Source organism: Ylistrum balloti, unplaced genomic scaffold (assembly GCF_031769215.1).
Source record: "Ylistrum balloti isolate Yb309-2 unplaced genomic scaffold, AGI_CSIRO_Ybal_v1 Utg369904, whole genome shotgun sequence".
Lineage (NCBI taxonomy): Eukaryota > Metazoa > Mollusca > Bivalvia > Pectinida > Pectinidae > Ylistrum > Ylistrum balloti.
Genome location: NW_026782030.1, coordinates 59,733 through 120,680, shown reverse-complemented (window position 1 = coordinate 120,680; position 60,948 = coordinate 59,733). Strand labels below are relative to the sequence as shown.

At 34.1% G+C, this 60,948-nt stretch overlaps 6 protein-coding genes across 6 annotated transcripts in view; 2 read left to right on the top strand and 4 right to left on the bottom strand.

Moving 5' to 3' along the window:
• Nucleotides 1-250: 250 nt before the first annotated feature.
• On the top strand, nt 251-12,521 carry LOC132546674 (calcium/calmodulin-dependent protein kinase type IV-like). The gene is made up of 12 exons (XM_060210397.1): nt 251-348; nt 3,012-3,090; nt 4,420-4,482; nt 4,960-5,042; nt 5,655-5,727; nt 6,839-6,877; nt 7,230-7,281; nt 7,846-7,920; nt 8,994-9,069; nt 9,935-10,052; nt 10,904-11,062; nt 12,168-12,521. Exons 1-12 carry the CDS (start codon nt 251-253, stop codon nt 12,321-12,323), a joined length of 1,071 nt encoding a protein of 356 aa, XP_060066380.1. The 3' UTR covers nt 12,324-12,521.
• Nucleotides 12,522-15,386: 2,865 nt separating this feature from the next.
• On the bottom strand, nt 15,387-23,236 carry LOC132546672 (small ribosomal subunit protein uS11-like). The gene is made up of 9 exons (XM_060210395.1): nt 23,169-23,236; nt 21,645-21,758; nt 20,723-20,879; nt 19,407-19,531; nt 19,107-19,132; nt 18,015-18,089; nt 17,568-17,633; nt 16,855-16,972; nt 15,387-15,522 (listed from the first exon to the last, which is right to left on the bottom strand). Exons 2-8 carry the CDS (start codon nt 21,736-21,738, stop codon nt 16,865-16,867), a joined length of 651 nt encoding a protein of 216 aa, XP_060066378.1. The 5' UTR covers nt 21,739-21,758; nt 23,169-23,236; the 3' UTR covers nt 15,387-15,522; nt 16,855-16,864.
• A 104-nt stretch (nt 23,237-23,340) lies between these two features.
• On the top strand, nt 23,341-33,145 carry LOC132546671 (F-box/WD repeat-containing protein 5-like). Its single transcript, XM_060210394.1, has 8 exons — nt 23,341-23,375; nt 24,880-25,100; nt 25,721-25,893; nt 26,767-26,956; nt 28,315-28,460; nt 28,670-29,334; nt 29,655-29,855; nt 32,035-33,145. The coding sequence occupies exons 2-8, from the start codon at nt 24,923-24,925 to the stop codon at nt 32,234-32,236; spliced, it is 1,755 nt and encodes a 584-aa protein (XP_060066377.1). The 5' UTR covers nt 23,341-23,375; nt 24,880-24,922; the 3' UTR covers nt 32,237-33,145.
• Nucleotides 33,146-36,268: 3,123 nt separating this feature from the next.
• LOC132546669 (calcium/calmodulin-dependent protein kinase type IV-like) lies at nt 36,269-43,842 on the bottom strand. The gene is made up of 12 exons (XM_060210391.1): nt 43,745-43,842; nt 43,264-43,342; nt 41,771-41,833; nt 41,374-41,456; nt 41,046-41,118; nt 40,615-40,653; nt 40,130-40,181; nt 39,718-39,792; nt 39,498-39,579; nt 38,586-38,709; nt 37,867-38,025; nt 36,269-36,376 (listed from the first exon to the last, which is right to left on the bottom strand). The coding sequence occupies exons 1-12, from the start codon at nt 43,840-43,842 to the stop codon at nt 36,269-36,271; spliced, it is 1,035 nt and encodes a 344-aa protein (XP_060066374.1).
• Nucleotides 43,843-46,772: 2,930 nt separating this feature from the next.
• Nucleotides 46,773-50,131, bottom strand: LOC132546668 (uncharacterized). The gene is made up of 3 exons (XM_060210390.1): nt 49,939-50,131; nt 48,862-49,075; nt 46,773-46,968 (listed from the first exon to the last, which is right to left on the bottom strand). Exons 1-3 carry the CDS (start codon nt 50,129-50,131, stop codon nt 46,773-46,775), a joined length of 603 nt encoding a protein of 200 aa, XP_060066373.1.
• Nucleotides 50,132-58,895: 8,764 nt separating this feature from the next.
• Nucleotides 58,896-60,948, bottom strand: part of LOC132546675 (deleted in malignant brain tumors 1 protein-like) — a 16,267-nt gene continuing 14,214 nt past the window's right edge. The window contains exons 7-9 of the mRNA XM_060210398.1: nt 59,884-60,008; nt 59,343-59,621; nt 58,896-59,225 (exon numbers count right to left, since the gene is read on the bottom strand). Coding sequence (XP_060066381.1) covers nt 58,948-59,225; nt 59,343-59,621; nt 59,884-60,008 — 682 coding nt within the window. The 3' untranslated portion in view covers nt 58,896-58,947. The remainder of the gene's footprint in view (nt 59,226-59,342; nt 59,622-59,883; nt 60,009-60,948) is intronic.

The window sequence follows — 60,948 nt, the reverse complement described above, 5'->3', positions numbered from 1 at the left end:
TTATTTTATCTTTCGATATTCGTTTTAATTATTATGTTGTATATAATGTGGGTTCTATATACATTCAATAGTTCAATATTTCAACAAACATATAATGCTTTTATCAAGGCACATTTTACACATAATCATGATCGGTGCCAACATTTATCTGGAGAGCTCCTTTTTAATTAGGTCACGTGATAACAACAATCCATTGGTAGACACTGGCACTCTTTTCAGGTGGGCTGTCAAACATACGCCTGGCGTAACCATGCCGAGTAAAGGTCAGCAGCAGGACTACTGGATCAAGGAAAGCATAAGAGATAAGAAATTTGAGGACAATTATAAAATCGGGACGGAACTGGGCAGGTAATTTGGCTCGTGGTCAGGTGTCCGTGCTTGCCGTAGTAACGAGGTTATTTACATTGGTTTCACTTCCGATTGTCTATTTTTCATTGCATTATTAGCATCGTCGCTGAAACTGTTTCATGACATTGTGTCATGACATTTCCTTTAGGATTGTTTTGGTGCAAATGTGCATCAGATGACTATAGTGTGTGAATGTAGAATATTTTTTCCCGTGAATAATACTGTTTTGTGTGAATTATCCCCCCTGGTGAGATATTGATCAAGTAAAATTATGGACAAATCGGCATTTTTCTCTGATGTAGCAATGTATCATGCATTTTGTATCTCATAAATGTGTGTGCATGGTTTTAATGGACACTTTCTATAACTGGCACATGTCACTTTAAAATTTCAGTTCGTTTTGCATGTGTTTTTTCATGGCCAAAATATTACGTAAGCAGGGACGTGAAGTAATTCTGGATCATACAGAGATATTACGAAGTAATTATAATAATTTCAATAAAATAAGATAAAGCAAAAAACATAATTCACTTTACGAGTTAGACTGATATCAGTCCCATGGGCTTACGATAAATATTCATCTAGCTTTAATTATTTCCCCTGACAGGTCAATTTGCTCTCAGAATATAATATATGTAATGAGCATGGGTTATTCATTGCACAGAAAACCTAGAATGTTTCAATACCAGTAAATATATACATCAATCAACACACTCACACACACCAACATATATATATATATATATATATATCTAACACCACCATACACAGACAATATTTATAGCTAACACCTCCCCACACAGACAATATTTATAACTGACACCTCCCTACACAAGACAACAAATGAACTAACACCTCCCTACACAGACAATATTTATAACTGACACCTCCCTACACAGATAACAAATATAACTGACACCTCCCTACACAGACAATATTTATAACTGACACCTCCCTACAAAGACAGTATTTATAACTGACACCTCCCTACACAAGACAACAAATGAACTAACCCCTCCCTACACAGACAATATTTATAACTGACACCTCTCTACACAGACAATATTTATAACTGACACCTCCCTACACAAGACAACAAATGAACTAACACCTCCCTACACAGACAAAATTTATAACTAACACCTCCCTACACAGACAATATTTATAACTGACACCTCTCTACACAGATAACAAATATAACTGACATCTCCCCACACAGACAATATCTATAGCTAACACCTCCCCACACAGACAACAAATGTAACTAACACCTCCCTACACAGACAACAGATATGACTGACACCTCCCTACACAGATAACAAATATAACTGACATCTCCCCACACAGACAACAAATATAACTGACACCTCCCCACACCGACAATATTTATAACTGACACTTTCCCACAAAGACCACAATTTTAACTGACACCTCCCTACACAGACAATATTTATAACTGACATCTCCCTACACAGACAATATCTATAACTGACACCTCCCTACACAGACAACAAATATAAGTGACACCTCCCTACACAGACAACAAATATAACTAACACCTCCCTACACAGACAATATCTATAACTGACACCTCCCTACACAGACAACAAATATAAGTGACACCTCCCTACACAGAAAACAAATATAACCAACACCTCCCTACACAGACAATATCTATAACTGACACCTCCCTACACAGACAACAAATATAACCAACACCTCCCAAAACAGACAACAAATATAAGTGACACCTCCCAAAACAGACAACAATTTTAACTGACTTCTCCCTGCACAGACAATATCTATAACTGACACTTCTATACATAGACAATATCTATAGCTAACACCTCCCCACATAGACAACAGATATAACTGACATTTCCCCACACAGACAATATCTATATCTGACACCTCCTTACACAGACAACAATTTTAACTGACACCTCCCTACACAGACAATATCTATATCTGACACTTCCATACATAGACAATATCTATAGCTAACACCTCCCCACATAGACAACAGATATAACTGACATTTCCCCCCACAGACAATATCTATATCTGACACCTCCCCAGGCAGACAACAAATATAAGTGACACCTCCCTACACAGACAATATCTATAGCTAACGCCTCCACACACAGACAACAAATATAACTGACACCTCCTTACACAGACAATATCTATATCTGACACCTCCCTACACAGACAATATCTATATCTGACACTTCCATACATAGACAACCTCCAACATCGTACTTGCTTTTAAATATCATGTCATTACAATTTTGTCATTTTCAGTACATAACAATGATGTTGTCAAGTTTCTAAATCAATACTTTATTTTCATATATAAACTTTATGTATTTTCAACAGTTGTGTAATAGTCTTTAAGCTTATATTAATCACTCTTGCTGACCTGTGTGTGTGAGGAGTCTTCTATTGAAGGAAACCAAAATACCTAAGGAAAACACACGTGGTTGGCAGGTGACCCCATACATTTTCACGTCCGTTCTGAGAATGGAACCCTGGTCACCGAGGTGAAAGGCGAGTGTCTTACCACTTCACCACCTGACCACCCAAATCCCTATTGATTACATGTTATCCTCTCATTTCAAAATTTTCATTTCAATTTTTTTTGTTTTCTTCTCTTTTTTAAGAGGTGCCACGTCTGTGGTATATAAATGTGAACATATTGGGAGCAAAAAGGCCTGGGCTGTGAAGATCATCACCAAACAGGTATTCACTGAGAATTTGTTTACTTTTCACACTTTGCTGAACAGGTATTCAAAAAAACTGATTTATAATTAATTTTGCAGTTTGTTTTATAAGGAAAACAGTTTATAATGCTTCAAACAGGTTATTGCAATCAGCAAAGATCAAAAGGCATGCAATCAATATTTTGATAAGCGCACAGAATTGATATTTGTGTTGCCAAATGTAAGGTTAATTACACTGAAATCTCTTAAATCTATTTTCATCATTCTCACCTTTATCAACCTATAACAAAATTTTGGGAAATAATTTCTTCAACATTTTGCAACACTTTCATAAATCAAACAATACAGAACATAGAAAATGTGACAAAGTCTCGTGGTGACCTACTGCAATCACCTTCATCCAGCGTGAGTCATGTGGTGTGTGTCGTGCATCATTAAACAATTTAATATTTTCGACCTGGGGCCTGAGGTGCTGGGCTAAAAGGTGTCAAATTGACTTCAGTTTCAAAAATCTTCTTCTCAACTCCAAGATATGGTAGAATCAAATGCTCTTCATGGATGGAAGCATCTTATGGTGCTTTCCCACAATTGTGAATTTGATGGTCGCAGGGTCTCACGTTTCTCCTTGGGGAGGGGATAAATTTCACTATAGCTTATATAGGAACACTAGATTTTTGAGCTTAATTTGTTTAGTTTCCATTGGAACTATTTCAAGCTTGGTCAGAATTATGAGTGAAGGATGACAGCTTGATGGCATGCCCATTTTGTACTGACTGACCTCCAGGGGCTGATGAGTGGGGCTGACAGTGGTCAAATTTACTTACGGGTAAATTTAAAAAATCTTCTTCTCACCCAGATATGGTAGAATCAAATACTCTTCATGAAAGGAAGCATCTTAAGGTGCTTTAATTACCAAAATGAGTCTCACATTTCTTCCAGGGGAGGAATATTTTTGTTAGACTGTATTGTAATTTTCATAGAAAATTGCATTTTGGACCATAAGGTTGGTTATTTTCAACTGGAAATAACTCTATAAGAATTATCAGTATAGGATGACAGTTTTGATGCAATGCATGTATTGACACTGTCTATATTCAATGCAACAATTTCTGTCTCATGACACTTGATAACTATCCTTTAACCTTTAAATTCAATATTGCTTATCTCAGGTGACTGTTAAGGCCGCTGTGCCTCTTGTTTATACATACCTGGTATGTGGTTTCTGGGTGTCATTCCAGGAGTCGAAGCAGAAAGATGAGAGGGATGGTGAATAATGAGATGCATATCTTGTATCTTTCTAGAAATCTTTTGTAAATGTATTTCACGATTTTTGACGAATCTTTTACAGGTTGAGAGAAAAGTGATCATCACAGAAGCAGGAATCCTGTTCCGATTGCAACATTCAAATGTGGTGAGTATAAAATAATTCTTTAGGCTGGAGGACCACACATTACTTTTATGATTCATGAGTTGATGAATGTCTAGCTATTACTATACTTGACCGACATATAAGTAAAATGGAGCGTCAACATCAGGGTCCCTTGCTATTATTGAAATTTTACATGTTTTGTTTAGATTAAGGCTAGCTATTATCATAACTAGTCTCACTAGTCAGAACATGTACACCGACAATAAAACCACAGAATCCAGATGTTGATGTACCATCTTCTATATCAATTGTAGTTATCTACCTTGATCAGGCTCTTTTGAACACTGTTCGATATCCATGTTTGATTCCTGCACCACCCGATCTATGACTAAAGACAATCAGGACGTTGGTTCTCTCCTACTAAGTTAGGAGTTTTATTTTTACTATGCTTGGTTACTATACCTTAAACAATAAGTGATGATTGCATAACTCAGCTCTCTTCTTCTCTGCTTTTTAAAGATTGCTTTAAAAGAAATCTATGAGACACCTGAAAAGATTTACCTGGTGCTGGAACTTGTAACTGGGGGTGAACTTTTTGAACGGTAAGTGAACTAGCGAAGTGAGCAACTTTAATTAAATAAATAAAGTTCATTAGCATTAATTAACAGAATCCATTAATATTCATTGATAAAGTTCCTTATCATTAATTTATGAAATTCATTATCATGCATCAAGAAAGCTCATTATCATTAATTCTTAAAGTCAATCATCATTAATTTTTCAATATTTCATGTCAACTCCAAAAAAAAAGAATCTGTACAGAGAGTTATGTACAGTACAAGGAGATTGGCTTCATGGTGTTGGGAAGGATCTATTCATGACTAAGGAAAATTTATTAGCTTATCATTACATTTATATGTAGGGTAAGGCTTTATTTCAATTTAATCATATCAATGTTAAATGTGGTATTTTCTATTGCAAAACATATTGTACTTACATTTAATTGTTGATGAAGTTGAAGAGACACAGTAAATGTATCAGTTGTAGCTATTAAATGTTTATGATCTTGAGAATTGATGGAGATAAGTAATGTATGGTAACACTCAACACTTAAAATTTCTTAATTACTTCAGTACAATCTATAATTTGTACTACTTTTGTTTAATGTCTAAATCCATATTTGGAATTCCTAATCTGAACACTTCCCTTGACAGAATTGTTGCTCGAGGATCTTACTCCGAGAAAGATGCTGCCGAAGCTATGCATGACATCATCAAAGCTTTAAAGGTATAGCTCTAATAGATAGTTCCACTGAGTATTGGCCCTTGGGGGAGGGGGTGGGGAATGGTGGGGGGGGGGGGCAAATAGTGATTTAATTTATCTTCAGTGGCAGTGACATATAAAGCTGTATTTTAGCAGATGCATTTATTTGACAGAATTGATATCTGATTCATTGAAGTGTGAAACTATATATTTCTGTTCTGAGCTTATCATTCTGACATGCATCATCAAGCACAATTCAGCATTACACCAACTTCATTTAAGTAAACAAAGATAAACAAGATCCTAGAGCACTTTTTGATAGACTGAGTTTTCAGGACATGTTGCAGGATAAATAGAATGCATGGTCAGTGTCTCAAAATATATAAGGTGTATTTTGCTGTATTTTGGCTTAGGACAGAAAGCCAAAGGTAGCTTTCCAAAAACTTGTCACATTTGTCTGTCTTCACTCTCACCAAAGGCAGCTATATCTTAAGATGCTTTGCCATATTCTCTATATTTGTGTCCATTTGTCCCATTCAGAATCTATGTAATGTCTGGAGCATCCTTAGGCAGAATTTGTTGGTATTTACCCCGATAGTGTCATATACCAACAGGTTCCTGAAGGTCATATTTGACAACTTCAATCTGCAAACTCATTTAATGATGATTAATTCTAAAGTGAAAGGCAATGATGTAGAATGTAAATACATATAATATATGGGTCCTTTTATAATAATTGATGTTCTATATGAAGCAAACTGCAAGCATGCCATATCCTACTGTTTACAGTATCTGATCAGGACTTCCATTCTAATTATACTTTAATTTGTGGTAAAAACTAAAATATTGCAATACTGAAATTTTACCTAAATTAAGTTTCAGAGGATATGCAAATTAATTGAGAAACTTGTTATCCAATAGTTTCAGTAGTCATGCTTATGGAATTTAATTGTATGTAAATATCCTGTTTTCTAAGTAAAAGACATGTGATATGAAAATGATAAAAAAAATATCCTTTTTTTTTAATTCTTAATACAAAATTTTTTGTTAATTTGAAAAAAAAAAATTAGTATTTTCATGTTTAATTGATATTCATCATTTCTTATTGCTAATAATTGTTTATTTCTTTTTAAAGTACATACATGACAACGGCGTTGTTCACAGGGACATGAAGGTATGCAAACATGTGTTTCAGAAATGTTTCTGATATACAATGTATTGTTCTCTGAAGTACCTTTTTAATTAGTTGAGCTGTTAATTACTAAATATCTTATTTAATACCTGCATGTTCAATGTACACCAATTATCAATTATTAGCACCTTTGTTATACACAAAGTTGTTTTAAAAACATGTCATTTTTACTAAACATCAGCAACAATTTCTGATGATAGTGGATTATCTAAAGTGAAGAATTTATTTACCATGATGTCAAATTGGACTACATTTATGCAAACTATGAAATTTGTACAGTCTGCCAGATAATACAACATGTAATCCCAAAAATGTTTATTACTTTGTTTTCCAGCCAGAAAATTTGCTATATGAGAGCAGCAAAGATGACTCGCCACTTAAAATAGGTATATATCAATCTCTGTTATGTTTACTTACTTTTCATATAGTTTATTGATAAGTATGTACAATGTAGATAATTTCATTCAAAAGATAGCTGGCCCTGACATCACTGTGTCAGTTAAATCACCATAGCTATGCCAGTATATTAACCATACTTCAAATATTCAGATAAAAAAAATGGGGAGGGGGTGGGAGGATGTTGAAATAAAAAGTCAGTTTAAGATAACAAAGTTTAAGATGAAATAAAAATGGATGTAAGTAACCATATTCTTCTATCTGTATCCTTGGTTTATCTGTCTATTTGGTTCATTCATCCATTTTAAACGACTTGTTAGTGTCTGATTACCGAACTGCGAGAACTCTCACTATAATTATAGTTTGATGTTTGTATCGTATATGACAATGTGTTAATTTCCTGTAAGTTTATAAGAAATTAAGATATGCTGGTATTATAAGGATTTGTGAGCTTCAGTTTAAGAAGACAAATCTAATTTTGAATAAATAAAGTACCATTTTTCCCAAATACAGAATAAGTTATGTATTCAGTATACTGTGCCTTGTTTAAACAGCTGACTTTGGACTGTCCAAAATTGTGGACAATGATGTGTTGATGTCTACAGTGTGTGGCACCCCTGGTTATTGTGGTAAGTTAATTCTCATATGCTGATGTAAGCTGTGTATTATCTCTTATGTACGCCTCCCCATACTGATTCCAGACAGGTCAGTTACTAGATGTATGTTGAAAGAGAGCGTAACAGGAGCAGGTCAGTGTGGCGTTATGTACATAATGTTAAATGAAGTCTCTGTCTCTCAGGTGAGAGAGCATCCTTCTTTCAACAGGCTCAGTTACTAGAGCCTTTGATTATCATATTGGAATGTCTGAGACTCTGGTTCAATTCCCAGTGTCAAAGTATTTAGCAGGAATGTTTACTTTCTCCCATTCTTTTAAAAGGAACATCAATTACCTATATATTTATTATATCGAGAAAGAGGTCACCAAACTAATTTTGAGGCGATGTCTGTTGACAAGTCCAGTGTCAATTATCTAAATGATTTCTTCTTTTAAAACTTTTGCTGATATCATTTTTGTAAAGTGAATGGCATTGATCATTTTTTAATTGGGATCTGTATCATTAATGGATATAGTAGTATCTCAAAGCAGATGAATTACCTTGTCTCCCTATTGATAGTCATAGAAGTCAAACACAGTTACACAGTCCTTCCTCTTGTCAGAATAACAAAGAATCCTAGAGATACAATATTTTGTGTTATGTAATCAGAAATGAACTGGTATGAAATCTAGGACAAATGCTTAATAAACAGTTGATGTGCTGCCATGTTTGTTTATGTGAATTCGCTTGCCTTGATAACTTTATCATAATAAAGAGTTAATTATGTAAAAAGTATGTTTAGAAAGTGCTTTGAGTTCCTTATCAAGTGTATTTTGCTCAGTATCACATTTCTCTGGTATTTGGTTTGTTTAAATAATTGACCTTGACCAACTTTGATCATCTTGTGATGAGTATAATATCAAGTTTAAAGGTCATTCCACCCAAAACTCCGTATTTTTGGACATCTCTCGGTATTCAGTTGCTTTACAAATACTTGCATTTGAATTTCTAATCTTGACACAATTTGAATTTATCATTGTACAACATGTGAGCAATACAGGCCTTTACAACCTCTTTTAATCATTATCTCCTGTTTAAACTTACAGCTCCTGAGGTGTTGTTGGGGAAATCATACAATCAGTCAGTGGACATGTGGAGCTGTGGAGTGATCTGTTACATTTTGTAGGTTAAATGATTTTTATCTAACATATTTGGATTTATTGTCTTAAATTAGAAAATTTTAAATACATACACACAGATTGATGACTGTTAACAGTTGTTTCATGGACCCCATCTTTTGCTACTACCCTGAAAGCCATTTGAAATATTGTTAATTGGTAAAATTCATGAAGACTGCTAAAAACTTAAAATATCAAATAGCATGCAGTTTAGTAGTATATACAAGGACTTGACTTTTAATGATGGTTTGTGGAAAAATATATATTACAAATTGTTTATAAAGTTTTCAAGATTAATGAAAAAAATTAGTATTTTGAAAATTCTGTTTTCAAAAGTGTAAAAAGGAGTGAAATTATCATAAACTTGCTTGTTGTCCTCTTCTCCCCATGTAAAGATCAAAATGAAACTGACCTCGCAATTTTGAAAACAAAACTACTAAAAATGATAATAACATTTTGGAGTTTATTTAGAAAAAAGAATGAAAATAGTGTATACAAAACAACAGAAAAAAAATTAAAGTGATTTTCATTATCAAGTACCGTTATTTAAATATTTTTGACAAAGCAGATTTACAGTTTTGGCTCTTTGTGCTTAATATGCACTTATATATTTCAACAGTTTTATACAACAAAATAATGTGCATTTTAAAATAGATAGTATGTAACATTTTGAAATCAATTAGTTAAAACATTATTCAAATATTATATATTACAGTAATAAGCATCTTTTACGTCAGCAGTATACCACTTAATAATGAATCATTTTGGCATGATTTACTCAAAACATGGTAGACAAATCTTTATGATATATTAGTATATAGATTTGGATGCTGTAAACATAATGACGCAATGGAAGTTTTGATTGACAGGCTGTGTGGATATGAACCCTTCTATGACAATAACCAGCAGGAATTCTATAAAAAAATTCTCAAAGCTGACTACCAGTTTGATTCTCCTTGGTGGGATGACATCAGTGAAAATGCAAAGGTAGAACAATTTTAATGCCAGATAATCTTTAGTTTATTGCCTGTAATAGTAAGGGTCCTTCTCCATGACATTGTATTGTACTGTCTGGTTAGAATTATGGAATTACTATACCTAAGCCACTGGCAGAGAAAGCCATCTTTACTAATTAAGTATTAGAATTAGCATTGTAATTAATGATGTAAATAGATATAAGTTAAAAATTAACTTGTATTTTTAATTGGAACATATTTCCACACTATCTTTGGAATTTTCCTGTGCTGATAAATTTACCACAAAAATTCATATAGTCTTTCATAGTAGACTGCGCTTTTCAGGATTGCGTTTTGGATGTCACTTGTATAAGGTCAAAATCAGTTATTATAGCATGATATTTGTTTCTGAATAATATTAATTAGATATCTAAGTTAGGCAAATCAAAACAATGAAAAATTTATAAGTCAATAAGCTTTCTCTCTCGATTTTTTTTCTCCGGAAAACAATATACAGGTCAATTTAGAGATAAAAAAAAATCAAGGTCACTGTTACTATAAATAGAATCTCAGCACAAGAAGATCAGTTCTTCATGGTTGATAATTTAATTTCACACAGTGCTTCAACCAAAAATAGTGTACCTACAAATGATTTCGGGAATGTTTTAAGATCACTTTGCTTCGGTTGTTAGTTTCTTACTCTGAGGAAAGATTTTTGTATAACAAACTTTGACCCATAAATCTCAATCCTCACACTATGTTTTTTACTGAAAATTCTGTATTCTTCATTGACCTAAAGGTATGTTTGCGTAATTTGTGAATGGTTTCCCCGTTATTAGAGAATGGGTACATACTGATCACTAGATTTTTTTGATTTGATAGGATTTCATCAGAAAGATGCTTCAGAAAGACCCCAGGAAAAGGATTACAGAGGACGAGGCTTTGAGGCATCCCTGGACAGAAGGGAAAGCAGCCAAGGGAGAGCACATGCAAGAGGCTCACAAGAAAATCAAAGAATTCAATGCCAAGAGGAGACTTAAAGTATGATACATTAATGAAACACATGGGGTTAATTTTTATAAACATGAATTTAAATTACTAGACCAAACCTGTAAGTTCCAAAGGGATTACATATAATAGGCACACCTTCACCTTCTTCCGACCAGATTGACCAGACTGGAGTGTACCAGCACTAACGTATGTAGTGTACTAGATGTAAGGAATCAACCAACATTTTTGGCTGTACTATAATCCTGAGTACACAAAGGTAGAAAAATAGTGTGATGAGATAGCAAACAGATTATAAAAAAAAAGATATACTCGATGGTAGCAATGTACTGTAATCAATTTGGATGTGCTTTATTTAACACTTGGTCATAATTTGAGAGTAGGTCAATTTCTTACCATCTTGTACACTATGTGCGTCGGTACTGGTGTGTTCCACACTGGTTTTCTGTCTGATGAAGGTGACCGTGTCATCATCGAAACATGACACAAAAATTTTCTACTGGTTGTGTTATAAGAACTTCTTTTCTATTGACATAACTGAAATGTAATAGGTTTGTTTTCTCCCCACTCTTCTGTCTCTGTCAGCCCTTATTTGAGCCTTATCTTCTGTACTACTTGATATAATGCTACCTGTGTTGCATAATTTGAAACACTTTGGAATTGCAGCATGTCTTGTATTGAAAAGGTTGATGTCACCTTGACATTGTCTTTGACCTTGAAATATCTTGCTCAAATAATTTAATTGACTCTCCTGTTGCAGAGGTGTAATAATCTCATGATAGTAAAACTAGGTCGCTTTGGCCTTTATCATGGAAATATCTTGTTTTAGATATTTTTTTCAAAAACAAATACAAAAGCATTTTGAGGATAACTGTGGATTGCTGTGTAATATGTCCCCTAGCTGAGAACCAGTTTGATGGACAAAACAGCTGATCTTAATGAATCAGATGCATTTTATTCCTAATTCTGGATCAACAGCTATTCTGAATTTTATTGAAAAGTGTTTTTGTAAAGTACATATTGACAGTTGAACTTTATTTCCTGAAAGGTTCTTTGTGCATGATATTATATTAAATGTTTAAATTATTGAAGTTGCACAACTAAAGTCTAATAAATAATTTTTTTTTTAACTTGCCAGGCTGTGACGGAGACTGTCCTTCTTACTGCAAGAGCAACTCGCCTTCCTGATGTAGCGTCATCACAAGCTTCAAATCCTCTTGCCTCGGTCTTGCTTAACAATGCCATGTTTGCGCCACAGCAAACTATGCCGAGCCAAGAACCGATGGACTTGTAACACAGCATCTTACATCAGGAACAAATGCTGTTGATGTCCTATCCAGGTCAACTCTCTCTTATAAACAATGCTGTGCCAGGCCTGTGGTGGACTGGAAACAGCCATCAACCAGCGTGGATAAATTCTTAAGAGATTTGGATTTAGTGTAACTTGGGCAATACATTTCAATAGCAGGCTCTTAGAGTCATTACGCATAGACAGCACTGTCACTTAGCCATCTTGGACCATTCTGTGATGAGCAAAGTCCTGGGTGTGCCAACGGAGGTTGAGAGACAATATGTATATGTTTGGTGAATTGGTGACTTGTTAAAGGGTGTTTGACCTTTATAACATACCTATATTGACCTTTAACTTACAATTGTGATATAAGTGTGTCAGTTTTAATCCGTCCTGTTGTGTTTAGTATTTCTATAATGTCTAAACATTGATACATGAATTTGTTGCTTGTAAAACTATGATGATGCAATCATTTATTAATATCTATTTTTTGCTAATTTGAAGATTGTTTTGTGTAATAGTTGTATACGATATAGAAAAATACATTTATTTTTGAAGTTATACATATCAGAAAGATCTGTTCTGATTTTTTTTTTAATTATTCATATGTAGGATCTAGTAGAAGTAATGTTTACTCCATGATGTATTTATATTCATTTGAATATTAAAAGGGCTTATTGAATTAAGTATTCAAATGAAGCTAAAACGCAAGACATTCAATAACTTTTCCTAGATTACATACAAGTCGTACATATCATACAGAAATTTTAAAGTCTAATTCTTACCTTTGCAATTTTATTGTCATATCAAATTGTTTAAAAAAAGACCAATGCTAGGTACCTACGTATTTCAAAACCGAGAAATTACACACCAAGTTTTTTTTAAAATTGATTTTGAAAGACGTACATTAAAACTGGGTGATAACTATGAATGAAATAACTAACTTGGCATCCATGATGATAAGTTTAGTTGATGAGAGCTCGATCACAATTTTTCTATGACAAATTAAACCAGAAAATTATTTAAACAGCATTAAACATTGTATTACATGTCTGAATGTAGATATATGCAACTCGTGTGTCTAGGTATACAGTAAAAAGTAACTCTTTATCAGCAATGACGTAATTGGGGAAAGGTATCAACTTGTTCATAAGTACATGTCATATGATGAAACAATGATAACTGCAATTACAAAGACACTTTCTACATAGCCTACAAAATACCAAAGATACAGGAACAAATTAAAGAGACTGCTGGAAACAAATTTTTTAAAAAAAATGGAAAACTAATTATGATGAATTTCTGTCACTGTAATCATTATCAGACAAGTTTGTATACATTAAGAGTGGATTCCAAATAAATGAACTCATTTTTTCCCACAGTAATGCAATGTAATAATGGGTGTACATTTTTAGTACCAAACAAATTTAGTTTTTCAGTTATTCATATTTTTCAAACATACATTTCTTTGAAAAAATATGCTGATGTTGACCCAGTGTAAATAACTTCAATTTGTTGATATTATTTTATATAGTAAAAAAACACTAAAACCTGCTGATTTACGAAATCATTTAAAGCTAGCAAGTTTGGGCAAGTAGTTATGATATCTCAAGGACATCTGCAATATTGTCTCCAACAGTTGCACTGTTTCAGGCGCTCAATTTCCAATACGAAATCTCATTTATTTCATCATAACTGCATTATAGTGCGTTGACAATTATTAGAATTAAGTTTTAAGATGAAATACAAATTACCATGTGATATTACAATTCTACTGAAAAATTGGTTATATTTATTTAACTCTGCTGTTTGCATAATATTAGATATCAGTCCAGATTTTCCATTGTAGATGATGTGCCGGTAGATATATACCATAACGACTCCATGTTCATAAATTCAGAACAGGTGGAACATATGGACTCCATGTTTCTTAATTTAGAATAGTTGGACCATATGGACTGCGGAATATATACATCTTTAGCTAAAAGATAATTTGTGATATTCTACTCCAGGCATAGTATAGCTTAAAAGGTTTTAGAATTTCTATACTCTGTTAAGAAAATTAACAAATTTGTTGGCAATGATTATTTTGTATTATGTATATTTCTGAATGATGAACATTTTCAAGGCAATGAGCAAACTTTTGGTATATATGAGGTAATATAAAGATTAAGGACCTTTAATTTCAGTCAATATAGCATTATGTCAGTCGCAGATAAAAATTTACATGTACAAAAAAAAAGTTGGTGTTGTTTCCATAAATTTTATCATTGCTTTTTCCTTTTATTTTATGTGCTTATGTATATAGATGCCTGATCGTGCAGCTGATTATTCCATCAATTTAAAGCTTTAAGTATTAGGGAGAAAGTGCAGCTCCCTTAATAAATTGTCCTAGGATGCATGATTCATATATAGCTCTTATTAAGAAAGTTACTTGGCTTGTATACAACTTATGATAATGGTGAAAGACCTGTTTGTTTTAACTTAAATGGCCATGGAACTAACTAAATGTTGTTGTAAAATATGTACAAATAAATTTGTCAGGTGTAAAAGTTTATTCATGTTTTGTCATGTTCAAAAAAAAAAAAATCACTTAGCAGGTAGGTACCATCGAAATAACTCTTCAGAGTATACTAATTATGTGTAAGATATACCTTCTATAAATACTTTTTGGTATCTTTGTGATATGTTTATAGTTTGTTTGGTAATCATAGCTCCGTGAATGTACATGGTCTTGTTAAGATCGAGTCTCATAGTAGAAGCTGGTGGCTGCCTCACTGAACATGATCATGTTAGAGATACACTACACACTACCCAAAGTAATTAGAATAAAGTCTTGTCCCAGGACACAACCATGACAGTGTACAGTGATCAAAGACCTCAGCTCTCACAGGTAGAAATCTGAAGCACATGTCTCAGCTCTCACAGGTAGAAATCTGAAGCACATATCTCTAATCTTCATCAGTGGTTGCAATATCTGATGTTCTATCAATGAATCATCTGTTGTGTTAGAAGGTATGACATCCAATGTAAATATATATTCATAAATCACTTGATTCGTTAGAATTCATTTAAACATTCAGTTTATTATACATAAAATGTACAATTGAGATAAGATGGTAAATAACTATTACGATTAAAGTTGTACATCAATATTTTCTGTCCATATTCTGCTGATGTCATGATGTAGTTCTTAGATTGCCTGAAAAAAAAAGTTAAAACAAATATATTTTTTGTATCATCATTTTATTACAGACATTTTCTATAAATCTTAACCATAACTGATGATTTAATTCTATCACTAAAACCTTAACAAGAATATAATATCAAAAAGATTTCTTTTAAACATCTCAGGAGAACTGTATTCAACAGTACAGTGAGACAAGAACATGTCAATTATATGTAAGAAAATTAAGGAATACGAATCTAGTCATAATCAGTTAATTAGATACAAGTCTGCTAATTAATATCAATGATATCAATTGAAGAATACAACTATATATTGGCATGTAATTTACAGTCTCTCACTGGTTAATACAAGGTACAACTTATTATGTTATAAGACTCTTTCATGTGTCAGGGTGTCGGATAAGGATTTTCCTCCCAAGGGGTCACATTAAAATGTCTTAAAACCTGAGGGTTTCACTACATTTTGTGACCTCGAGAATGAAATATCCCTTCCTTTACCTTCTTATACAAAAGAGTATTTTTCTCTCATTCTGAAATATTCGAAAAATATCAGACATTGACAATGTACTACCAAGGATGCCATATTATGCAAAAATAACTTATTTCTATCATAAAATTAATCGACAAGTTGATAAAGAAAATGAATTCTCAGTAACCTAGGTTTTGTAAACAAAGTTTGTACTTGAAAATCAAAACAAAATATAAATAGTCAATGCAAATGACTATTTTTACACTTGTGTATATGTTGTACACATATCAGTGGTGACGTCAATTGGGAATGAACACGTCACTTTTTATGCACATGCGACTTATTGCATGGGTGGGCCTGTTGTACCAAGAACAGTGTATTGCCTTGGATTGACGATTATTACACAAGATGAGATAAGAAAAAACAAAACCTATCCCACAGTCTACTGTCAATGCAAAATATTTCTAAAAATGGAGAACTGACGAATTGGTATAGATACCAGATCCACTAGGAGGTGGCCAAAATTCAGGAGCAGTGACCTGTGTATTTGTGAGGTGACGAGATAAAGTGACCTGAATATTTGTGAGGTGACGAGATAAAGTGACCTGTGTATTTGTGAGGTGACGAGATAAAGTGACCTGAATATTTGTGGGGTAACAAAATCAAGTGACTTGTATCTTTGTGGGGTGACGAGATCAAGAGACCTTAATAGGTATCAGGTGATGAGATCTTGATGGGCTTTTATCTCCAAGGTAATATACAATCACATAAATATTCTTCTAATTTGCAAAACACAAACATGCATAATGTTCCTAACTATTTTTACTATATGCATGTCTCCATGAAAGTGCACAATGTACACAAAACAATTTATACCTTCACTTTGTTACATGGATCTTCTCTTTTGTGGTCTATTGCCATTGAATGGTGTGGGGGTGACGTCTGTTATTGAAACTACTGAAATTCCCGCAGTAACCAATGCTTTCAGGCCAGCCTGAAAATTAAAGGGTTATATACAATCTGCCTACCATTTAGAACAAAGCTGATTTAGCAGAAACAAAAATCACACATGAGATGTAGCTCATATTAATATTAACTCTCCAGATTTTGATATTTTTGACTCAGGTCATTTAATTAGCACAAGGATAAGAAAGAAACCCTGACACATATACGTTAATCTAGAATGTGGTGGAAATGGAGAAATTTCATACAGCCTTTTGGTCAGAATTCAAAAGATAGAGTGGGTAAAAACATATGACATACATAAGATAACATGAATGAAATACAACAATGATGAGTATTGACTGACATTTCTTTTTCATGATAATATTATTTGAAAATTTTGATAAGTAAAAGTATACTTATCAACTCTATTTTGGGGATATTCCCCTTGTTTTCAGCCTATTTTCTTGATAGGGGATGTGTTTATATATATGGGGAAAACATACCATTAGGGGATTACTGCCCTTTTCCTGTGGTTTTTGTCTAGATTAATCGCTGTGATAATAATGTTACATAAATTGGAAATGTTTTTAAAAATGACTGTCATCTACAATTTACAGTAATGATTCATGAAAGCTGTTACATACCTCTCTTCCTAATCCAATACCGTTCAGAGCTACACGTACAGCATACATCCCTTCTCTCTTTGCCTCCTGTTCAGCAACAGATAAATGTTAACTTTACAGTCATCAGAGTGTCATGAAATTGAGTACGTGTCTGATCAATAACCAATCCTAGTGTAGCAATCTTAATTGACATTAAAATGTCAATTATAAATTTATTGTATTATCTTAGTACTGGTGTCCAATGATCTTACAAATAAATGTTGGGCTAAAAATAAAGCTGACAGAACAACAGTAAGGAAAAATTCAATGTCAGAACAGGATAAAATATCACTTTTCAGTAATAAAACCTTCATTAAATAGTGACCTGTTATAGTGTTAAATCTACCTTATCATGTGTTATTGTGGTGACAACTGACTGATACTGTGCTGGCCTGCTGTATATATGGCAACTCATGAGTGATAACTTACCTTAGCGATAGCCACTGTAGCAACCTGGGCAGCAACAGCTGTAGATTCTCTCTTGTTCTTAAAACCAACAGAGCCCTGCAGAACAAATCATACAGTCCACTTCAGCAAATGTTTTGCTGCCAGTTTTGGTTTCACTTGATTTTTGCAATATATTATCTGGGATATGGTACATGTTAATGTTACAATTCAAATACTAGTAACTGTTACTGAACAACTTGCCGGAATTTTCACTGATAGGACTGATTTGGTAATTTATCACTAACCTAATTTTAACCTCAAGTTCTTTTTTATCATTTATGATGAAAAGAATACAACATGTGTAACCATACTGCTGAAAAAAGCTTTGTTTATCTTTAAGTACACTTTTGAACTTTGACCTTAAACTAATGCTGGAAGTTGACTCGCAACAGAATTTTTTTCTTATTGTTATCAATAGTAATTTATCACAGTATGCTACTGACCAAATATCACCCTGTGTATCTGGGTTATTGAAAAGTCATTTACAGATTTTAACATCCTGGACCTCTGTGACCTTGAAAATGGGTCAAGGAAATTCATTATCAACCTTGATAGTCAATTACTTGAGCATCTAATTTATGAAATATCAAGTCACTACACCTTGTAAAACTCGCTAAGAAGTTAGCCAAAACTTAATATCAAAATTAGCATTCTCACTTTTTATCCTAATCAAAAACATAAGATGTATTTTGGAACAAGCTTATTTTAATACATCAGTAGCAATTGATTTTAGTATGCTACTGGCAAGATTTTATCACTGTGAGCCTCATGGTTATAGAAAAAATCCTATTTAAAAATCTTAACATAGTTGACCACTGTGACCTTTAAAAGTGGATCAAAGGTCATTCATGTCAACAACCTTGATAGCCACAGACCTTAGCATCCTACTTATGAAATATCAAGTCTCTAGATCATGTCGAAAATAAGATGAAATTTTTCAGTTTGTTACCAAAAACAGCACTTTTCATTTTTGACTGTGTCGGGAAACTGGAAGTTGAATTTTCAGACATTCAATAAAGGTAGACAGTTGTTGCAGGTGGTGCAGATGACCACAGAAAACATTGAACAACTTACCCCTGTAGCAGTCTTGACTGTTTTACCTATCACAAGAAATGAAAAATATAATCATAATGCAAAAGTTTTTTTTATCTTTTTTTATATTTACCGATATTTCATGATGAAATATTTCAACTTTAACAATATCTTATTCAATTCATGAACATTGATAATACATTTTCAATGTGTCCATGTTCCCATTATCAAGCAGATAAAATCAAATTAAACAATACCTCCCTATCCAGAACAGTGGATGATCTTGAGTCAGATATATTATATAAATATATTATGCCTGACATGAGAGTAAATATTTCTTACCTTCAGCAGAAGATAGTGTGATTCTGAAGTTATTAGCAGAAGCCTTGATATGGACCACTGGCAGATCTTTATACTTCGTCCCCTGTATCATCATATCAGGTGTGTCTTCTGTTGGAAACGCAGCACTGACAAAATAAACCACATTCAATGTCTTGAGAACATAATGAACACAAATTATTACAGGTATATTTTTCAGCTGATCTTATACCTACTAGAGTTCAGTGTATGATAGGAAGAAAACTGCCTCTAAATTGTAAATTGCCAGAAAGAAGGTATCATAACTACTAATTAAGCACATTTGTGTTTATAAGAACACAAGAATGGTGCATTAATTAAACCTATTTGCAAGGAACGGTTTCCATTTTGTTTTTGAGTTAGGTATTACATTGAAAGTATCTGAAGACAGGAGGACTGGTGGGAGGAGTGTGTATTTTTTCATTTTTTCTGAAACAGGGTTTTTTAGTTAATTGTTCTTTATCAGTTGTCAGACTGAAGTTCCATATGTACCAACTGATGTTACTTGTTGCCAAACTGGTTTTAAAAATATATAGGCAATTTGTATCACTACCATCAAGCTGATTTCTGGTGGAAACAAGATGGAAGTGTAAAGGTCATTAATTAGATGAAAATTTCTCCACTTTTTTTAATATTTCAGCCATTTTTACTTGTGGTTCATATAAGTACTGAAATATTTCAAAATTTCACAGCTGATTTAAACTGAAAAAGAACAGAGCACCATTCCAAAAGAACATCTGCTGGGTACTTACTCAGAACTCCAATATAAATCACTTCTATCTAAGGTTGGGTTTCCTGCATATTACCTCTAAGCGAATTTCTTACCAATTAAATTCTATACATGGGTGGTACCCTAAGACAAAACCTGAAGTCATGAGATGAGATAGATGTTTTACTGGAAAAGCCTTAACTAAGGTGACACAGTTAATAATATGAAGGAATGAAATTTTCAAAACAGAAAAAAAGGTAAAATAAAATTGAAATAAAAATTATAAAATTTAGCCAATACTCAGTATACAGGTTCAAGTAAAAGTGTTGAAAGCTTAAGACTGAATAATGAATAGAAATATAATTACTGTGGTTAAGCATAGAAGCTAGTGTGCTTATTTGGTCAAATATGGCCTCCCTCTTAAATTCACTTGAACTTAGATCAATATCATGCATTGTTGTATCATTTACTATTTCTCAAACAATTTCAAGTGCATGTACTACCAACTTGTGTAAAATCATAAAGTTTACAAAATAAAATCACATATGAGATTTTTCCTTATATATAACTTGTAATATTCAACAATTCATACTCAAAATTTTCCTCTGCTAAAGTTGTGAATTTTAAGTCTTTCAATTTGTCCGCTTTCTGTGCCTGAACATCTTGATGCTTTGCCTGCGATCTTTCAGACAGCCTTTTTGCTCTATCCCTGTAGTCCAAAGAGGTATGGAACGATTGTGTAGTAGCCACTGTAATCACAAAACGACCCCATTATCATAATAAACTGAATCAATTATGTGTCAACACCAGCATGATGCTTAAACAACAATTCAATCACAGCATGACTGTTGTGATTTAAATCAAAAGTCTGTAATTTAAGTAAAGGTCAAATACCTCAATTGTTTGTCTTTGCAGATGTTTTTTCTTAACAATGTGAATCAGATTTCAGGAAAAATCTGTCAATGTTAATAAATTACTAGAGATCCCATAGGGATCTTGGCACCCATCATTGTTTAATTGCTATTTGTTCTTTACAAGCTTCTTTTTTTTCCTCTGTTATTTACTTTGATTTAAGCATAAGTTAAAAGTTCTTCTTAAGAAAAAGCATCAATAATATGCCAAATCCAAGATGGTCACCTGCAGTGAGCCATTATTTTTCTAATTAAACCCAAAATCAAAAGGGTTCAACTAGGGACCGAGGAACCTACATACAAACATTGAGAAAGATCCATCCAGTATCAAGAAATAGGGATAAAAGACTTTCACAGTAAAAATCCAAGATGACCACTTTTCAGCGATTTTGTTTTCCTAATCAATCCAAAAATGAGATAATGCACAACTAAGACATGTATATCATGTACAACATATTGGCTTCTCTTCAAAAGATGTTAAATAAACTTATCATGTCCTTTGGATTATTTATTTAATTTCTAACCAAAGTATCTGCTTGTTTACCCAACTCCTAACAGTTTCATTTAAAAATTGATAAAGAAATAAGACAGATTTCAAAAGACCTTGCAAGGCAGCTGCTGGGTGTCTTGTCTTCAATGGAACAAACAGACAAGTATAGATCCGTCTGCTAGTGCATGAGAGCACATTTCTCAGCATTTTCTTTTATCTATGTACACCTGTAAGACAGCAAAACATCATTTTATTAAATGACAGTACTCTTCAATCTTGTTAACATATGGTCATTTTATTGTTTTTCTATTGAAATAAGGTCTTCTCTAAAGCTTGAAACTTGGTTTTCCCTGGAGAAATAAGATGCGATATACTGTAACGAACAAGTTTATTTACGAAAATTCATAAAATCATCACTGAAGACTGGAACTATATTTATGAGCTGAGCAATTATTTTGGTATACGCTATCAGACAAAATTCAGCACAACGTCAACATCAGGCAAACAAAAATTGAACAACAAAACTGTTGAAGTTTTAATTATCTGATTTTCAATCATTTTGGCTCGGGACAGAAAGACAAAAGTGGCTGGCCAGCATCCTCAAAAGTCTAGTTTACAACCATTTTCACTCTCTGCACCCTTGGATCGTGTCATGGCAAAGTTGAAGGTTCCACAAGCTATATCTTTGTGGAGAAGACAAAAAGACGAGCTTGATTCTTTGATGTATATCAAATGAATGTAGAGATCACATAACAATATGGTATTGTAATGGCTTTGAAGTTGGATGTCGCTCCTTCGTAATCTTCAAATGGAGCTTATCAGCCTGTGATTGGTCTTTTTTTCTCCTAGAACCAATCAAATTACTTTGCTTGTGCCTTCAATATTGCCATGACATGTTCATGGTATGCAGAGAGCCATTGTAATTGGAGTATCGAGGATGGCTCACCATTACTGTCTTTCGGGCCTAATCCAGAGTATCACCTTGCTCCCCTACTAGGAAATATTTTGATAGGCAGATGTTTAGCTATATATGCTGTTCATCTGTCTGGTTTATCCAGTAGGAGGCAGAAGAAACATATTACAGTATGTCATGGCATACCATGCTTGTTCTACTATACATACTACCACTTTAAAGTATAAAGCATTGGACGGGTGAGAGGGGGTCTTGTTGAGGAAGGAAACCAGAGAACCATGGGGAAACCAAAGTGTTCATTCAGGTTGCACCACATCTAGGTGAAAGGCGAGTGTTTATGAGAACACACTGCCCCATTCAGCCACGGGGGCGTGTTAATTTATTTGAAATCAAAATTATATATTACATGGTTTACTTAAAGCAATTGTATCTTTTTTAAGTGTTACGTTAATACATGTCCCTATGGTTCATTCAGACTTCCGTCAAACAGTTTAATAATCAAGTGTCCGTATATATATCTCTCAATTACATATACGTATTCCCGATCCTTGTCGAAACGGGTTACCAAAACTTGAATAGGTCTTGATCTGTTGATGTCTTGATCGAAAGTTAGCAATGGTGGCTTTATGGACATTTCTAATTTAACATCATTCAGAAATTGTTGCAAACAGCTCAATGTAACAATACAAACATTAGCAATTGCATTTGTATATGAGTTGCATACCCTGGAATAATTTGACCACCGGCAAATCCAAGTCGAATTTTCAGCAAGGTCTTCTATTACAAGCGTCAAATCACTCAGATGATACGATATTGACGAAAAAGATGCAATATCTATTACAAGCATGTTTGAGACCTAGATCGAAATAGACTATAAACAAAAAATGGATAATGACCGATAATGAACAGGCACCGCAAATGAATTAGCAATGTAAGTTTTCCGCTCTATGACCATTTTTTTCCACTTTTAACATACTATAGAAGATGTCAATAATAGTTATTTCAAATGACAGAATAACACCAACAGTGCGCTACTTCCGTCAAATCAAATGACTGAGATTTGGGCTTGCACTGAAGTTTGCGATGCAGAACTTCCTGAACAGCTGATCATGCAACACTTCTCTGCTTCTAAAATAATGTGCTTTTTAGAGTGGATGAAATGATAATGAATGACTTCAAGTGATAATGTTATGTACACCTTTATCACAGGAACATGACTTTCCATCAGTATGAATAATAATCCATAATACTGGTGCAAATATCAAAAATTAAAATATTCTGTTAATACTCGCAGGCCTTAAAAAATACCTGGAATCCTAGGTCTAACATTACATTGTTTAAAGCACAGACTTCTTACACTGCAGTGGGTCAGTATTAAAGAGGGTTGAAGGGGGCCTAAAAACCAGTGCACATCCATGACAAACTGGTTTTAAACAAAGATTAGCCGAATCAATGTACACGGAATATTGATACAATGTTACTGCCTAGTTTACAATTAATAATGTACAAAGGTACTCGTTGAAACATTGCACATAATTTTCTAAATGATTGTAATATTATATAAGAACTTATCTATTCAATAAATGGCACCAACCTGAAGAAAATGTTATAACTGCTATTTTAGTTATTTTTTTACTATTTTTTTTAAAATTTCATTTCCCAGGAACAAATTAGTAGGGGCATACATGTGCAATATTGTAATCCTGATAAATACTAGCTGCAATATACCGCTTGGCTAGTGAGAATTTCTCTTTAGCTTGATCAGTTGAGTGTCAGACTATTAAACCAGGGATCCCAGGTTTGAGTTCTAGTGGAGGCAATAAATAATAAACTCTGTTAGACTTGTTATGAGGTTACCTCTGATATAATCAGATTATGTTTGGGAGGATCAAAATATCTCAATGAAGCATCTCAATGTCCTATAGCCTTTACCCGTGGAATGATACACCGCATCAATTTATAACAGGAAGGAGTAAGGAAAAGTACCCTACCATCACCAGAATTTGAATAAGTGACTGATTGGTTTCTAGCTGTACTCTTTACTGCTCAAAACAATCTGTAATCTGGGCTAGTAAAATACTAAGCTACAGATAACCTAAGAATAAATAACCAAATTATATGAACTTAAAAAAAAAAAATTGGAGGGTGGGGGGAGTTTGATAGTGAGCAGCATATATATAACGCTTGATCCCTTCCCTTAGCCTCCACTCCCCATTCCCACTACCCTGGGAGATTTGCAGGAGGGGTTGGGGGTGTTTTTGCAGTAATATATGGTAACTCCAAAGGTGAGACATACAGTACTGTTTCACTTTTGAATGAAAGACACGACCCTGCAGGTCTCCCTGTCTTTATTTAATTACCTTGGTATCTTGAATTGTGGTGAGTCATGATATTCACTTTTGTTGACATATCTGTTTTATGATTTCTGACACTAGATAACACTCTGTTGCTGATGTAGAAGCAGATTCGAGATAAAAAATGACAACAGTATGTCCATGGCAGAACCTTATTCCAGACACAATTTTGCTGCACATCTTTGGCTTTCTTGAAGCAAGGTCTTTAATAAGGGCTAGTTGTACTTGCCATAGATGGCATAGAATTGCCAGAGATGAGAGTCTGTGGAAAGTCCTGGCTCAGATGGACTGGAATACCAAAGGTATTTAACATATCGTATGATTCACCAGATTTCAAGCTGGCAGTTACCCTTCAGGTTTGCCAATTGTTTTTTTTAGAAATTATGAATGGAAAGAAGTTTTAAGTTATGTGTAAAATTAGAATAGAAAAATGTAAATCTTGATTCCATCAAGATGGAGATTGTCAACGTTGACAACATATTGATTATGGTTGTGATTTTAAGGTGAAGATGGTTAAAAATACTGACAACTATCCAGGTTTTTTGTGAGAATAAGAAGGAAAATCATTGAATAATTATAAATAGGTCGTATCCCATGAAATGTTCAATTGGTTGTGTAGAAATACTTGTTTTCATGACGGTTGACAAAACCTCAAAATAAGATTCAGCGTTTATTTCCTCAGACTTCAGGATACAAAATAAAAGTGAATGAAATGTTTGAAAATATGTGATCAGTTCACTCTTTTTGATTTTTTCCTCGTAATTTGAAGCTTCATCATATGATATTATTCTCTTTCTACTGCTGAACATGTTTGTTCCAAATATACCTGTTGATCAACACATTACATGTATAAGCATCATGTTGTAAAACTGTACAGTACATTTATACTATAAGTACATGTTAAGTCTATGTTGTATTGCAGGTGGCCACAAAGACAGTGATCAGACCTGGTACATGGAATATAAACGTTTATTTTTCCATGCACCAACACAATTCAGTGAGAGAATTGAAGGACACACTGACGAGGTTTTAGATGTAGCATTTTCACATGATGGAAGATTATTTTGCACGACTTCTAAAGATACCAAGGTCAAGGTAAAATTTCTGGGTTTTTGATCTCATTCCTTGAACAGGTTACGTGATCCACTTCTTGTTGGAGCTGAATCTTGGTACAGCTTGATCATGTTCTAGTGACTGGGTCGAGATCTTGTTACAATACAACTGAGCCAAAACCTCATTACAGCTGGATCTATAAATCTTGTTCTATCTAGGTATAGGCCTTGTTACAGGTCTCGTCTGCTGAAAGGCCTAAAGGCCGTAATATATATAGTGGACATAAAAAACCTGGTAATTAAATAAATTGTTACAAGTAGGCCGAGATCTCATTACAGTTAGATCTATAGACCTTGTTACAGCTTGGTATAATCCAAATTACAGCTGGGTTCAGATTTCGAAACAGCTTGTAGATTTCTTAATACAGGATAAAGTTGGGTACTAATTATTGCTGGGTCCAGACGTTGTTATATCTAGTTCTAGACCTCATTACAGCTAGATCTAGAAATCTTGTCATAGCTTGGTATAATCCAAATTACGGCTGGGTTCAGTTTTTCATTCATCTAGATCTAGACCTTGCTACAGCTGGGCCTGGAGGTTCAGTTTTTCGTTCATCGAGATCTAGACCTTGCTACAGCTTGGCCTGGACACTAATTATAGCGGATCTATAAATATTGTTACAGCTTGGTATAGCCCTAATTACAGCTAGATTCAGATTTCAAAGCAGCTTGTAGATTTCCAAATACATGATACAGTCGGGTAATGATTTTGTTGTAACTGGTTCCACATCTCTTTACAGCTGGACTCAGCTGTATGTATGGAGACTAGAAAAATTAAGTTCCACTGAATCAATACTTCTTTAAGTAAAAAGTGACACATTTGATATGTATGATATCTCTTATTTTTATCATTTAGATCTGGGAGGTCGGAAATCCTACCCAGCTGCTACACTCAGCGGACCTAGGTCTGGCCTTGGATTGGAACATGACACAGTATGCGACCTTCAATAGTAACGACTCCTATTTGTTAGTATGTGGAGTTAAGTTCCAACTCCCAGCTGCTGGATCTCAATCTCTAGGCCTTGGAGTTGTATTTAGGATGAAAGGTTGGTATCGATGGTCACATACCAAGGGTGATGTTAAATATATATTCAATTACCTCAAACAAGTGCGAAATCTGATAATCTCATTCAAAAGGCTGTCTGAAGGACTTTAGAAATTTTAACAATGGTTTAACTGTATTTTTCCTACTTGTTTGTAATTTTGTCAATGAAAAGATTACAGAACTTTTACATTTGAGGATATTTAAGTCCTTGAAAGAAAGTTTGGGGCCTTATTGATTTTAACCTATTTTTTTTCCTTTTTTTCCCCCCTGCTTTCCACTGAAAAGATTTTTCTCCAAAACTATAATTTGGATCTTCGACAAACTAGAATGATTGATAATCTGACTTCTAGATGTAAGGTGCCATGCTGGCCGAGTGGTTCAGGCGTCTGACCATCTGTATCACTTGCCCTCCACCTCTGGGTCATGAGTTCAAGGCTTATGTGGGGCAGTCTCTAGGTACTGGGCAAGGGTCAGTGGTTTTTCTCTGGGAACTCCAGCTTTCCTCCACCATCTATACCTGGCATGGCCTTAAATGACCTTGACTGTAAATAGGACGTAAAGCAATGATAATGTAAACTAAACTAAATCTTTAAATGTGCAAACAGTTTCTGTTTGGTTTCTGATTTCGCAAGATGGCTACCATTTTTTGGTTACTGATTGGCTGTATAGTTAATGCTTTTTCACTCATAAATTCTGTTTTATTCAGCACATTGAGATGAGAATTGATAGAAGTTATAACTGTAGGACACTCTCTAAGATGTTTTACATGTAATAGAAAAATGACAGTGTCACCGAAATGGCTGCCAAATTAAGGTGTCTGATTGTTTGAAATTTAGGTATTGTCCAATTTTAGTGAAGTTTGGTATGTAGATGTAGTATGACATCTGCAACATGACAGTGATGTCTGTTTTCTGATTGGACAAAATGGCCAACAAGGGGGTTGTTTGCAATATTTATATTTTCATAGGTGTATGCCAGAGTTCTTTGCCAGTGTCAAAGTCATTGTTAAAATTTTTAAAGGTGTATGCCAGTCTGTTCTGCAGACTTCCCTACCATATATTGAAACACTTTAATAAACTCAATTCATGCCTGAAGGGTTAGTTTTTGGGACTTATAAAATGGGTTCTGTTACAGCTAATACTTGTTTTCTGTTTTTTATTTTATTGACAGTTTAAGATAGGATGAAATATCATGGCTTTTATTGTACATTTTAAAAGTCTTAACTTGAATTGTTAAAAGTCATCCTGGTATCGGATAGCTGCAAAATATTCTATGAAATATTTAAAATTCAAATGATAATTTCATTTTTATAAGTAGATAATAAAATTGTTTTAAACTTCTGATTCTTGTACTGGACAGATTTCCGCCTGATACAGGAGATGCCGATGGACCCACCCCACCTGTTTGCTGACTGGTATAATGACGATATTTGTGTTGGAGGATTTGTACCTACTGCGGCCAACAATGACTTTTTTTGTGTGAAGGCTTTTAAAGTTATTGATACTGTAAGTAGGAAATTGTGAAAAAATTTTTTAATGTTTTCTTAAATTGCTCAGTTGTTAAATGTGTGGAATTAGGAAAATCTTTGTCCAATTTTTTATATTGTCTGACATTTTTTTTGGATATTCAAAATTAAGTCATTTAACATTAAGTCGGTGTTTCCGTTTTTCCATTGAATGGCCATACACATGTATTGTTACTATTTCCTACACAGGTACCAGACAATATTCCACTGAGGTGTCCCTACATTGAAGGAACTGTTATCTATTCATTCTTTGGAGATCATCATCGCACTATGAATCTTCTTGTGGCCAATGTGCCTCACAAACAAACAAAATTACCAGTCACAAGTAGTCAGTGTAATTACTCAGTGAAAGACACCCCTCAAAACTCAGAAACTGAATCTGATTTGATAGAAGCATTTAATAATGATTTCCATTTAAGTCCATCAGTGGCTCCCAAAGACCATACTCAAGACTGTCCAAGTTATGCTAACATATCAAATAATGGAGACAGTTCAAGCAGCTTATATAAAGAGCAGAGCCAGTCTACGAAACCTTCCACGAAAGTCTGTGATAAATATGAAGAGAAACTTTCTGGTCTACAAGACTCTGTGTCCGTCTTGCAGGCCTTTGATAAATATATGATATTTGTAACAGGAGAACAGCACAATGCTATAGCCTTTCACAGGGTAGAAGAATTGCCTGATACACTAGAAGCAAAGGAGAGAGGTAAAAAATTACATGAAGAGTCATTGAAGAAGTTTACAAAGTTATCAACTGCTCCAGTTACTCAGCTGGCGACGCCAGAAAACCCTACCAAAAGCATCCATTTACCTGGTCATTACATTTCAGGCATGAAGCTCTCTAGGGACCACAGGTATATATGATACTGTCTTTAGTCAAATCAGTAATTTTCTTTTAAATATCAAAAACAATTTCCAAATTTCGTCTTATATTTAATAAAATGTTGAGTTTTTCAGTTTAATAAAAAAAAATGCTATTTCCAAAATGCTTTTCCGACCCATGGCAGTAGTTGTATTTCTAATGTCTAATGAAAATAAGACGAAGGGGTGTATGAATGTTGATATTTTGACACAACCCAGTACCTCAGTATTTATTTTATATGAAACACATTATTTGAAAGGAGGATAATTTTACACTTGATCACAAGAAAAATGATTTGCTTGATTTTTCCAGATACTTATTTTTTAATTGTCGATATGCTATTTATGATGTGGAGCTAGGATATCCTAAGCTTATGGAGGACATGGAGGTAAAAGCGATTGACCTTCAGACATTTCGTCTGGTGCCTGAACTAGCATTTGGTGGCCACAAGGGTTTCTCCGAGTTTCCAGCTTGGTACATATGCCTCGATTCCTGTCAGGATTATGTTGCTAGGTAAGTCTGTAGATTTCCCGGCTCAATTTGTATAATAGTCTTTTAAACTGAGATTTTATATCCTGTGATTTTGCTTAATGTTGGCATTTTCTACATCTACAAATGTACAGCTGTAGATCTGTCTTTATAAATTGGCAGTATTCTGTTAATATTGTACATCTGTTATACAATAGTATCAATATTGAATTTTTCAAGAGCATGAATATGCAAGTTTTAGCAAATAAATTTTCTGTGCCCTTTTAGTGCACATTTGTAGGTTGAAAATGATTTTGTCCAAAAATCTCTTTGTTTAATTTGTCTAAAATGATTCAATGTATACATGTATATAGACATCAACATTCTATGGCATGACAACTCCCATTGTGAGAATGTCACAAATTAATTTCTACTTTTCTTCATTTGATAATAATTATAACAAGTTGAATGAAATAAACAATTACGAAAATATTATCAATGCAAACGGGGTACCGGTATACCTATTTTAACACTGTCCTTAAAGAGATATTCTGTACAAGTTGGCAAATTTCTGACTGTTTTGTACATTTTCTGAACTCTTTCTAGTGACTTTTTTGTCAATATCAAAATTTCCTATGGTCAGTTTGGGTCGGCAAAATTGGAAGAAATGCCCCCCTGCCAAAATAACATTTGCCTAAATACAAATGTATGTCACATTCGGAAATCCAGAACTCAGTCACTGATAGGGTAATACATTTAATGCGGAGTATTAATAAAAGTAAATACACAGGTCTTTACACATTTATACCTGCTGTTGGTATCAGAATTCTGTTGCTTTGTTGGACAATATTTCATCTATTTTAAAATGTACGCAATATTTCACACTGTTCAGGTCATAAAAGGCAGACCTGTTGTGGCTCAATCATGGCAAAACTATTGTTAGTAAATCATGCTTCTTGTAGATCCGTGTAAAATTTCCAGAAATTAAATTTTGTATGTTAAATTTCTGTAAAAACATAGAAGAACCTTTAATGTTTTTTTATATAAAACATATATGAAATCTGAACTTGTGCAGAATATCCCATTAAGTTATACCTGTCATGTATTTTGTTGAGTTTGTTTACAATGAATGATAAATTTACTTCATAATACATTTGTAATGTGTTTAGTAAGAAAAAAATCAGTTTATACCAAATTAAAAGCTAATATTATGTAAAATGGACATGTATCTGGTATATCTTTATAATGACATTTATGTGTAAAAAGACTTGAAAAACATAAATGACAGATACTGGAAAAATACAATTAAAACAATACAAAGAGACAAATTCAAATTATATACCTTTAATTGATTTAGATATAATCTCAATTCACAATATTCCCCTGTAAATATGGAACATTAATAGCCACAGCTCTGAATTGAAGGTGGCTGATCCTAATGGCTGTTTCTGATCAGAGTCACCTTGATGCTTAGGTTCTCAGCTGCAGGGTTAGCAGAGTTATTTCCCCTTGCTCAATCTATAGCTAATACTTGATTGTTTTAAAGGAGATTATCTTTAAACCTTGCATTAATAATCTCAATTAAACAGCTGTCAGGCTACTAATACACTAAGATAATGGGTAAAGCCATGCCAGACTACAATATCCCATCTACAATTTATCATGTTCTGATGTCAATAAACTCTAGGCTTCATGAGCTTGTGTGTTCTATTCCTAAAATAGAAGATATATTTGAATGAATTCATGATCATACTAGACTTTCACTTTTGTATACAGTATGTGTTATGCAAAATGTACTGGTGTATTCTCAAATCAAGCTCTCATCCTGATCAGTTTATGTGACAAATTTATGACTTGTTTATTCCCCCAGTTTGAAAGGTTAGAGGCATATTGTTTTTGTGCCGTCTGTTTGTTTGTCGGTTTTCAACTTTAACCTTTTCCATAAATTTTGCACCATAAGAGGTAGAGCTTTCATATTTGGCATGTGTGTTCCTTCTGACAAGACCTTTTTGGTATTTAATTATTTATCATATGACCTTGACCATGACCTTTCACCTACAGAATTAATGTCCTACTCGATAATTTTGTTGCAGTGGGGACATATTGATTCATTAACACATCTTGTTACTAATATTGTGTGAGCTTTGTTTGCGGTAAAAAAAATAGGAAATTGTTACACTAGAGTATAGGAGGTATCTATACCTCAATGTATATATTTTTACAGCGGAAGTGAACAGTTCTTGGGATACCTATGGGACCGTCGTTATCACACTTGTCTAGCCACACTTAGGCATTGTGAAGGGGTCGTCAATGGTGTGGCATTTAACCCTGTGGACCCAGAGTGCCTAGTTACCGTGGCTGATGATCACATCATCAACATCTGGCGATCCAGAAACAGAAAGAAACAGATTGGAGAACATTCTTAGCTCAAGGCTCAAGTTGTAACTAGAACAAAATCAACACATGGTCTATTTATTGTTGGTATTTTGATGATAAGTTTCCAGCTGGCTGCTTTTTAAATCCTTCAAAATGGGCAATGTTGTACAAATGTCATGTCTAGCTTGAGTGGATTTCTTTACTGGTAGAAGTTTATTGTCCTGGTAACTCTATAGGTATGAAATATATTCTATTGTGATTTTATATATAGTATAAGTCAGAAAATAAACTTCTAACATGCGGTAGGATATTGATTTGTTCCCAGACAGTAGAAATTGGTATGTGTAATTTATTTCAGAAGGAGCTTGTGAATATTTGTGTACAGTACATGTATTGCACATGTGAAGTCAGAGATTAAAATGTTACATTTGTTTTGTTTGATATACAAAGTTCAATATTACTGTTTTAACATACAGATGTTGTTTGGTGATAAAATCTTTTCCTACACTTTTGATAGCTATAGAAAAGAAGTCCTTATGACACAACCGGTAGAAGATTAGAGTGTGACATTTTGATGACCACACAGGCACCTTCATCAGACCAATGTGGAGCATACTAGCACTGACATCCTTTCACTGATTGTGTTATAAGAACTTTTGTTTCATTGACATTACCAACCAGTAGAAAATGTTCTGAAATATTTGATAGCTGCATGAAGGTGCATGCATGTAGTTCCATACATATTTATCTTATGTTATATATTTTCTCATTCACTTGAGTTTCTTTTAATTTACTAAACACGAATAGAAAAATGCTGCAGTCGATGGATGGAATTGTCTTCATAATCAAGTTTTATAATATATTTCTTGACATTCTACATTTACAGACTAACAGCTCTGTTATCAATAATTATGTCTGTGATTAATTGATATAATTACTTAAAAGTCTTTCAATACGCATCAGTGTTCTTTATTAATAAATCAATTATTGATCAATAAAGAAATCATAAAAAATTGTTTTTCTCTCATCATGTGTAAATTTTTTAACAACACTTTATTGTGTCAAAATGGCAGAAGGCCTTTCATCGATTCTGGCCGGATTTGTGCTGGAGGATTTAAGAGTGGTTTTTCATTATACTTATGTATCTGTATATGATACAAAGCTGCCTAGACTGAAGTTGTTTTGTTACCAGTCCTTTACTGTTAGAGCAGGGGGCGAGGGATAGATGGATTTACTAACATGTGTTAAGTTACGTTTGTGTCCATCATTCCACCAGTCCATCCGTCTATTCATCTGTCAGTTCATCCATCTTATACCTTTGGTTAAGTTTTATGATAACTTACCATTCACTGAATAGTTGTTTTAGGATGCTTATACTTCACAAAATGGTTCTTGAGGGCAAGGGTAGAGATGGGGGGATGTAGAGGAGGGGAGGGGGAAGGTTCTTCATTAAAAGCATGTTTTGAATATGAATCCTTTCTGGTCAGACTCCGGTCAGACTCTTCATGCAAAGTTTTCCAATGGTTCACCATTCACTTTTGTAACTTTTTAAGGGGGTGAACTCTTTGCATGAATTTTTTTCTAGGATCAAATGTGGATACTGTAGATTCAAATTCTGTATCAAATATTTTGCCCCTATCTTCTAAATGACTATATAGTGTAATAGTTTAGAGATGTCAGTAGGGGACATGTCTCACTTTAGCAGTACTCAGTGTACTTGTGTTTATAAGAATTAAACTTTCTGTGTCATAAATATCCAGAGGAGATGATATAGACCACGAGATATGAATAACACTGTGTGCTTTAAAATAAAAAATGGTAAGACTTAATAACCCTATCTACAGCTAGGGAAAGAATTGATGGGAAAAGTGTTAAAAACTTTGGCAGTAGGAGACAAAATTTGATTCCACAAAATTATAATTTTATTATAAAATTATAAGTGTATTAATTTTAGACATATTTAGCGGGTGGGTATAAGGGAGGCAGAGTACAAAGGCTTTAATCCTGGTTGGTAGATCAGTGAAGTAAGGGACTTTACATGTAATAGGAATAATTAAACAGGTGTTGATGGAGTGAATCTATCATATTTCCCCGAAGGTGTTGTGGGGTGCACTTATAGATGGCTAGAGGAGGAGCTGGCTGGGGGGGGGGACAAAGGGATGAGGGAGCTTAAGGTCAGCATGTTCCAGAGAAGGGAGGTGGGGGAGGCATGTGGACTGTGGTATCCAGAGAAGAAAGTGGAAAAGGCTTGAGAACTGTGGTACCCAGAGAAGGGAGGGAGAGGCTTGTGGACTGTGGTATCCAGAGAATGGAGGGAGAGGCTTGAGGACTGTGGTACCCAGAGAAGGGAGGGAGAGGCTTGTGGACTGTGGTATCCAGAGAAGGGAGGGAGAGGCTTGAGGACTGTGGTATACAGAGAAGGGAGGGAGAGGCTTGTGGACTGTGGTATCCAGAGAAGGGAGGGGGAGGCTAGAGGACTATGGTATACAGAGAAGGGAGGGGAAGGCTTGAGGACTGTGGTATCCAGAGAAGGGAGGTAGAGGCTTGTGGACTGTGGTATACAGAGAAAGGAGGGAGAGGCTTGAGGACTGTGGTATCCAGAGAAGGGATTAATGAAGCTTGAGGACTGTAGTAGCCAAAGAAGGGAAAATGTATTTTCAGAATCTGCAAATATGGTAGCACTCCTCAAACAATTTTTGAAAAGTTCATTGTGAGTCGTCTGTTTTTAGCTTGTTACTCTATAATGCATACGATATTGTTATATTTGTACTTCAAATGTGTCTATATAACTACCTGGTAACAAATCTGAGGTTTTACAAACAAATCTGCGGGAATATTCCACACAACAAGGGACTTCAAAGTTTACATAAAAAAACTCGATTTTGTGTATAAAGTATGTGTTCGCTTTCACGGAGAAGAGTTTAAGTAGAAAAAACAAACAAACAAATTTACAGGTATTTATTGTATATTTCTAATCACTTACGTGCAACTTCTTTAATAAGTGGGGTTCCGGGAATTTGATCTACATTGGAAACGTTAATCTGGAATTCCTGTTTTTTTGGTTTTTTTTTTTTTTTTTAATTTTATTTGTCCTGGCTCCGTTTAAAAACAACTTTGGATGATCTTTTTTATATCCTTAGTTGAAATCGGGATCCCAGTTTTAATAGGATGAGGCATTGCTTTAAATAAAAAATCCATTTTTGTCTCTAAATGTTTATTTCAACTTCAGTTATCTAAAACAAACTGCGTTCTCTATACGAAATTTAAGCCAAGGAAAAATATGTGGTGTTTGGAGGAAAGTATCTCTGTTAGAAATAGGGGGTATCAAGAAAGATGAATTTTTTATGGCACCGGAACTATGCTATGCAAAAGAACGGTTTCACTTGATCTGGAACATTTAGGTAATTCTGAACTAATTTTCCAACCTGTTTTCGTAGTTTTCATATACTGTTATGTTAGACATGGGAAATAGGAAGAAATAGGAAGAAAATCAATGAAAATTGCATTGAAAACAAATCCTGCACTAGGAAAAGTCAGTAAAATACAAGGTAATTGCACAATCAGTGATATATTTTGTTGAGATAGTCTTTGAAATTTTATATTTAATTTAATCTGTCATTTCTATTTATCTTGGATGAAATAGCTATTCGAAATATTTCAAGCAATGGAAACTTTAAAATGTGACAATGAACATCGAAGAATAAGTTTGAATGCCTTTCTAAAGAGATCTCCTTTGTCTGGTCTACATAAGTTTCCTAACGTTATGTTATTAATTTATTCATTGCTTTGCTCTATTTAATCTACTTCTATTATAAACACGTGCAATTCATATATGCGTACTTGTCTAGATGTATTTTGACGTATCTTATCATACGAAGTGTCTTCAGTGTGAAATTAAACCAGTGTATTACAAATGTTCAACTAAAAATCAACGTTTTTTGACAAGCAATCGTGTATACACGATAAAAATGTCTTTATCTGTAAAATAGAATAATCTAGTTGTCCTATGTCGCACAATTTGTCTCTATCATTGTGTCCAAGTTCTGCGACCAGCTATTCTGGTGAAGTGAAAGAACATACGTCTACGCGTCTGTAGCTATCTGGCTACTTTCCAGCTGTATTTTCACCTTTGGTTTCATGTTCATCATCCTCACAGCTCTGGCTGCGAAGAGAACCCCGCCTGCTGCTGCCTGAAACGTCAATAAACAGTATAAAAATCGCTTCATAATCACCCACACGTCAGAACTTCGTCAATGGCAACAGTAGACCATAAAGTATTTGCTTGCGCCAAATTAATCTGACCAATTGATTTCTGTTGTATCTGTCTGTTGTTCACTTGAAAATTAAGGATGATAAGCAGGGACACTGGAAGCTTCTATCGGGGACAACAAGAGTGATTGATATAAGTTGGAAAAAATTGTTTCGCAATTGGTGTAAAACAGATAAAGTATATTTAGAGTCTTATGACCTTCAATGGTTATTCTAAACGAGTTTTACGTCCGCTTTTACGGTCTTTCTGCAGACGAGAAAAGAAGATAAACAGAAATGGTCAAACAACACGTGTTAGTTGATAATAGGAGAAAGGGTTGGGATAGATAGTTAGTCAACTATCCATTGCTCCTGTCACCTAATTGTTCACAAGGAGCGAATTGAACGTAAATGAAAATTTTTAAAAATAATTTCTATTTATAGGTTCAACTGAAAACCATACCTCAGAATATTTTATGATTGAAAAAGTATTAAAAATAAAATCGAGGTTTGTACTATAAAAACAGAATACAAACCTCGATTTTTTACTACAATTTTAAAATGTGAAATATTCTGAAAAAAAAAACCCTTGTCAGTTGAACATTGAATTAGCCCCCCTGTGAGCTAATTCTGTATTTGAAGTCTGCTCCGTTGCTAATATTGCCCTAACTTAGCTCTCAACACGGGTACCAGTCACGTGACATTGGAGTCTAGTATACACAATCAGATATCATAACATCCTTTCTAACACTCTATTGAGCTTTTATTAGATCAAAATTAGACTACGGTTCCATTGTGTATGGATCTGCTAGATCTATATATCTCAAATTATTAGACACTGTTCATCGTCAAGGTCTCCGGCTCGCTCTCGGAGCTTTTAAGACTAAACCTACAGCAAGCCTCTATGTAGAGGCTAACGAACTATCATTATATAGCCGTCGAAATGAATTGGCTTTGCAATACACCATTCAGCTAAAGTAAACTCCTTCAAATCCTGCTTGTTTCACTCGTATTTGATTCAAAATATAAAACTTCAAAACCAACCAAAAAACATTTCATCATTCGGTATTCGAATTTCCGCTCTTTTACAAAACACAAATATTGATATTCACCAAATTCAGTCATTTGGAACGATAGAAATTCCACCCTAGCTCTTGAATTCACCTTAAGTTGACTTTTCACCTTCATGAAATGGAATGACTAAATCAGACACTAACAGTTTCACCGTTCGTTCATCCTTCTCGAAATTGCAGTTAAAATATAAAACATTTCTGCATTTATATACTGATGGTTAAAAAGACAATAATTTTGCTGCGGCCAGGCAATGAAAAAGCAGGTCATGCCGCAATTGTATGTTTTACTGGTTGATGGGCCGTTAAGAATGCAATGATAATAATAATAATGCATCCTTACTATCACATTTTTTTCTTACCTTTAGCTTTCGCCGAGCGTTAAACTCCCGGATTTTCTCCTGGGTCTCAATAAGGTGATCTCCTTTAGCAGCGATACCAGTCACCCAGGGGTGTCGGAGAGCTACGTCTACTGACAATCTCTTCCTTGGATCTTTTTGTAGTAATCGTTTAATAAAATCCTTTAAAGCAGAAAGGTACAATTATTGGCATTTATTTAAGTCAGTGTGCTCTAAAATGCCTGTATAAAACGTACGCAGGTGAAAAAACACTTTGCAATTTAAAATAATATACAGTTAAGCCAAACAAAGAATTCATGAAACAGTATCATACAAGGGTTTTGTTCTTAAAGGAAAAAACATAAATGTTAAAATTCCTACTGATGAGGAGGTACCATCGCGGCTACATTATTATTCATGTTTTCGTTCGTAAATGTATTATGCGTCGTTAAATAGAGATGAATGTTTGCAAGTTATTTTTGTTTATTTTTATGTAAATCAATATTGGAATGAAATGATGTTTATATCAATATCTATAGTCCGGTTCATGAATCGGTGGGTTTATGGTACATTCTTATAGGATTCGGTTTTTTTTTATTGAATGTGTAAAATAGCACTCAAAGTTAACAGAAACGACAAGAGAAGGTAACAGTTAAACAAAAGAGAAACATGAAAAATCAGATTAAATCTTGATGGAACATTTCCTTTTATTCAAATGAAGATTATTTTTATTCAATACCAACCTTTGCATTCTCACTAATCTTTGACCAGATTGCCGGATCAAATTTGTAATCCACTTTGAGAATTTTCTTGTAAATCTCGCTAACGTCATGAGTTGGGCTTTCAAATGGTTCATAACCGCATAGTCTAGAATACAAAATAACACTCAAAACTAAAGGTAAAAATAATCGTATCGTTTGCTAGGTATATGGTATATTTATACATTGTTCTACATATTACAGACAGTTATGAAATGATACATTGTACGTCATGTTATACATTGTATATGTCATTTTCAGGATCTGGCATGATTTTCCATTCAACTTTACATGAAAGCAATTAAAAATAAAAGAATGGTTTTGTAAATCTCGCTTTAAACGGTAAAAAGATCAGTTTATCAGCTTAAATTGTCAATTGCAAATATTGAATTAAGTACTATTTCTCTTCAATTCTAACGATTGTCTTGGATTTTGGATGATATATATTACAATTAAACTGGTTTTTTTTAAATTAAAATTTGGCTTAATCTTGCATAATATCTAACACAGATATAGAACATAAAACATGGAATGATCCAATCAGCACACTTTTACACAAGTACCATCGATAAATACAGGATGTTACACTTCCATTCATATATGTCATATATACATTTACAGTAAAACTCACTTGTGTCGAACACGCATGAGTCGAATACATCGGATGAGTCGAACGTTTCGTAAGGTCCCGATTTTTTCTCCTCTTTATCTTAGTAAATTAAATACGGATGAATCGAACACTGTTGAATCGAATACTGTGTGCAATGTATATGTTAAATTTGTTAAGAAATCAGGAGATGGGAACTATCAAATATACAGAAATGAAAGAGGGCATGTCTCTCCTGAACAGAAGTTTATTTTTGACGCATTCTTAGGAAAGGTAGGACCAATACTTACAGAATGTAAGCAATGACTCCACAGCTCCACATGTCCACGGCTGTCGGCTTATTATAGCTGATTCCAGTTAAAACCTCTGGAGCTGAAAACATGGTAAATTTTGATAATACATAGTCTCGTTTAAATCCCATCGTGGACGTCAATTTATGATAGTTAAACAATTTCACGTTTCATTATATACTAATACATACTAATGTAAATGACGATGTTTAATACTTACGGACATATCCTGGGGACTCACAAACTGAGTTACTCCTTACATCACCAGCTATAATATGGGACAGTGCAAAGTCAGCTGTAAACATGGAAAACAAAGTCGAAATATTATTGTAATTCAGACACCATGGGTAAGTTGTGATAATACTTCATACATTTAAACAATATTTCTTACATTAGGGAGCTCAACAAGTGTTGTAGGCATCTTAACACTTTCAAAGCAAAAGTTAATGTGATGCCAACACAAAATAAATTGCATCAGATGCACGCAATTGAAACCAAGTGGAAAAGTCTCACCAAGTAGTTACATTTTTGTATAATTTGTTTATAAATGTATGAAAATGAAATGTTTGGTCTTTAACTCTGGACGTTAAATATTTCCATGTTTTTGCATATAATCTATTTGTTGTACAAACCTAATTTTAATTTTGAATGGTCTTTGTTGCTTTCATACAGAAGATTTTCAGGCTGCAAATAACATGAAAAATAATTACATCACGACAATTACTATTAATAAGTTAATACATCACTAAGGGGTGGAGAAGAAATGTTAAAAGTCCAAGCCTATCGACTCCTTTATGTACTACTGGAATGTAGAGCTACCTGGCCACAGATGATTTTTTCATGAGCGGATTTGATTTCAAGAAGCTAGACAGGCACTATTGACCAAGATGTGTGGATATTTCAGGTTTGAACCAAACTGCAGTTAGACATGTATCCTAAAAGCCAGGGAGGACGCTTTATCTCCTTCTGCTGTCAATAGAGTCTGATGCATTACGAAACAGTACATAACAATAAGCTACAACCACATTTGTATTGTATTACAAAGTAAACAGAAATCAAAGCGAAACAGATTGTATTGATACATTTGCATTTTCTATCATTATGGGCATATACCTACCTTGACATCATAATGGACAACCCCATTGTCGTGCATGCACTGTAATGGTGAAACAATAAACGTTATTTCTTGAATGAGTCAGTACAACGGATAATCATTTATATTCTTTAACATTGAAACAAATACTAGTTGTGTTTTGAAATTTAGTTCTACCTATTTCAACTTTCCTCATTAGCCTCAAAGCTAGGTTTCAACAATTACGACCAGTAGCGTCACTGCCGAGTCCTAGAAGGACGGAATAGCTGAAAGATGCAATTTCTTCTAGTATTTGGCAATACCAAATCAAATTAAAAATTTGAATTCTTTGATTGCTTTTTAACAATATGTATTGGCGTAATTTTACATCAGTTGCACCCTATCTTTCGAAATCATGCATGGATGATTTTCATGATCTTTTGCTTAAACTTAAGAAATTGTACGACGTAGCTTACCTTTAGCGCTCTCAGTATATCTCTCATTGCTTCTGCTGCATCCTTTTCCGAGAAAGATCCACGAGCGACGATTCTGATTTTAAGGATATTTTTTCAAGTAAGGTACACGCTTTACTAATGAGCTCAACATAATCAAGGTATGACATTGTCGATTCTTTGTTATTTTTCAACGTACAAATACATGTATTTATAAACTAACCCTTTATGAATCACATATCAGTGTCTTCATACTCCAGCTTCCTTATTTGTAGTTATTATCAAAACATATTTGTTTACAGTTTCGGAAAGTATATCTATTCTTATTCTTTGTATTAATTGTTATACTCACCTGTCAAACAATTCTCCCCCGGTGACCAGCTCCATCATCAGGTAAATGTGAGTCTTTGTCTCATATAGTTCTGTTATGTGTATCTAGAGAAGAATGATGATATAAATATATAATGTACATTAATCTATGTCGTTAACAGCACAATGAAAGCCACTTCTTTATTTTCTTAAATTATTTAGACATTAATAGAAGTAATATGATGTTGAACCAGCAGAACATTTGTATTTATTCTCTTACAATATCGTTATGTGTTGGTTTACTTTCAACATTGTTTTCTGCTTATGGAAGTTACTTACAACACTGGGATAATACCATTACTTGGATAATACTGCTGCTTTTTATGAATGTTAATTGATTACTACATCACAATGACATAGCCTGTTGGATAATTACTTACCACATTGGGATGTCGGATATGCAGAAAAATTCCAACCTCGGCTTGTACTACTTTCCGATCCTTCTGTAAGTAACATCACAACCATTCATTTTACTAATTTCTTATGAAAATGTCTAATTTCATATAATATTTGTTAAAGTCACAAGAAAGAATTCAGAGACATATAACAACAATTTCGATTAAACCAGCTACATTGTAGATGCGATTGGATATCTATTTATATCAGATATGTATTATATTTATTTATTACATATATACATTCCTGGTTAACTGGTACTCTTTGTTAATTTCAGTCTTTGCTGGTTCGATAGAATAAGACACCGAATATCAGTTTTCACTCAGAAAATTAAACATTCTTATAGATACGTTAGTTACTGCGGATATCTACAATTCTCATGTAAAGTAGATTTCCTTAACTCCTTACAGAAATGGCAACAATGTGAATTATAAAGGTTGCGATGGGCGAAGATTAGAGATAACTCGAAACTCAGACGATAATGATATTGAAGACACGATTTATAAGCCTTTCAAGCAATTTTTATGACAATTTTCTTTCTTCTTTTAATATAATGAATCGCATTTTGAGTTATTTGTTTTGGAGTTACAGAAACACACTATATCTAACAAACCGATACTTTATCTGCGTAACATGATTATTGACATTTTATAACCCTTTTTGTTTAAATGTTACGTCGTTACCAGGTCACAATGTTATATCTATCTATCATAGTTCGGAGGACAAGTATTTAAGGGTATGTATATTATACAGAAATAATTTGAAATGAACTCTTATTTATGTGTCATTGTTATTGGCTATTGTGAATACACATATAAAGCACCCATTCAACTTATCCTGATTAAAATGTTATCTAGCACGATCATCACTCATATACAATGTAAGCCGTTCGACTCCAGGTATGTAGGGACCTTGATTCGGGGATAGGTTTACTTTGGAAGTTACTGTTTGATTTAAAGGAAAGCTTTATTGTTCTAACGGCAACTGAAGATCTTAAGATTAATATCTTAAGTAGGTCTTTAATGCTAAAAAAAATAACTTATTTTCTGAGACGATGACTAAAACTTAATGAATTTTAACGATAATTTGAAGTGGATATAAAGGCAGAGCTGTAAAATGATCAAATCGTCGTTTCAATTGATATAAAAATATTCTAATTAAGTGATATATATAGATATTTTGTGTAACTTGGATTTTCTACACGAGTGATTTCTAACCTTTCTGTAGGAGATATGGTAACGTCTAGTTACACCCAAAGTACTCCTTTTGTGGGTATGACAGTATTATTTGTATCGGTAAATTGTTACTTTGTTAATGACCCTTTTTATTTAAACGGGTAACAATACAGTGAAAGATTATGTATTTTGTGACACACATTTCTACATACACTGGGTCTGATACATAGTTTAGTATATTGGTGTCTATATAGTACAATTGTTACTATAGTGATTTACTAAAATCATTATATCTATAATACCTGTTTTGGAATTTTCTTGACTGCGTACGCCTTCTTAGTCCCATTGTGTTCACATCGATAGACCACTGCACTTGTTCCCCTAGGGAAGTAAATAGATAAAGTCGAAACTTTCTAATTAAATGACATAACTAGTAAATGATATTTTTCTATCATATTATATTTGTATCTTTTATTGCTTAGTGTAAATAAAGAGTTTACGTCAGAAGTGGCTTAATCTATAACTGTACATGAATAAGTGGTAGTTGAACTTCAATGTGAATATATATACTAATATAATGACATGAACGTATAAAAACTTCAATCGAACGTAATGATACACTGTTTAATATGAAACAATGGTCAATATCATCTCTCGTTGTTTACAATTGTGACCATCGCTATTAACAGACAACAAACACATCTTTAAGTATTACAGACACTTAAATGAATCATGGTTGTTCTAAAAGATATAATATTCATGTCCTTGTTTTAGTGATCGTACCTTCCTAATTCTGTGCCGAGTGTGTAGAGATCTTCAAACTTGGTGTCCCGAATGCTTTCTGCAATCCAGTACTCCTCGTGATGTGTTTCTTCCTCCATGTTGTCAGATGTGACCAATATATTTGTTGTCTTGATTCTCGGTCTGATTCTGTTGTCATCACGTGATAAAAATATTTCCTAAGTTATTGCAGTAAAGAAGTGTTCCAATTTTTTAAAAAGACATAAATATATAAATATTTTTACTTAGATAACAAATTACAAAATGTTTGTTTGTTCTTCGGGTTTGATGTCCTATAACTATAAAATGTTCCAGTCTCGTTTATATCTCGGTGATTAACGCGGTTATCAAATGAGATATAATTCATTACATGCCAAAACAAATGAAACAACGGCATAACTACATACAATTTACTCTAAATAATGATATATAGCTTGTAGAATGAAAGTTTGATAAAATATATACAGTACCTTCTCTTTAACACATAATTGTTGGTGCGAAAGAGTTCCTGTTAGTCAGACACCGCACGTATTCGCCATTAAATCACGGTCATTCATACAATATTTATGAGATCCACGATAGATCTAATTAACCCACACAAGTAGTAAGCATAAGGTATACGCTGTTTAACGATTGGATCCGATTGACGCATACAGGCACAGTATACGGGTTTTGTGCACTGTGAAGACGAACGGATAAGATTGTTTAAGTTTTATACATAATTAGTTATCTCTATATATAGTTCCGAGTCTTTGTTTCAAGTTTAAATACCAACGTCATATGATCAGAGGTCAGAAAATAGGTGTCATAAAAGGGCGACATTAGAATAACACCATGAACTGAAGGACTGTGGTACGCTTGATAGAGAAGTTATTTATTATAAAACACAAAACAAAGATATGTCAAAGTCCTATATTGTAAGTTTGTTTTGGGTACAAAATGTTATGGATTTCAACCGTTATCTTTTTATATTGTAAATATATATTACTACACGTTTTCAGTTTGTCATGTTCTTTTGGTATTTGTTTGGCATGAAGTAAATATTCCTATGAAATAGTTTTCCATATAACACTTGTCATGGAGTCTGGTTTAGGAAATGAAATAATGTCACATATTTATGAAATGCATTGTGACAACTATGAATCTTGTGTCGAGATGGCTTAAGTTTGACGCGGACGTGATAAAAGGGATTTTAAATTCGTCTGCTATCTCCACAAAGGCTTGCTGAAATTTTAAATACTTAGACTGGTTTCATAAATTATATATCAAATCGTTATAAATCCTATGTTTTCAGTTTGTGTGTAACATCAATTTATCCTGAAACATTAATTTATTTCTTCATTAAATTCTTCAATGTGGATGGCCTTAAAACGAATTGTAAACAATATCATTTACTAAACCAATGGTTGAAACTAACCAATACCTTAAACATGAATAACATACCACTATCTAACACTATCTATGTAAGGTACCAATACACGTTTTTTGGGGGACGGAATTGAGTGTTATATTTCTACAGCAATGAACCACCAAGTAAAAACATGAGGAAAGCAATTGAAATTAAAAAGGGCTAACATTGGTACAATCATGATGAAATTGGATATTGGGGCATTACATTGAAAAAAGAAGAAAAAATCAATCTGGTGTGAGATTTTAGATGTTGCCATTTACCCGCAGCAAAATTATGATGCTTGGGTACCAGGTAATGTTTTGGAAAAGTTCCGAGTTAAATTTTGCTGTCATGTATTTAATGTTCAATTTTTGACAATAGGTGAAATTTATTTCAGTGTTGGTTGGTGATATATTCAGTAAACAAAACATTACTATTTTCAGCGAAATAGTTTATTAGGAAATGTAAAGCATACATACCAGTTCACAAAAGAATGGAGTATCAATGCTCTTTGGATATATCTTAATTTGAGCAGATAAAAATCACAATTTCAATATAATTATTATTTTTTCAAGTTTTATGGAACTCCAAAGAGCATTTGATCAAAACAGGTCACAAAGGTCTTGTCTAATCAAAATAGTGGTCTTATCCATCGCTCATTAAGTAGATATTTCTTTACCTTCCATGTTTCAGTAAAGGAAAAGCATTATCCAGATGCTGGCAGGTGAACTAATGTAATAGATCTATTGTTTGTGGTCAGAGTTTTTATTACTCTCATACACTTTATTTTGCACACACGATTTTCTTCGAAATGTTAACAAGTACAACTGAATTTATCTGGTATTTTATGGCCTATGCATATTACAAGGAGGTCGAAATCTAAGATGGCCGCCATGGTGTCGTTGGTCAAAATCTGAAATGGGATTAAGCTCAAACGTTCCTAAAATGATCGTGAGATAGTCCTGACCAGGTGTTTTTTTTTATCCAAATAGCAAAATCCGAAATTACCTTTTCAAACTTCCGACATGGCAGCTACAGTCGCCATTATGTTACATAATTTTTAGATATTGCATTTGAAGTCATTCGAATACTTACTAAAAGTATAACCGTAAGTGTGGTGCGGCTTGTAACGTTTTAAGTTCGTCCGTGTACCGATGCCATAAAATTTTTTAAAAACTTTCAAGCCGAAAGCTGACAAGTAGATTTAACATGAAGCTTACAACATACACTCAACAGTTACACAAGTACAGCTCCACAGTTTTTTTATGCTATGGGAAAGTTTAGATATCCATATCTGAGCTTGGAGCCAAATCTACAATAATGGCCGCCATACAATACATGATTCACAAGAGGAATACAATATCGTAGCAGGAATATCAGTGATAAATACTGTACAAATATGCTTAAAGGTAAAATAAGATTTTGAAACAACTTAAGATTGGCAAATCACGTGCTTTTAAGTATGATATATAAGCTACGGTGTTTCTAATCCAACATTTTCACCTTGCACCACTCGTCATTTTTTATCAAAAATTTTCAAACTATATTTTTACGAGTATGCTGAGAATTGGTTTGAGATATGCTACAACTTAAACACCATTTACAGGTTTTCCGAAAAATGTAGAAATACACTGACTTTGTTTAGTGCAATGGAAAGCCGTACACCTCCAACTCACACATGTTCAGTACCCTTTCATCCCTAGAGATTCTCACGAACTGGCCTTTCACTGGTGTCTCGCAGTAAAACGTTTTCATCTGGTTCATAAAGCCCGGTCCAGGATAGTACATACACAAATGTCGTGGTCCATTCGCTGTTTCAGCTACAGTGATGTTCAGACTAATAATAAGTTATAATGGAAGTAAAATTTTGCAGTTACGTTTTTTTATTTTTATATAGTGTTAATTATTAGTTTCATTGCTCTTTCCAAGCAGTGACGTCACGATAAAATATTTTTGATACAAAAGCACGCAACCTTAATAGCAAAATAATTTCGTTTTTCTATAACTTGTTACAGATATAATTTTTCAATTGGCTGCAAGAGCAAAAATGTATTGATAATTCTCGTCTTCGTCAAATAGATTGCAAATAAACTAATGGATTTATTTAGTGAATTAGACATTCGGATTTTTTTTTAAAACAAAAAAACATTAATCTTGCAATATTCTAATTACTAATAATAAGTTCAATAGTTCTGTGACTAATAAAGATTATATTATCAGACGGCAGACTCTTGCACATCATCTTCTTATTTCGATCTTTTCCTACAACGAATGATTTCAATTTCCCCATAGTGAATTATCCATTTCTTGATAGCAATTTCTCTGCATCTCCAATTTATAGTATTTACATGTCACAAATGATTCGATATTCAGAGGCCTGTTCCCATTATAACGATTTTTTTGCAAGAAATCTGACAAATTCGTAGCACAAGGGTTCAAAAGATGCAGTTTGATGAAAACTATGAGGAATTTCTTTGTGTGATATAAAGCTGGAAGTATTTGATGCATGTTGTATACCTTTTTCTCATTTGAAAAAGTGTCATTACTTACTTGGATTGACCAAGACTTACATTGCGGGTTTCATTGATGAAGTAGAAGACGCTTATTATTCTAGAACACCTGGTCGTATTTTTCCTGGTACTTTTTCCGTGTAAATCTTTCTGTTGTTCGTATTTTGCCCTAGTTTTATGCAATTTGTGTTTGAATTATGATTATGTTACTATATTGGTATTTTCCTGTTGTTTTTGCACCCGATATATTGTTGTATCACCTTGCATATTAAGTGAACTCATGTATGACAAGTCATCAATATCACGCGTATATCTGGATCGTGTGAAAGTGATTACAAAATCGGTAGATTGCACGTGTACTCCCCGGAAGTACACGTAACGTTCCTTGTTCTCCATTAGAACATAGTATACATTTTTGACAGGGTTTGAAGTCAACATGTGTTATGTTCAACCAGACTACTAAACTGTTGCCTGAGGACGAATGACGAAGTAAACATAACACATGTTGACCGAAACACCAGTCGACAAATGTTTTGTTATATTTTACCGCTGATATCTAAGAAAACGAATCATTAAAGATAAATGTATTCAGCAAATCTGTCCATGATGAGAAACGACATGTAAACATCGGGCCGGAAGCTGATGACGTCTTCAATGGGAAGAGGGAAGGAGCATTACTGCTTAATCGCGGAAATCGTTGGAACCAGCTACAATGCTGCTCAAAGAGGATACGACTTTTTTCAGCTTAAAATGAATCATAGAACCGTATCTAATATATACAGTATACGGCGGTAAGGTGCACAACCTTAAACAATAAACATATCTCATGTGCATTAATCAACATGTAATTGATTTTATCGTTGTATATGATTTGTTATTTAATATTGAACATACCATAAAGCTGGCATGCATGAATGAATGCCCATTTCTCCATTCTCAGACTATCTATGAGAAAGAAACAAAATCTAGAAGCACTCGTTTTATGCTACTCGTCGTATTTTTAGAATTTCCGTGTAAATGGTTTTAGTCAAATATTGTCTTACTCCAAAATTGATTCTGAGTTCTGATTCATTTCTCTTTCTCTCTAATTTTTAATCTATGGATTCAGAGGTAATGTGTTTACATTTTAAAATGTTGTTACACTCCTGCCTTAAAATACTACATGAAATTAAACACTTTTCCTACCACAACACTGATCTCTGGATAAGTAGGAGACATACAACACCAGATATAGTGCATCCAGGTCGACCTGCCAGAAGGGGAAATTATCTGCATCAGAACGTGTATGGGAGCAGGACTTGCGACTAATGTCAGGGTCATTTTGGTAAGGATGCCGCACTGCGTCCAGTGCAAGAGCTGGACCATAGTATTTCTCCAATCCATAATTTGACGACTGGATTGCCGTTTTCCCTGCAGCTACATTTCCCATTGGTCCTGTGTTCAAATATTGAAAATTGACTGAACAAAACGTAAATAGAAAAGTGAAGTTCGTTAAAGATATTCGCGACTATTGGATAATTGATAACCATAACCTTATACAATCGACGTATTATCTAGTTACTTATAGCCGCCCAAGTTTTCTTCTTTGTGTGCTTGTTCCCTGTAATATTCTCATTATGACGTCAAAACGATTCAATATGGATTGTAAGAGTTTTCAGCTAATAAACTTCAAAGACAATAGTGTCCAACCACTACACTTCATTGACAATAGTGTCCAGTCATTGCACATCATTGACAGGAGTGTCCAGCCATTCCACAGCATCAACAAAAGTGCCCAATCTTTGCAATACATTTACAAACTTTCCCAGCCACATCATTGACAATAGTGCCCAGACACTACACTACATTGACAATAGTGCCAAGCCAATAAACTTCATTTACAAGAGTGTCCATCCACTATACTTCATCCACAAGAGTTTAGCCACTACATTTCATTAACAATATTGTCCAGCCACTCAATTACATTGACATTAGTTTTTTTGCCAATACACTTCATTGCCAATTTTGTCCAGTCACTACACTTCATTGACATTAGTCTCCAGTCAGTCACTAAACTTCATTGACAATAGTGTCCAGCCACTCCACACCGAGCCCCCCCCCCCCTCTTTTTATCACGAAAAGCAACCTCTATAAATTTGGCTTTATCCTGTTACACATATTCTGACGCCTGTAAAAGTAGTTCAGCAACATTTCGATATTTTGCTTTTAATCTACATTCTAAAATCGTTCAAAACGTAATTATCAGAAAAAAAATAATGCTAGATTTTTTTCTCAGAGGGGTACATAGGACAACATACCTGCAATTTCGTAGTAACTAGTTCCATAAATTTGTCTTATTTCTATCATATCGTGAATCTTTTCGGGATACCCATGGCAGGTGCCACTATTGAAGAAGATGGAGACACAGTCCTCATCCTTTAGACATGCAAACAAACACCAACGGACTGAAGTATTTGTGATTGTCCATGTAATGCCGTAAATTGGTACCATTTGGCTGTACCGGTCGTCTCTACGATAAAAGGTGTTTCTGATTTCTGAAAAAAAAACGCCAGAAAGACAGTGAAATTAAGTTCATCTAAGGCTCAATAATGGGGTTTTATGGTCGCCATAGTGATCTCATTGACAAATATTCTATTTCTTTGTGTGATATAAAGTTTGGCTGTTAGTTCCGTTGTTGTATACCCTGTTCTCATTTGAGAATGTGACATTACTTATGTGGATTTACCAAGGTTTACATGTCAGGTGTCGTCGATGAAGCAGAAGACGCTTAATCTTCCGGAATACATGGTCTTATTCTCGTTTTATGGAATTTAAGTTTGAATTAAGATTATGTTGCCATATTGGTATTTTTTTAACGATTCCAAATTAAGAGGTTGTAAATTAGAAAGATTTTTTCAATTATAATTTTAATCTTTCGTTACAAATACTGTGTCGAGTCAAACTGTTTTTCAAAAAATATCCGAACATGATGTTTTGATTTCTTTTGTAAGGCTTCTGAAAAACACGAAATGTATTTAATTTTTAGTCAGGTGACAAAATACATCCTAAAGAAAAGATACCATTTGAAATTAATGTAAATGTGGCTTCATCCTATTTGTTTTGATTAACTCTAAATTTTGATTGTCAACAACTACGGCCATTTAAATGCGCAGCGAATACATATGTAATGAGTATTTGTTGGTGGATGGCCGTTGTATGTACCTGTTGCCAAGCAAACAAACATCGATATTTCACAAACACCTTATCATTGTTTTTTCTATCTTTATATCGTTTAGGTTCCCAGTTTGAAGGTTCTTCTATAAGTATATATACATTATATAATACATTTATCCTCTGTTTGTTGTTTCATTCTCATTATACACCCCGCAGCCTTTGCCATACTTTACATATTTCATTAGTAAAGTTTGTGAGGTACAGGCTTTCGAAAAATTTTTTTACATTCTATCTTATGCCGTGGAGATATTTCGACTTATCGGAATTTCGACTCAAACAAAGTGTATAAATAAGGTTTCCTGATGTTGTGTTAAGACTGAACGAAGTAGGACTACGATAGCAATTAAACAGCATAGTTTAATCTGTTATTTGAAATGGCAGTAAATATACAAATTAATTTATTTTTACTCTCTCCTTTTATTGTTTATACATCTTAACGACAAAACGTGTAATAACAACTCAATAATATACATTTGTACTCGCATCATTCCGTCCAGCACACTTGTACAATACCCTTATATATTTTACGGAATGACAATATCACGAAATTAAAATTTGCTTTTGATACACTACAAGAAACGATGTATGAAGCTACATATCATAACAATTTGACTTTATTATGAACAACATATGAAAAACGCGTCACTAGAAAGTTTTTACCTGTTACAGAAAACATTGTACAAGCACTAGACTTAACAAACCACGCACAGATATAGCCTTCTATCAATGAGAAATATTTTCAGCACTTCATTGTCCAAACACTAGATCTGACAAAGTGCCCGGTAAAAGTCCTTAAGAGAACAAGCTCACGATTAATTTCTCTCAGAAATGAGGGTATTAGATTTCGTCAAAAAGTTCGTACTGGGTTGACTGTTTCGTTTTTTGATCCTTTCTGAAGATACACGCACCCACGCTAAATGGCTACATGTTTTGTGTAAACGCGTTTTTTTTTAAACGGACAGGTAGGTCACTGCCACAGGATGGCGACACTAATTAAGAAGCAAACCTATTAGATTAGTCGCCAGAAACCAAGAGTGGTGTGTCCCATGGACCGATACACCGTAATTAGCCATGTGTCACGCACCGGTGACTTTCTACTCTGTGACTTGAACAATTTCGTCACAAGACGTGCCGAGGTTTTGACAAAAATTGTTTTCAAAACAACGTATGACTTTTCCCTTGCTATAAAATTAAAATAAAGACTGAAAACTCGCTTCGAGTCAACCGAAATTTCGACTCAAAGAAATTCGATTCATCCGAACTAAAATTACAAAGATATTGAAGGAAAGAAATCGGGACTTGAAAATTATTTCGACTCAAACGGAATTTCGACTCAAGCGATTTCGAGACAACGAGTTTCAACTGTATTGATCGATGATTACACTGTCGATTACACTATACGATACAATCCAGATAGTAATCCACTAAACGAAATGGCTGTAGCATAATGATGAAAACAGTAAGGTAACATTCTGTGAGGGTAAGCCATCAAAACCACATTGACTATAGTGAAAACTTATTCCTTTTAATTACTTTTTCATCCTAAGATCGATTTTAATATCTTTCAGCAACCATCTGAATTTTCAAAGCATCTCCACTAAAACAGATAGATGTCGACTATATTACACGTTTCATGAAGATCTCCCATATCTATCATGGGGTGTGTTGATATACTTACTGGAAAACCCTACTAAATTGGCACATTTAAAAAATAGAAAGACACAGATTAAGTTACATTTTATTTTGAAATACTATCGTTTGGTTGTAGTGAATATGTTCCTGTGGAAAAACTGTTAAGGAATTGAATGCATGTACATGGTAAGACCTTTCATTAACTTCATTCTATCATCTTCATCAGATGACCAGTTAAAGGTAAGTACACTAAAATGTAAACTAAACGGATGTAATAAACAGGTCGTTTCGTATTTTAGAACTCATAAACGATGACAAATGTAACGGGTATCTGTCTATTCCACTTCATCAACAATCTCGAAAAAATATTCCATCGTTATTGTAATGCACTTTGCGCAATTTAACGCCAGGCTTTTAAAACAACGTGACGTTGTTGGAATGTATAAATTGCTACAATGTATGTTCATTCTTATGTTGCGATGCTGGTAGGGATAGTGTCTTCCGCCCCCTGTTAGTAAGAACGGTTTGATCTGGAAACTACTCTTTTCTCTTCGCCAACTGTTAATAGCCATTTTATCCTTAGCGCTGCATCACTTTTGTCCTTTAGTTCAACGTTCATTCCCGTGAGGAAATATTTGGATTTAAGTTCATGACAAAGACATATTCGAGTTTCTTTATAAATTGTAGACCCAACTGCCTGCTCAACGCTTTTAATTAAAGAAGTGGCTTGCCCATTTTCAATATTGGTACCCGCGGTCAGTACAGCAGCAACAGAAGAATTTTCACGAACAAATGACAACTTCCTAAAAACTCCTTTCGCACTAACATGACCGTCTATAAATATCAGTATTGATGGGACATGAAAAAAAACCGTTAAGATTACACTGATGAATAGTGGATTGATGCACAGGACTACATTTTGGAGGATGAAAGAATCTGACATCCACACATGCAGAGTGAGGGGTGACAATGGGATCAAACGCATGTAAGGGTTTGAGGAGTGGAAAGCAATGAGATGTTTTGTGAGGTTCAAAGAGAATGGGGGAGAGAGAGGCGTAGAGTGTGAAGAAATTAAGAATCAAGTTTGGAAAAAGATAAGACATTTGAGTGTTTGGAATAAAGATATATTGATATAATGAGATGAACCTGGGAGATACAGGACCGCCAGAATTTATGACGAAGTGTATAAGTTCATTATTCTGTGCTGTAAAACCATGAACAATGTAATTAAAAAAACAAAACGGAATAATTTTTTTTTACTTACCTGATCCGAAACAATCCATGAAAATAAGAAGAAATCCGCTGATTTGTACAATGGTTTTGACGTGTTGTCGCTTCATTCTATCAGGTAATGGTTCCACATGGAATACCTCTTCGGACGGAAAGTTATATCTTTATAAGCGAATGATAAGGAATTCTTGTTTCGTTGTTTCTATTTTCTGATAAACTTTGGCTACTGACAGTTATCTCAACACAACACTTGATCTTTGTGTCAATATTAACATTTCATAAATATACCCTTGATACATAGATAGGTAACATTTTTTTTTTTACATATTGTGTATCGATCTCTCAACGGGAGATGCTATCTTTGATGAAGCGAAAATGTCTCCTTTGGTCCCGTTTTCTCTAAATTATTATGTAGTCAATTAATAATTGAATAAAGCCATGTTGAGGTTTATGGGGTATAAACACTAACTGCCTTTTCATGTATAATGACAATGTCGTACGCCAACTGGAAAGTTCGTTAGAAATAACCTCTGATTATCTTGGTAGATATACAGACTTCAAGGTCAGTGGAAATATAAATAGGATTTATTACACCGTGTCTTAAATATTTTAATGTAACGACACATTAAGAAAAATATGCTCAAACGGAAAAAAACAAACAAGACAAGAACAACGAAACAATGTTAGTTTAAGATGTTAAGCGAGTTCCAATTGGACGTTATACGGTGTTGTCACTGTCCAAGCTTGCCTCACACCAACAGTAAACATTAAAAAATATCTGGATCGTTTTCTGATTTTAGTATATGTGTTAGGACATTCGCATGAATGCTACAATAAATGTATGGATGAGTGACGACTACCACAAAAATAACGAGTCTTCGATTCAACTAAAACGCCTTGATGTGGTTTAATGTGATTTTAAGCTATTTTAATTGGAAATTTGTTTCCCTAAAGTTACAGGAGTTGCGTCCCTTTAAACCAACCCGATCATTGGTGTTGTAAGGATCATATATGTATGTAGGATAGAGATATTCCATCCCGGAGTCACAAAATATGATGAAACCCGATACTCTATAGATACACGCATAATGAATAAGTCTTTCTCTCTCATATCAACTCTAAACGTTTGCAAAATATATATATAATAATAATAAATTATTTTCTTATTTTTTAAAAATCCATCCCCAAATTTTCATAAAAACAAACTTGATATTCCTAACGATCATCTAGCCATATTTTGCGAATTCTTATCCTTTTCTCGGTATTTGCAGAATAACTATCATTCGCTGATGGAAAATTATTCTGTATGTGATTACGCTGTATATATAGTAAAGATAGGTTAAGATCCATGACAAAACAATTGTTTCGTTATGTACGCCAAAAGTTTTCTACCAGAAACAGATTTATATGGATTGTTATTCTCATCTTTTAATCTTCACTGAATTTTGGAACTTTGTCGATATGTTGATGTCAGATGTCAGCTTACAGATCAATGTAAACCAGCAATGCTGTAAGAGTTGTGCCCCTTGAACGCAGATTACCTTGCAAGCGAAAACCTATGTAAGATACAATTTTCTTATATGGCAATTTACATGGGCAAACTCTATCCAACATGATGAGATATTTATTTATTTAAGAAATACGGACACCTCCACTGCCGCTACCGCACTTTTAGCCTTAGATGAGTGTTGTGAGAAAGTATGTGTTTTAGCCGAGTCATACCTCCCTGCTTAACGTTTAGCATAATAATCGTGTTAAGACTGTCCTTCCGTTGTTAGTGTGATGTGATGGGACGTCATGTTGGGTACCTTCGGCAGTATACTTCAGTGTACTAACACTATAAAATCGGTACATGCACACGCCACGCCGACGTTTAATTATCTAAGTATTTAAATATCAAACCAAACCAATGATCGCCGATATCTTTACAGCTATAAGAGGTAAATTTGTGACATCACCAACTCCATGATATTACAGAGGAGTGCATCAGGAATCCTAAGAGGATCTAATGTATAAGGAAGAGAACATATCCTTTGTTTCTTGATAAAATGCAGTTCTAAACATTTGTATTTGTCACAAAGTTTCCATCTCATGAGGTGAAATAGAAATGCCACCAAAAAGTGATTATTCTATTCATGACGTGTTTTTCACACCTTCCTCTGATGCCATGTTGAATTTGCCACTCTGGCGATACCTGCAATGTGTCCTCTCATATCATTACACCACCGGATGCGAAGTTTTTGCATCAAAGTCACAGATCATCATATAATTTAACAAGCGAAATTACTACTAACTCATAGGGCTATTTCTATCCGAGTTGTCGTTCCTGAAGTTCACAATGCATTCTGTGATAATTGATATTCTCGCTGCAAATAAGGTGGTTTGATAGGTAAAATATCAGTGAAAAAATCAAAACTTGATATTTGTACTAACATCACTTATATTTTCACCGTAATATCATATATTACACTGCTAAAAATGTAACAGATAAAATATCTTTTATTTATCATGACAGAGTTGAACCTTCTTAATGTAAACAATGCCTCTCAGATTTCTCTACCTGGGCTCCCTGTAAACCTGACTGTCAGCTTTTCTTTGTTTCGTTCAGTTCAGTTTACATATCTTTGTATCAGCTCAAGTCATATGCCGGCAGATTTCAGTAACTGACACTAGACATTAGAGTGTTAAGAAAGGATATGAAGGAGACACTTGATAATTTTCGCATAAAATCACCTATCTTCTATTGCTGCTAAGACGTCTCCAGCTGTACAGTGGCATTTTAATCGACTCTTTCGCTCAAGGCAAATAAAATCAACTTTTAATGAGATGTAAAACGTGTTTTTCTCTGATTGTTCATGGAGACTGTGTGTTTTGTCAATTTTTTTCGTTTATTATACACACAAACTATTGAAAATAACAACTAAAATACTTTTTAATTTTCTCTGTTTGACAAGCTGCTTTATTCATTCTTCAACAAATTTCAACACGAAAGATAAACAATGAGAACAAGTGCATCACCACAGAATGAAGTCAAAACTGAAATTTCATATATATTTGATTTTTGAAACTTTCAGTTAAATACAACGATCAATTACTCTTCATCATATTTCTGTCCTTCTGTACAAATATCTTCACCTGTGTTTATTGTCCTATGTTCAGTCTCTCACTCTGCACACATCCGAAAACAACCAACAACAAATCACATAAATCCACGTTCAATATATCGTTATCTACAAATCAACCTCATTATACCATTCAGACGTTTTCGTTTAAGTACCATAATTATGGGTAACTACATGAAATGGAATAAAATAAACTTCGAAATAAAACCAATGTAGATTATATTATCCATTGATGTATTTATATGTATACACTGACGTGTACGTCCTTCATAGTTTGTTGCTGAATTTCTCGTATAGGCTCTGTAAGATTGTATGAACTCTCCAGTATTTTAAATGATGTCAATGTTTGTAAAACTCCTGTTCAGCATCTCAAATTACGTTTAAAACTACTTTTTTTTTTACATACGAAAGAGTCTTACAATGTTATAAATAAAACACAACTTTACACAATAAAGCTGGATTTTTTCCGTACATCAAATGGCGTCTTCCGCAACTTTGATTTGAAAATATTTGTAATCAAAAACAATCATTTAATCTTTGTGAACTGTCATGAGATAGCTAATCATTATATAGTTAACGAAGTAGACATCTACATTAATTAAATCGATACCTATATTTATCTGAAATGATATTGTTTACATATCAACATGTTAAGCATATCCACTTTTGTTTTCCAGTATGAAGTCTTAGAAACTACCATTTTGCGTTATGTTTTGAATCAGAAGTGTTGAATATTATCAACTGAACATTTGGAGATCGCCATGCAAATTTGTAAAGTCACAGATGATTTTCATTTTCTGCTTCATATAAAATAGGGTAATACAATATTACTTTTATTGCACAGAACAGACATTATCGCCTATCGATGATTCCAATATCAATTGCTCGTCATTGGAATTTTACGATCAATACAGATCTCTCTCAAACGTTTCTGTCAAATCTGTGATTCCGTTTATATTAGATTGAAACAGTCATTAACTACAAGTGGTAATATGTAAATATATATGAATTTAAATAGGCATTAAAGATGAATGAAATTGGCATGAAGTATTGCACAAAACCCGTTCCATTTTCACCATTTGGCAGTGTAAACACATGGCATTTTTAAATAAAACATTACACATATAACACATGCTAGACCCTCACAATGGTTCACCGCGACGCTGCCACGAACCTATTCTTAACAGACAAAAATAACAAAATGTGCACTGGTTGGTACATCATAAACAAAGAATTGATCAGAAAGATTAAATGTCTAGTACCATCCATTTAGCATACAATAACAATGAAAGTAGTCACGCTAATGCCCACAGACTACCGGAATCAGTAAATATTGAGCGATTAATGACGGGGTCAACAGTGACGTCATATAACAATGACTTGTCATATAAGATAATATAAATAGAGAATACATGATCAATGTCTTAAAATATCAGCTGAATTTTGGCGAGAGTGGAGATAGACAAAAAGTGCCAAGCATCTGGCGAGCCATTAAGTCTTACTGTCCCAGGCCAAAATGAATTATTTATTAAGACACTGAACATGTATTCTATTTATCCTGCAACTTTGATTGAAAATCAGACAATCAAAACTTCAGCAGTTATATCGTTCAATCTTTGTTTACCTGTCGTTGACGTTAAGCTGAATTTTGCCTGATGACGTACGCCAAAATAATTGCTCTGCGCTGAAATGAACTTCACCGGATAAGACAGAGATTTTTTCAATTTTCGTAAATAAACTTATTCATTACAGCATATAAAATCATTGATTCCAACAGTTATTCATACTATTAAACGTAATTCTAAAGCAAATTCAGAAAGTAATTCTGTCGAATTCTGTCGAATTAATGCACGTTGTTTTCAGTCACTGCCGAATACAGCAAAATATATGTTGCAGGTGTACCCTGACAATGACAGTGCCAGTTGCAGGATGAATATCATCATACTGTTAAGGTTGTTCCCCAATGACTTCGATCCAAAATCATTTTTAACGATTTCGTTACTTTCTTGAATATATCAAAGGAAATTAAGTTCGAAAATAACATTTATATCATATTAATGACACACTTGTGCATGAAGCACGTCACAATAACGTGTTCAATTAATGACGTCACCAGGCAGTGACGGTGCGTGTTGTCCCTAAGCCCGTCGCCTGCGTCTTATGTCCGTTAGGTAGAGATGGTCGTTTTGTGCTGCCATTTGATCGTCTTGGCCTTGCCTGCATCTCAGGTTGTGGTCTCGGTCTGTACGGCTGAACCGGTGTTATTGTTTTCTCGTGTGGAATGGAAACTTTCTTCACCACAACAACAACAGTCACAATCGTGAATGCTATCAACAGAAGGGAACCAAATACGATTCCAACGAGTAGCTCCATATTCATTTCCAAAACTGAAATAGATATGTTTGATTGATTTTAGAAATTACTTACGAAAGAAAAAGCAAAATAATCGTCAGAAATTAAAAAAGAAAAAGTAGGTTAATAAACATTGCAATATTGTAACTTACGTTGGCCTTTTTCATTGCGTGCAGTTGTGGAGCTGACAGCGGCGATGAAAGCTGTTGTGGTTGTAGGGGTGGTGGTAGTGACAGTCGTTGTGGTAATGGGTGTCGTTGTTGGTATTGAAATAGATCGGAAGCGTAACAGAAAGCCACGTCTGTTGACGGAGCCATCACTTTCGAGTGTTACAGTCGCTGTTGATTCCGTGGAGTTAAGACTGTACGATGTAACTTTGGGGTACTCAGAGCATATCATCCTTATATTGTTATTATCGCATTTGTTAGCGCCTGCAAGAAATACGACATTAACGTATTTATCCCGATAGCTGGTCGGAATTACATACATGCATACATAGTGAATTGTGAACATTGTACACATTTTGAAATACCTATATACGTAAAGTTTTAGCACGTATGATAAAATGGTTGAACTAGTCGCACGAGATTTTAAAGGTAGTTGTATGTTATCTACCGTTAATTTTATATACTGCATACAGATGATTTAGTTATTTAATTTCAGGGAGAGTTAAAATACAGCTGTGTTACCCACCATCGTATATTAAGTATTTGTCATAATCACAGGATGATGGATCGTCGTCCTCCACATCACTAACAATAACGTCTATTTCCAGGTACCCGTCCGGACTGATTAGTGCCCAACGACAATCACTGTTACTGTAAACAGAGCAGACGATTTGTGAGGAATTCTTTAAAATGTTATACTTAAAAATGATATACATATATAACGGATTCAATTCCGGTTCCTGTCTGTCTACACTATGTATAGAGTTTACGTACAGCATATTTCAACATATTAATCTTTCATCAACTTACTGCGCATTATCAGAAGAGGCGACTAATGTGAATACCCAATGCAGAACAAGGGTAATGCGCGCGTATTCTGCTTAACAGCAACGTAACAAACCAACATTGATCTATTCGTGTTCTTCGGATTACTATCACTTCCCTATCCTCACTTTCTCCGCTAGTATCCCTTAACACTCGCCTGCTTTGTATAGCCTTATTCATCGTGATAATTTAGGGACTAGTGCATTTCTCCATCTATTTCTCAACGTTTTTTTTTTCTTTCGATTTCAGTTTAACTTAGACGCCTCCAAGGTTTGAATATTCAGGTTTCACCGACGAAACCGAAATGGACGAAACAGCTGTATGGCGTAATTAAATTAATAATTTGGTTCTTATTGATGAAAAAAAAAGATAAAATCAATTTCATTGTCCAACATAGGCAATGTAGATCTTTGTCGTTGGGTTTGTAACTACATTTAAGTGCATTTGGTAATTTTGCTGCAAGTGTTTCCCGATACATATCAGCAAATACTGTGATATCAAAATTCCGGAATGACACAAACACACTGTAACAAGATACGCTGTTTGGGACATTCACAAAATGACAAATAGTTTTTTCCATCTACCACTTTCCCCTATTTATTTCCATAAATAACATCTAATATGTGAAGCTAAATGTTAAACTGTGTCCACAGGTGTCTTATATTCCCCTGGCAATTTCCTGCCGATTGACTGTATGACAGAGCAAGCCAATATGTTAAAGATGATTAAAACTCTCGGTTACAGCATTTATCCGTCTACAATAGGC

Coding starts and splice junctions, on each gene's coding strand:
- LOC132546669 (XM_060210391.1), bottom strand. CDS start 43,842: ATGGAGGAAGAAACACATCACGAGGAGTACTGGATTGCAGAAAGCATT. Junction 40,654..41,045: donor ATATACTGAGAGCGCTAAAG/GTAAGCTACGTC, acceptor TCACCATTACAG/TGCATGCACGACAATGGGGT. Junction 39,580..39,717: donor TGAGTCCCCAGGATATGTCC/GTAAGTATTAAA, acceptor CCATGTTTTCAG/CTCCAGAGGTTTTAACTGGA.
- LOC132546672 (XM_060210395.1), bottom strand. CDS start 21,738: ATGCTGAGAAATGTGCTCTCATGCACTAGCAGACGGATCTATACTTGT. Junction 20,880..21,644: donor CCCAGCAGCTGCCTTGCAAG/GTCTTTTGAAAT, acceptor TTGTGATTACAG/TGGCTACTACACAATCGTTC. Junction 17,634..18,014: donor CTACAGTGGCTATCGCTAAG/GTAAGTTATCAC, acceptor GTTGCTGAACAG/GAGGCAAAGAGAGAAGGGAT.
- LOC132546674 (XM_060210397.1), top strand. CDS start 251: ATGCCGAGTAAAGGTCAGCAGCAGGACTACTGGATCAAGGAAAGCATA. Junction 6,878..7,229: donor TTGTTCACAGGGACATGAAG/GTATGCAAACAT, acceptor TTTGTTTTCCAG/CCAGAAAATTTGCTATATGA. Junction 11,063..12,167: donor ATGCCAAGAGGAGACTTAAA/GTATGATACATT, acceptor TTAACTTGCCAG/GCTGTGACGGAGACTGTCCT.
- LOC132546668 (XM_060210390.1), bottom strand. CDS start 50,131: ATGGTACCAATTTACGGCATTACATGGACAATCACAAATACTTCAGTC. Junction 49,076..49,938: donor TAGTTACTACGAAATTGCAG/GTATGTTGTCCT, acceptor ATTTGAACACAG/GACCAATGGGAAATGTAGCT. Junction 46,969..48,861: donor GATGCACTATATCTGGTGTT/GTATGTCTCCTA, acceptor ACTTATTATTAG/TCTGAACATCACTGTAGCTG.
- LOC132546671 (XM_060210394.1), top strand. CDS start 24,923: ATGACAACAGTATGTCCATGGCAGAACCTTATTCCAGACACAATTTTG. Junction 26,957..28,314: donor AGTTGTATTTAGGATGAAAG/GTTGGTATCGAT, acceptor TGTACTGGACAG/ATTTCCGCCTGATACAGGAG. Junction 28,461..28,669: donor CTTTTAAAGTTATTGATACT/GTAAGTAGGAAA, acceptor TTTCCTACACAG/GTACCAGACAATATTCCACT.